A 68,554-nucleotide genomic window follows, 5' to 3' on the forward strand; every position below is an offset into this window, starting at 1 on the left:
TGTTTTTTTTTTTTTTTTTTTTTTTGTATTGGTAGCATTTACCTTCGTAGGATAGGAAATTGTCTTGTTTGACAAATGCAGCAGTAAATAAACATTAGCATTACTCAATTGTTGTGACTTGATGATGATGATGAGGTTGAGAGAATATTGTACGGATGTCATGTTACCTGTTATTGAAGGATCGTTTCTCCCAGTTTCCTTTCTTTTATGCTGGTAAGTGCTTTGGGTATCCAAAAAGGGGCACATAATATATTAGTCACATGCAAAAAAAAATTTTGTACTCGTAACCATTTTGCTGTTCAGTTGCAGCAGAATGCATCTTAGCCATCAACATTTGATCACCAGGATGTGTGTTGTCGTAGATGAGCAACATGCGTGCAGGAAAAATCCTACGCATGTGTTCGTAAGAATCTCCAATTCCGTCCGCAGCGTTATTTCCATAATTTGTTGTTGTTCTTGACAAATCTAAAATATTCTGAAATTGAAATAAGTAAAATATTGTACATTATAAAATTTGATATATAATAATAAAGAGCATACAAGAAGTGCGGCATTCTGCGAATTTCATCTCTCTCATCCGGTATCAGATCGGCTTACAAAGCATATGGCTGCGGCCGGCTGCGAGTTGTCTTTGAAATAAGGCACCGCACACTGGAATCGACCTCCGGATCGACGAGATACAAGTGCAGAATCTAGCATCTATCGAATCCGTCGAAACTTTTGGGTCGAATTCGGAGGGCTTAGGATGGTTTTATCGTGATTTTGTAAGGAACGGGAAGGCGGCATGTTGCGGCGCTACATATTTAAGGAAATTTTTGAATATCTACAAATGGGGTTATTAAATGCGAAAAAAGGCTAACCCGGCAAAAAGTTATGACCTTGAGAAGTCGAGCCCTCGTATTTTAACCATATCTTCACCGTTCAGAGTCCAAACAGAGCTTGAAAATAGTTGTCGCATTCTTTTTCGAAAAATACACACAACGGCATATAATATGATAAAATCTGATCGTTGGTTAGAAAGTTACAATCCCGAGAAAATATTGTCGAAAAATATTGGGGGACCAATGGTGTAATTAATCCTGCTATCATAGCGAGCAATGCTACTCATACGTTCCAAAAAGAATGTACATTATACATCCCATCCATCTAATAGATGAGATTGTATTACTTATCAAATCGTACAACAGGTAAAACAAATTTATCCATTGAAGTGATGGGTGTATATCACCCAAAAATAGGGAGTATTGGTCAAAGGAAGTCTACTATATAGCTGTCACATTACATGTATCATCTATATTCAATGAATCACATCTCTTTTTTTTTTTTTTTTTTAAATACAATAAATTTTTTTTAAAAAAATTACAAATGGATGGATTATTTTCAGAAAAGTAATGCTAAATTCAACACTTTTTTTTTGTATTGTTAGCATTTACCTTTGTAGGATAGAAAATTGTCTTGTTTGCCCTTCCTGTTTAAATTATGAAAGGCTTTGACAAATACAAAAATAAATAAACATTCGTATTACTCAATTATTGTGACTTAATGATGATGACGTGGTCGAGAGAATGTTGTACGGATGTCATTTTACTTGGTTTTGGAGGATCATTTCTTCCAATTTTCTTTCTTTTATGCTAGTATGTGCTTTGGATATCCAAAAAGGGATAATATATTAGTCACATGCAGAGAATTTTTTTGTACTCTTAACCATTTTGCTGTTTAGTTGCCGCAGAATGTGTCTCAGCCATCAACATTTGATCATCGGGATGTGTGATGTCGTAGATGAGCAACATGCGTGCCGGAAAAATCCAACGCATGTGTCCGTAAGAATCTGCAAATCCGTCTGAAGTGTTACTTCTATAAATTGTTGTTGTTCTTGACAAATATAAAATATTCTAAAATTGAAATAAGTAAAATATTGTAAGGACTGAGATTTGGCAATGTAACTAAACTATTTGTTGACGATATTTTTGTGTGTGATTTAATTACATAACCACTCATCAGGTTTTAGGAGAAAATGAGTTAGGATGGAGAAGTTACGCGACCTTTACTGATCACTTAAAGTGAATAGTAACTCCGGTTTTTCGAAGAAGCCAATGAGTGGAGATGGCTTCTGGTGCGTATTGGACTCCGTTCGCAGTGATCCAATAGCTCGTTTTCGATGGTTCGACTATCCTGGACCCAATGGTATTGACGGATTTGGGTTTTGATGTAGGGTTTTCAAGAAAAGGGATTTTATCGCAAAAGGGGTTTTTGGCAATTAGAGAGAGGTAGAGTTTCATCGCAAATCGGCAACCATATCGGGCAAAACAAAATCGTGGGTTCGTTGCCCCGGTCGTACTGAACGCGTTAGCGAAATCAGATCAAAAATCTGACAGACGGATCTCTTGATATCGCGTGTTGATCGAGGAGGGGTCATTAATGGCGAAACGGTAATTTTGCTATAAGCCCTACATTTTATGCACCGTTTTGCGTGAAATCGAACGTGGGAGTATGTTCGCATGTTATATTCGCGCGGTGAAGGACCCAAATTAAAATATCTGAGTTTGGTGGACTTATTTGCAATTTATCACCTTATATAAAGGTGTTGCTAGGGTTTACATGGAGGAAAACCCTAACCCAGCTAACCACCCTCAGTTGAGACTTCTACAGCCACCTCACCACCCTTACCTGCCCTCGCCGCACGCACCCCAGCCGCCGGCGCATGCCTCCGGCTGCCGGAAGTCGCCAATGCTTCTTTCTCTCCCTTACATTGACGTTTGTGGCTGTCATCTTTGCCAAAAGCTTGTAGGGTGCACCTCTTTCCCTCGGGCCCCTCTCTGGCAGTACCTCGGATCCCCGGCGACCTTCCTCGCCAGTCATTGCCACCCCCGAACTCTCCGTCGCGGTTGCACTAGATCTGCGGCCGGCCGGGTTGGTCTAGGCCGAGGTAGCTCGGTAGACTCTCCCCTGCGCCGCTGCCGCAAGGAGCTGCCCCCTCGATCTCTCTCTGGCCTTCTACGACCCCTGGCAGTCACCCCGAGGCTCCCACGACCGCTGCATCCACATCTTGCGCCGCCGCGGCCATTCGTGAGCTGATGTGGGCTGGCGCGGCCGAGCGCGAGTGCGCCGCGTCTCCAGCCCCGGGCCGCCATCCCCGATCCCTTCTCTGGGTCTCAGAGGAGGCCCGCGCTCTTTTCTTTGCTGCTCCGGCCGTCGCCGTGGCTGGAGGGACTAGCCGAGCCCGAGCTAAGGCAATGCGGGCTCGGGATGTCCCTCCGCCGCCACCGCCGCCTCCCGCCGCCGGCCGACCCGCGCGACGTCTCCCCTGGGTCGGCCTCACTCGGCTGCCACCGGCGCTCCCGTCGCCGGAGGCCCTTGCCGGTCGGGTTGGAGCCGAGCTCCTCACCACCTCGTGCGACTAGGGCATCATTGCTCGCTGCAACCGCTGCCTTCCATCGTCGTCTGACACGCGCCCCGGCCTCCCTCCGTCGCCCGCACCTGCCTACCGCCGGCGCGCCCACCGCCTGGCCGCCGCCCGCCGTGCCCTAGCTCCACCTTGCCTGGTAAGCATTTAGTAACCAGTTTGTGCACTGTTTTGAGTTGTCTATGTTTCGGCGACCCGAGGCTGTTTCGATGCCTCTGGAGGTGAGCACGGTGATCGTCAATCAGTGCTAATCACAGTGCTCACCTCATTTGGGGTCAACGAGAGCCGAATGAGCAAATTAGAAGCGTTTTAGTTTCAGCGCGCAGGGTTCACTGAACTTCGAATCGCTCCCGCGCCTCGCACAGTGGACGGTTGTACTCCGGCTCACGGCCTCCGGCACATCGAGACCTGTCAGTACATGTCTCAGCCGACCTCGAAAGCCCTCGGTTTGCGGTATCGAGCCATAAAACCCGGTAAATCACATAAAATAATGTGATTTTATCGTATAGTAAGGGCTTTTGTGCAATTGCGTATTTCATGGGTGCTGTGGACAGTACGTATGGGCTGCGGTTGACCTCTAGACTGATTGTCCAAGGTCTGATGCCTTCGCAGAAATCGAGTATCGATTTCTGGTGTGTTTTTCGGTGAAATTCGCCGACGGAACGCGATTTCGCTTCGGATTTCTTCCGACGGTACCTCGCTGTAAATTACTTTGTCGTTGAGCCTTGTGGGCTGGTCACTTACGTCGTTCCATGGGTTCGGAGACGACGGGTGAGCGACGGTGGGTTCCGGTGTCGAAATTGACACTTTCGGGAATCCGGATCGGAATGGTTATCCGATGATAATCGTTTCAATGTGAGCTTATGTAGTTGCTGCCAAGACATCTTTATTATGGTGTTGTGTGGTAGCGGGTGACTCATGGCGCGAGTCGGCGAGTCCCGGGACACTTCGTGGGTCTCGGCGGAGTCCCGATGCGATTTTTAGAATTCCCGGCGTGTTACTGTAATCGATTTTGGAAAACTGATTCCTGTGGGTTTAAAGGTGGGATTGTGAGTTTAGTGTTCGTTGTTTGTGGGTTAAACACTAACCCGGTGGACCCTTCGTAGGTCCGGTTGACGTTCTTCTACAGTCGAGAGACAGGCACTGCATTCGTACAGGTGGGTACTTCGACCCGAAGTCGGTACAATGGTGCACACTCGGTGTCATCTTCTTACCCTTTTTTCTGTTATTATCCTACTTATACGATTTGTTGAGCCTAGCACCTTTGTTACTCCTTTAACGCTCTACTTGGTTGCTTTCATGTCTAGCATCATGAGTAGGAGTAGAGCATGTTTATGATTACATGTGAGATCTGTGACCTAGTCGGTCGGTTCTTGTATCTCATACTATGACCTATTCGGTTGGTTCATTGTATTTAGCATTATGACCTACTTGGTCGGTTGGGCTACGTGATGACCTATGAGGTCTGTATACCCTGAGGGGTAGGATTGTCGGCTAGTGGCTGACGGCTAGTTTTGGATTATACCGATGCATGACGTGACCTTCTTGTGACCTATTGGTTGGTTCTTGTGCATATATGTTAGTTGACATTGAGTGGTCGGTACTTGCATACCTTCAGAAGGATGTTGAGTTATTCCATCCTAGTTGACCTGAGTGGTCGGTACTTGTATGCATACATGACGTGATTTGACATTAGTTGACTTCATAGTCGGTGACATTCGTATTCATACCTGATATGCTTTGGCATTAGTTGACTGTAGCTTGTACGGCACTGAAGGAGTCTTAGACAAAGTTACTAACCCGGGGTACTTCAGTTGCCAGCCCAGTAGGAGGTGATGCTTCATAGATAGGGTTCGCTACCCTGAGTTCTCATCCCCAGACTTGATATACGTCGTGTTTAGACAGAGTTAGCGACTCTGGATGCGGGTTGTTGTGTCCCTCCGGAGTGTTACTTGATTTGCGGTCCTTGAGACCTATGGGCGAGCTTAGGCCAAGTCTTCATGACAGGCCATGAGGATTGGGTATATCTTGGACTTCTCATATGTCCAGTTAATGCATACTTGCACTTCGTTCTGTATTACAATAGCGGCTAGTTATATTCCTCTGTGCTGTTGTTTACCCTTACATCATTGCTACTATAGTTATGTTATCCATATATGCATTCTGTTCTACTTTACAGTAGCGGTAGTTACATGTTCTATTACTGTTCATTTTCCTTCCGGTATTATAGCTACTGTATTTGTGATATCTACTTATGACCTTGATGATCTCTTTCTGCCGGTGAGTACTCCTCGCCTTCGTCGGCTTGCGGTTGTAAGGTATTGGATCCTCATCGTGTTAATCCACTTTTGGTCAAAATGACTAAAGTGTGGCGAGAGAGATGGTTGGACAAAGTCCATACGACATTCCAACAATATTAGAAGGGTTAAAGTTGAGTTCCAAGTGAGACCGACGCGAAATGAAGCTAAAGTATTGCCAAAACTGCAGTCTGGGCACTGTGTACCGGTACTGAGAAAGAGGTACCGGTACCAGTGTCACCCCCCAGGACCCAGCGGAAGCCCGCCGGGGACGTGTACAGACCCGCCATACGTCTAAAACATATAAGGCGTCTACAATAAAACGGTAAATAAAGCAAAATAAAAGAACATTTAGGAGTATCAGAGCAAAGTACAACTAGAATCTACAATAGAGAAATAAACAAAGGCTAAAATCCACTATGATAGAACCATAAAGTAGTACAACAAAATCAAAATACAAGTGCTAAGAGTAATACACTGGTGGTCTCTATACATGGAAAACAAAACTCTTCCTCACCACAACACAAAAAGAGAGTAAACCACGTAGGAGCAAAAGCAAGCTTCGCTATCTATCTACGCGACCCCTTTGCCGCGATCCCATGCCTCCACTCGTGCTGAAGGCTCTCAAATAAAAACCATAAAACAGAGGGCGCGAGAACTATTAAATAATAGTTTCCAGTGGGCAATTATTGACTTCAGTGAAAAGCGCCACTAGGCCTGAAAACTAAGTAGGTAAGTGCGAATAAATAAGCAATATAAATGACCAGTATTTAAACATAAATACTTACTAAACCATGATATCTCTACTTAGCATGAATTTGCATAAGTATGATGCTTTTCTAACATGTATAAGCATGAATATACAACCAACATAATATCCACAATGTAAATAGTCCGATGTCATTGTTTACTATTTTAGTCAATGTCCACTTGGCATGTTATGTCACTAGAATCTCAAAAATGTAGGACCTACCCGTAGGTAGTCCGGCCTGCGCCGTGCCTAATAGCCCCGTGGTAGTCAACATCCCCACTCTAGGAATGAGCCTCTCCCACTGCATCCCATTTCGGCGCCCAATCCCGTACGGGCAAGCATGTGTCGCAATGGGTATCTCCGGAGTGCCGGCTTGTGGGGAGCGACCCTCACAAGAATGTGCGAATGAGCACAATGGCAAGCAAGCGTAAAAGTCCATCTCAAGTCTCAAGTCATCATGTCTAAAACATGGAATGTAGCAAATATCTCAATGGCCTATCACTATGTCATCATGTCTAAAACATGGAATACAGTCGATGTCCAAATAGCCTGTCACTATATCTTAATGTTGTAGTTTCACAGTTTACTAAGTCGGATGCCCCTTTATGGCACTTTTGTCCACTAAGTCCAAGCATGAGTTTAGTGTTCAGGAATACATAATTCGAGTCATTTTCATCATATGAGACATGTTTCCAATCCACAAGGAAGAATACTACTCACATGCATGTATAATACACAAAAGGCTCTACTATATAGAGTTGAATTTTCATTATACATAACACATGCATTTTAAGTATTCTAAAATTCATAAAAATTCTATCTAGCATGAATATGCATGCATTTCGATGAAACGACGAGTACAAATCACATAGGAGACATTTCTCTCCTATTCCATGAAGTCAAACCCACTGTGACTCTCGCAACCCTTCGTTTCGCCGAACGAAGTTGCCCACTACTCTCCTAGCACACTAAAGGTATAGAAAAGAGAGATACATGAACGTTACGAACAACCCATTGCTGAAATATTAAGCAACTCAAGCAAAGGTGAAGAAAACTCACCGAAAGCGAAGGAAACTCTCTCGATCTCCAAATGGGAGTTAGAGTCCTTCAAAACCAACCTAAACCAAGGTTCTAAACCAATCAATTTGGTTCCAAGTACATCCAATCCAAAATTCCCAAAATATACTCTAAGTTCCAATTCTAGGGTTTCATCTAGTAGAATCTACTAAAATATGAATCAAAGAGGAGATTAAGCCTACCAACCTCAAATGAAGCTCCCAACAAGGCTTCAAGTCCTCCAAGGTTGAAGATCTTCCTCCAAAAGAGCTCCAACAAAAGCTTCAAGCTTCTCCCAAGGTGGAATCCCAACAAGAAGCAAGAAAAAATAAAGAGGAGGAGATCAAAAGTAGCTAAATCCCATAAAACATGGAGAAGAAATCAAGGGGGAGAGTGCTCACCTTGTTCTCCACTGGTTATGGCTCAAAAGAGCTCTCTAAGGGGGCTGGGGTGGTATATACAGAGTTGCAATAATTGCAAATACAACCCCCAACAAAAACAGCCCTTTCTTCAAAGTGTACCGGTACACGAAAAAGTGTACCGATACAAACGCAGTGTACGCGCGAACCCGAGGCTCGGGTTGGCAGAAAAATCCGTTTGTACCGGTACAACCATCAAGGTGTCACCGGTACACTATCTGTACCGGTACAACCATCAAGGTGTACCGGTACACAGCCGAGCAAAATGCAACCCGAGAGCAGCCTAAGTCCATCATTTTGGCAACCTTAGCGCTACTTTAAATACTACAATTCTCGGGATACGAGCCATAGGTCGAAACACTCTCAACGACCCTTCAGAATATCTGGAAAAACTCAGAACACTGATTAAACACTCGAACTTCGCAATTTATAAAGGTCCAGTCTATTACATTCACCTCTCCTAAAAAGGAGTTTCGTCCGCGAAACTCGAAAGCAATGTACCTCAAGACTCCATCTGAAAGAGATGGGGATAGCGCTCTCAAGCTCCCACGTGGCCTCTCGCTCCTCGTGGTTGCTCCAAAGAATCTTCACATACGCAAAATCCAGATTTCGCAGCTTCCTCACCTCGCGAGCCAAGATCCTCACGGGTTGCTCCTCGAAACTCAAGTCCTCTTGCAGCTCTAAAAGTGTAGCATCCAATACATGAGCCGGATCGAAGATGTACTTTCGAAGGACCGATACATGAAAGACGTTGTGTATGCCCGATAGGTTCGGTGGTAAAGCAAGTCGATACGCTACCGAACCTACACACTCCAAAATCTCATACGGTCCAATAAAGCGATGGCTCAACTTTTCTCGAATCCCGAATCTCCTGATCCCTCTAGTCGGCGAGGCCTTCAAGAAAACATGGTCTCCAACTTAGAACTCCAAGTCCCGCCATCGTCGATCAGCGTAGCTCCTCTGTCTACTCTGTGCCGTCAAAAGTCGCTCCCGAGCAATACGAACCTTGTCTTCAGCTTCCTGGAGTACATCAGGGCCTAAAGCCAATCTCTCGCCAACTTCACTCCAATGAAGTGGCGATCTACACTTCCGTCCATAAAGTGCTTCGAAGGGCGCCATCTTGATGCTTGCTTGATAACTGTTGTTATAAGCAAACTCTGCCATTGGTAGATGCAGCGACCATCCTCCCTGGAAGTCTATCACACATGCTCAGAGCATATCCTCTAAGGTCTGTATAGTATGCTCTGACTGCCCATCACTCTGAGGGTGGAAAGTAGTGCTGAAATCCAATCGAGTGCCTAAGGCGTCCTGCAGACTCCTCCAAAAATGAGACACAAATCGGGTGCCTCGATCAGATACAATCGAAGTAGGCATTCCGTGAAGTCGCACAATCTCATCAAGGTACACTTGTGTGAGCTTTTCCCCCGACCAAGTAGTATGAATAGGTATGAAGTGCGCCGACTTCGTCAATCTATCCACGATCACCCAAATAGCATCATGCCCGGCCTGTGAGCGAGGCAATCCCATCACAAAATCCATGGTGATCTTCTTGCACTTCCACACGAAAATCGGCAAACTCTGAAGTTTTCCCGCGGGCAATCGGTGCTCTGCCTTTACTTGTTAGCAAGTTAGACAATGAGCTACAAACTCGCCAATCTCCTTTTCCATCCCGGGCCACCAGTAGAGCGATTTTAAGTCCTTGTACATTTTGGTGCCTCCTGGATGTATAGCATAGGGTGCCCGGTGTGCTTCTTGAAGAATATCCTCTTTAATTCCCAAATTCACCGGTACACATAACCTTCCGGGAAAAAACATCAACCCTTGATCATCCACAAGGAAATCGCCGGTGCAACCATCGACCATCTTATCTCTAATCTTTTGCAATTCCACATCAAAAATTTGCTTTTCTTTAATTTTATCCAAAAGTGTAGGTTGGACTATCAAGGTCATCAACCTCAAGGGTGTATCAGGAGTCACCACTTCTAACCCCAACCGCTTCATCTGTTCGATCAACTGCGGTTGAGTAACAACATCCATCGCTAAGTTTTTCGTCGATTTTCGACTTAGCGCATCTGCCACCACGTTAGCCTTGCCCGGGTGGTAAGGAATCGTCAGGTCATAATCCTTGAGTAGTTCCAACCATCTGTACTGCCTCAAGTTCAACTCCTTCTGAGTGAATAGATACTTTAAACTTTTGTGATCCGTGTACACTTCACACCGCTCGCCATAAAGATAGTGGCGCCATAGCTTCAGTGCAAAGACTACGGCCGCCAACTCCAAATCATATGTAGGATAGTTCCTTTCATATTCCTTCAATTGGCGAGAAGCATACGCGATCACCTTGCCATCCTGCATCAAAACGCAACCTAATCTATTAAATGAAGCATTACTATAAACCACATACCCTACTCCAGCAACAGGCAGGGTTAGGATCGGGGCGGTCGTCAATCTTTGCTTCAACTCTTGGAAGCTCCTTTCACACGTATCGTTCCAAATGAACTTGACGCCTTTATGCGTGAGTCTCGCGAGGGGAGTAGATAGTTTAGCAAAACCCTCAACAAATCTCCGGTAGTAGCCGGCCAATCCAAGAAAGCTCCGTATCTCCATGACGCTCGTCGGTCTCGGCCAATCCTTGATAGCCTCAATCTTTTTAGGATCTACGGCTATACCCGATCCCGAAATCAAATGTCCAAGGAATGCTACCTCTTGAAGCCAAAATTCACACTTTTTCAACTTAGCATAAAGCTCATTTTCCCGAAGTATTTGAAGTACAAGCCTCAAATGTCCCTCGTGATCTGCATCACTTCAAGAATAAACCAAGATGTCGTCGATGAACACCACGACGAACCTGTCTAGATAAGGCATAAAAACACGGTTCATTAGATCCATAAAAGCTACCAGGGCATTAGTAAGCCCGAACGGCATAACTGTGAACTCATAATGTCCATACCGTATTCTAAAATCCGTCTTCGATACATCCTCGGGTTTGATCTTTAACAGGTGGTATCCCGACTGCAAGTCTATCTTGGAATACACACACGATCTCTGAAACTGATCAAATAAGTCGTCGATCCTTGGCAATGGATACTTATTCTTAATCGTAACTTTATTAAATTCACGGTAATCTACACATAGGCGCAGTGATCCGTCCTTCTTCTTGACGAACAAAACTCGCGCTCCCCATGGCGAGACGCTCGGTCGAATGAAGCCCTTGTCTAAAAAATCTTGCAGCTGTGCCCTCAGCTCTTTCAGTTCCGCCAGTGCCATCCTATAGGATACCTTTGAGATTAGGGTAGTCCCAGGGACGAGATATACCACAAACTCAATCTCCCTATCAGGTGGCATACCCGGTAGCTCAGCTGGAAACACGTCTTGAAACTCCCGCACCACCGGGATATCCTCAATCCTAGGGGTGTCATCCTCGCCCCTCAGCACAACACTAGCGAAATAGGCTATGCAACCTCTGCTGATCAGCTGCCTAGCTCGAGACGAGCTGATCGTCATCGCAAATAGCGAACTCCGGCATCCTCTAAATACAACCTCAGTCTGCCCCGGTTCTCTAAAAGTAACCGTGCGATTCTTGCAATCGATCGTGGCATAATACTTGGTTAACCAATCCATGCCTAAGACCACATCAAACTCCCCCAGCTTGCCCAAGGCTAGCAAATCCACAGGCATAATCCAATCTCCTACCTGGACAGGACAACTGGGGTAATACTCTCTAATGTCCAAAATGTGGTCGGGCACAACAACATGTCCCGAATGCAACAAAGAAGCCAAAGAATGCCATGCAACTCGGCAAACAGCCGATCTATGAATGAATGCGATACTCCAGTATCAAATAATGCACGAACTCTAATGCCATCAAGTAAAATGATATCTGCGACCACATCCTCGGCGACTGCCGCCTCCTCGGTTTGAGCGGCATATATACGCACACTCGGAGCCTGTCGAGATCCCTCCCTTTGATTCTGGATGGGTGACCGTCCAGACTGGTACTGTGCCAATGGAGTCCCCTAGCTGGTGGCTGGTAGAGCCGGTGCCGATGCAGTCGACGGTGCCGGTGACGAACCCCTCGGGCACTCGGTCCGGAAGTGGCTCTCCTGGCCACACAAAAAACACCTCCCTCCCCGCTGCGGGCACTGCGGTGGAATATGGGGACCACCACAAATCACGCACTGGGGTGGGGGGGGGTCGGCGTCGATCAGATCCTCCTCGCTACGCTGCCGAGCCACGCCCACGCTGCTGGCCCCTAGAGTGCTTTGGCGGCCTCCTAAAGTGCGTCTGACTTGCACCCTCAGCCGCGGGCCTTTTGCCCTTACCCTTGTCCATGCCTTCTATCCGCTCTTGCACATCCGCCGCGCCACTCTCCACAGTGAGTGCGCGATTCACCACCTCCCGATAGGTTTGGAGGTTAGAGGATTGCACGAATCGGAAGATAGACGGTCGCAATCCTCGCTCGAAGATGCGGGCCCTGTCCTCGTCGTCCCACACGACGAAAGGCATGCAGTGTAGAAGCCGAGAAAACTCCCTCTCAAACTCGACTACAGTCTGGTCTCCCTGGCGCAAGTTGCGCAAGTCCTGCTCCATCTTCCTCTGTACACTGTCAGGGAAGTATTGCGCCAAAAGAAGCTCCTTGAACTTCTTCCAAGAAATAGCCGCCAAATCCGTGCTGGGATTCTCCTGAACGTCTAACTACTAGCAGTAGGCCTCGCCGTCCAAGTGGTCTGTGGTGAGCCAAACTCGATCCCTTTCCTCTACGAAGGTATCGCAGAAGAGCTTCTCCATGTGCATCAACCACTTCTCCACGATCCAGTGGTCGACCTTCTCTCCGTCGAAGATCCGGGGACTGCACCTCCTGAACTCATTGAGGCGATCCATGAGCCGGTCCAGCTCTGCTCTCTCAACTAACGCGGGGAAAACTGCCCCCGCCGGAGGCACCTGAGCTGGTGACGCTACCACAACCTCTTCCCGAGGTGCGACCGCAGGTGTCGTCCGAGATGTGTCGAGGACGGGGGACGATCCCCTGGGTGCGACCACATCCACAGGCGCGGGTAGTGTAAGAATCTGAGCCTCCCTAACCACCGCCTGCTGCAGTAAAAGGCCCTTCAGGCGCTTCATCCACGCCTTCTGTCGGCACACTGCCTCTGTCTGCTATCGGGCCGCCTCCGCCTGCTGAGTCACCAAGTCAGTGAGGCCCGCAAGCTGGCTCCTCAACTCACGGACCTCGCCGGATCCGGAGGTAACGGAGGTCTCGACCTCCTCAAGGTGTACCGCATTATCCGCTCCGGCAAATTAAGAGCGTGTTATCGGCATCTCATTGCAACATCATAAAAGCGCAAGTTAGTAAAACCTATGCTATCGAATCCCCGCTCAAGTAGATAATACCCAAATCATACGAAAGTAAGGAAGTGTTCTTCACGACTAACTCCCGATGTTACGTTGTCGCCCGCCAACGTAACCCTCCGCGAAGTTAGAAGCCATACACTTCGATTAAACTCCAACTTTTTAGAGTTATATTAAAACCCAATCGTGATACTTTCGTTTACAAGTCAAATAGACCTGGTCTCTCACGAGCCTATTTCCTATAGTCCAACCGGCCCAAAGTTTGCTAGGTCCACTAAGACTGAATCCTAGGCTCCGATACCAAATTAATCTGTCACGCCCCGGGACCTAGCGGAAGCCCGTCCGGGACGTGTTCAGACCCGCCATACGTCTAAAACATATAAGACGTCTACAATAAAACAGTAAATAAAGCAAGATAAAAGAATATCTAGGAGTATCAGAGCAAAGTACAACTAGAATCTACAATAGAGGAATAAACAAAGGCTAAAATCCACTATGATAGAACCATAAAGTAGTACAACAAAATCCAAATACAAGTGCTAAGAGTAATACACTGGTGGTCTCTATACATGGAAAACAAAACTCTTCCTCACCACAACACAAAAAGAGAGTAAACCACCAAGGAGCGAAAGCAAGCTCCGCTATCTAGCTACGCGACCTCTTTGCCGCGATCTCGTGCCTTCACCGGTGCTGAAGGCTTTGAAATAAAAACCACAAAACAGAGGGCGTGAGAACTATTAAATAATAGTTCCCAGTGGGCAATTACTGACTTCAATGAAAAGCGCCACTAGGCCCGAAAACTAAGCAGGTAAGTGCGAATAAATAAGCAATATGAATGACCAGTATTTAAACATGAATACTTACTAAACCATGATATCTCTACTTAGCATGAATTTGCATAAGTATGATGCTTTTCTAACATGTATAAGTATGAAGATACAACCAACATGATATCCACAATGTAAATAATCCGATGTCATTATTTACTATTCTAGTCAATGTCCACTTGGCATGTTATGCCACTGGAATCCCAATCCTGTAGGACCTACCCATAGGTAGTCCGGCCTGCGCCGTGCCTAATAGCCCCGTGGTAGTCAACATCCCTACTCTAGGAATGAGGCTCTACTATATAAAGTTGAATTTTCATGATACATAACACATGCATTTTAAGTATTCTAAAATTCATAAAATCCTATCTAGCATGAATATGCATGCATTTCGATGAAACGATGAGTACAAATCATATATGAGACATTTCTCCCCTATTCCATGAAGTCAAACCCACCGTGACTCTCGCAACCCTTCGTTTCGCCGAACGAAGTTGCCCTGCAGCACACCGGACCTGTGCAAATCGCGAGGTTCGAGTGTTTGATATGGATTTCGAACTTTTCCACACTTGGTGGAAGGTCGTAGATGGTATTCCGGCCTAAAAGTTCGATTTCTAGAATTTGGCTAAGTCCTGGAGTTTTTACTCTCGGGGATCGGTCCCTGGCTAGGAGAGACCGGTTCTACCAGAACAGTACTGCGGCAGGGCTTGAGGCAACCGGTCCCTGGCTGGGAGAGATCGGTTCCCGAACGCGTGTTTTGCGAGAAGGGTCTGAGAGACCGGTCCCTGGCAGGTAGAGACCGGTTCCCGAACATTGGAATTTCGGGGCAGGCTGAGAGACCAGTCCCAGGTCGGGGAGACCGGTCCCTCAGTCCGAAAACTGCCCAGACCGGACTGTGCACAGGGTGGTTTTTTGAGGGACTTATATGGATTTTGTTGCTTCTAAGGGCCTTAAGGCCATTTCCACTCTCTCACTCCCTCATTTCTCTCCCTCACTTTTACTCTAGAGAGAGAAGAAGAAGGAGAGGAAGAAGGAGGGGTTGGAGGAGAGCTAGCTTGGAGGCCTTGGAACATCTTCCTCAACCTCATTTCTCACCTTGGAGGCTTGGAGCTTACTATTGGGACCTTGTAGAGGATCAATCTTCAACCCTAGAGCATTTGGAGCCTTGTTTGGATCTTCTCTAGAGGTTAGTTGCTTGTTTCTCCCCTCTAGACCTATTTTTGGTAGATTTTGAGAGATGAAACCTTAGATTTGATATTTAGGGTTTAGTTTGGAGATTTTTTATTTGAGGGCTTGAAGACCCGATTGATGAGTTTAGAACTTTGGATTGGGTTGCTTTGGATGGGACTTGGCATCCATTTGAGCTTTATTTGAGGATTTCTTCACCAGGGTGAGTTTTTCTCCACCTTAGCTTGAGGTAGTTAATGATTGAGTTTAAGGTTAATCGTAAGGTTCGTTTAACCCTTTGTTTCTACATCTTTAGGGTGTTAGGAGGCTAGTGGACACCTTCGTCGGAGCTTACGAAGGGTTTCGGTATCTACGATGGGTTTGACTTCATGAAAACAGGGCAAAATGGCCCCTATGCATTACATACTCGTCGTAAAGTCTTTTTAAATGTAAATCCATGCTAGATAGGATTTATGAAAACTTTAGAACCCTTGAAATGCATGTGCCATGTGTAAGGTAAATATCACTCTATATAGTAAAGCTATATGTGTAGACTGCATGCATGTGAAAGGCGCGCATCTTTTTCAGTTGAGAACATGTCTCTTATGCTAGAAATGGTTAGAAATATGTATTCATGAACATAATTATCATGCTTAGACTCGTTGAACAAAAGGGTCATAAAGGGGCACTTGAAACTAGTAAACTATGAAAATGCAACATAGAGATATAGTGATAGGCCATTTGGACATCGACGATACTCTATGTTAGAGACATGATGACATAGTGATAGGCCTTTGTGACATTCGATACATTCCATGTTCATAGATATGAGGACTTGAGACTTGAGACAGACTTATACGCATGCTTGCCATTGTGCTCATTCGCACATGCTTGTGAGGGTCGCTCCCTACAAGTGGGCACTCCGGAGTTAGCCTTCGCGATACATATTCGCCATGCGGGATTCGGTGCCGAAGTGGATTGCCATGGGAAAGGCTCATTCCTAAGAGTGGGGATGTTGACTACCACGGGGCCATTAGGCACGGCACCGGCCAGACAGCCTACGGGTGGGTCTTACAGGTCAGACAGCCTTCGGGTGGGTCTTCATGCCAGACAGCCTTCGGGTGGGTCTTATAAGATTAAACTTTTATTAGTTAAAGTGACAAGTGGACATTGACTAGGAAAGTAAATAATGACATCTTTACTATTTGACTTATGGACATCATATCAGCGATGCTTGGGTACATTCATACGAGAATAACTTTTCTTACTTATGCTAAATCGTGCTAAGTAGAGATATCATGTGGTAGCTAATATTCATGCTTATTTACTTGTCGTACATATCGTTTTCGTTTATATCTGCTTACTGACCCCCTTTTTAGTTTGGGCCTAGTGGTGTATTTCACTGAAGTCAGTAATTGCCCACTGGGAACTATTGTTTAATAGTTCTCACGCCCCCTGTTTTATGATTTTATTTCAGAGCCTTCGGCACTGGCGGAGGCACGGNTATGCAGTTCATGCTAATTAGAGATATCATGGTAGAATAGTACTCATGGTTACATACTTGCTCATTGTTTTGTTTTCGTTTATACTTGTACTGACCCTCTTTTGTAGCTTTTGGGTCTAGTGGCGCATTTCACTGAAGTCAGTAATTGCCCACTGGGAACTATTATTTAATAGTTCTCACGCCCTCTGTTTTATGGTTTCTTTCAGAGCCTTCGGCACCGGCAGAGGCACAGGATCGCGGCAAGGGAGTCGCATAGCTAGATAGCGGAGCTTGTTGTTGCTCCTAGGTGGTCACTCTCTTCCTTTTTGGTTTTTGTGAGAGAGAGAGTTTTGTACCATATATAGAGACCACCTGTGTACTTCGTTTAGCTTTTGTCTTTGGGATTCTTATTGTATTACTTTATGTTTCTTTTTGTGGATTTTAGTATATGGTTCTTTTCCTCTATTGTAGCATCTAGATATATTTGCTCTGATACTCCTAGTTGTTCTCTTTTTATTGCTTTATTTATCATTTTGTTTAGACGCCTTATATGTTTTAGACATATGGCGGGTCTGGGCACTCGCTGGGCGGGCTTCCGCTCGGTCCCGGGGCGCGACATGCCCACTACTCTCCTAGCACCCTAAAGGTATAGAAAAGAGAGATACACGAACGTTACGAACAACCCATTCCTCAAACATTAAGCAACTCAAGCAAAAGTGAGGAAAACTCACCGAAAGCGAAGGAAACTCTCTCTATCTCCAAATAGGAGTTAGAGTCCTTCAAAATCAACCTAAACCAAGGTTCTAAACCAATCAATTTGGTTCCAAGAGCATCCAATCCAAAATCCCCAAAATAAATCCTAAGTTCCAATTCTAGGGTTTCGTCTAGTAGAATTTACTAAAACATGAATCAAAGAGGAGATTAAGCCTACCGACCTCATCTAAAGCTCCCAACAAGGCTTCAAGTCCTCCAAGGTTGAAGATCTTCCTCCAAAAGAGCTCCAACAAAAGCTTCAAGCTTCTCCCATGGTGGAATCCAAACAAGAAGTAAGAAAAAACAAAGAGGAGGAGATCAAAACTAGCTAAAACCTATCAAAAATGGAGAAAAAAATTAAGGGGGAGAGTGCTCACCTTGTTTTCTACTGGTTAGGGCTCAAAAGAGCTCTCTAAGGGAGCTGGGGTGGTATATATAGAGTTGCAACAATTGCAAATACAACCCCCAACAAAAATAGCCCTTTCTGCAAAGTGTATCAGTACACGGGAAAGTGTACCGGTACAAACCCAGTGTACGCGCGAACCCGAGGCTCGGGTTGGCAGAAAAATCCATTTGTACCAGTACAACCATCAAGGTGTCACCGGTACACTTTCTGTACCGGTACAACCATCAAGGTGTACTTGTACACAGCCCAGCAAAATGCAACCCGAGAGCAGCCTAAGTTCATCACTTTGCCGACCTTAGCACTACATTTAAATACTATAATTCTCGAGATACGAGCCATAGGTCGGAACACTGTCAACGACCCTCCAGAATATCTAGAAAAATTTAGAACACTGATTAAACACTCGAACCTCGCAATTTACAAAGATCCAGTGTGTTACAGCCAGGCAGGCAACCCGAGAAGGTTGCTCTCAGATTTGGTCAATGGGGACTGCATACCGGTGACCGCCCTGGTGTCACGCCTCGGGACCGGCGGAGGCCCTCCCGGTAGCATGCCTAGACCCGCCATATGCCTGCACATACAAGGCATCTACAACAATAGCGATGAATAAAGAAAAGATAATAAATATCTAGAGATATCAGAGCATGTGTACAGCTAATATCTATGAAGAAGTAGAAGCAGTNGACCGGCGGAGGCCCTCCCGGTAGCATGCCTAGACCCGCCATATGCCTGCACATACAAGGCATCTACAACAATAGCGATGAATAAAGAAAAGATAATAAATATCTAGAGATATCAGAGCATGTGTACAGCTAATATCTATGAAGAAGTAGAAGCAGTAAAACTATCAACTGAGATAAAACATAGAGTGAATACATCAAACTATCTCAAAAGCAAGTACTACAATATCCAAAATTGTAGTCTCTATGTAGGGTACAAACGTTATCATTCTCTTCAACTAAAACAAAAAGGAGAAAATGATCCACCTAGCAAGACCCCTCGCTCGCTAGCTCGAAGCGACACCCTTGCTGCGGTCCCTAGCCTCTCCTGGAGTGGAAAGCTCTGAAAGGAAACATAAAACAGGGAGCGTGAGAACTATAATTTATAGTTTCCAGTAGACAATTACTGACCTGAGCAAAATGCACCACTAGGCCCAAAAGCATAAGTAGATAAAAGAACTACTAGTAAGCTGCGATATGTAAAGCATGTAATGAAATGCTAATCTACAATGCCATAAATATACATGATGTCAACATGGTGTACATCTATTCTATCATAGTCCGAAATGCCAATATATGACTAGTATGCTCCAACATGGCAAACAAGTATGCTATAATGCAATAAGCAATACTATCAAATACACTACATGTGTAAATGCCCGATAAATCCAACTACTATGAACTGTCAAGTAGTGATTATTACTTATATGACTCCGTGTCGATTTTCATTTCCAAATAAGGACCTACACAAGGTAGTCCTGCTTGTACCGCCTAAGTGTCCGTGGTAACTCCAGCATTCCCACTCGAGGAATGAGTCTATCCCGCCAGGCCCCCGTAGGCTTCTTAATACCGCACGAGCGATCATAAGTCGCGTAGGCTAACTCTGGAGTGCCGGCTTGTAGGGAGCGACCCTCACAAGCATGTGCGAATGAGCACAAATGACAAGCAAGCGTAGTCATCGTCTCACAAACCTGATCATCATGTCTCTAACATGGTAATAGCCACTAGCAACCCAACGGTCTAGTTCTATATCTCAATGTGAAGTTCCAGCATTCATTAAGTCTATTGCCTCTTTATGACACTAGCACGTTGCTATACCCAAGTTTATTCCAAATTCCATGCCTCTTCATGGCATTATTTACTAGGTTCACACATAACCCAAGCTCAATGTCGTTTTACGACATTAGCTCACTAATTCACATATCATTCTTGTCTAATGCCTCTTTATGGTATTTTACTTGTTCCTATGTCCAACATGAGGAATATATCCAATAGTATCTTACACTTATCATTTTCACTATATGAAACATGATCTCGAGTCACATCTAGAATGCTAATTACATGCATAAACCCAACATGAAAGCCCTCTACTACATAGGGGTCCAAATATACATTGTATATACCATATGATTCTAAGCATTCTAAAATTCACAAATATTTCATCTAACACGAATATGCATGATTTTCTATTTTACAACAAGTAAAAATCATCATTGAGAAATTTATCTCATTTTGGTGAGGTCAAACCCACCAAGTCTCCTCGGAACCTTTCATTTCGCCGAACGAAGTTGCCCACTATTCTCCTAGCACCCTAAAGGTAATAAAAGGAGAGTTACACGAATGTTACAAACAACATATAGGTCGATCTTTAACTATATCAAGAAAAGGGGCAAAACTCACCTAAGATGGTGATAGTCTCTCTCGATATCCAAATGGGGGCCAGAACCCTCCCAATCCAACCTAGAGGATGGTTCTAATCCAAAAAATCAAGCTTTAAAAGCCCTAAATCCAAAACCCCCAAATAAACCCTAAGTTTCCATTTCTAGGGTTTGATCTAGTAAAAACCATAAAAACATGAATCCAAAGGATGAAACACGTTACTAACCTTTCTAGAGGCTTCAATCAAGGCTCCAAACCAACTACGATTGAAGATCTCCTCTCAAACGGGCTTCTCTCCAAGCTTCAAGCCTTCAACAATGATGGAAATGCCACCAAGATGAAAAAGAGAGGGTTAATCCACCAAAATCCATGCAAAATGGAATATAAATCCAAAAAGGGAAGAGAGGAGGTCCCCTACCTTGTCTTCCCTGTTTCCCAGCTCAGGGAAACCTCTAAGGGGCGTGGGATATGCATAGAGAAGCAACAAAAGCAAAGCAAATACACCCCTCAAAAGCTGCCAGTTTGAAATCTAGCAAAGTGTACCGGTACACGGGAAAGTGTACCGGTACAACTCTCCCGAATGCGCAAATCCGAGCCTCGGGTTGGCCAATAACCACATGTGTACCGGTACAACCATCAAGTTGTCACCATAGTTAGTTAATTCGGATTCGGCAAAAATTCGGTACGGATATAATTCGGATAAAATTCGTTTTCTAATTATTAAATTCGTTGAAAAATACGGCTAAAAAACGGATTCGGTTATTATTCGGATACGTGATTTATACGGGTATTATACGTTTATCAATTAAAAATTCAGGATCAAAAATTCGGCTATATAATAAATATATAATAATTAATATACTATATATACTATTTTTATAATTTTTTATATAGATTAAATATATTCAAAGTTATAATAAATATATATTAATAATATATAAAAGTTATGTATTTAGAAATATTAATAAATAATTATAAATATATAAATAAAATATTATATATAATAAATAAAAATATATNCTCTCTCTCTCTCTCTCTCTCTCTCTCTATATATATATATAATGATTAATGAGAGGGAGGTCCACTGGACCTCCCTCTCATGTGGTCCACGAGGCCACAAAGTGGCCTCGTGGACCGCGCACAACTAGCCTCCGTAAGCCCCGATACTTTTTTACTGTTCCTCTTCCACCTTTCCTCGGGCGAGACGACATCTGCCGCCGCGGATCTTGCTCCCGGTGCCGGCCAGGGTCGTGGAGGAGGAAGAGGACGACCCGGAAGAGTTCGGCGACGAGAGCGGCGATGACGAGACCCTCGGCCTCGAATCCACAACCACGAGCGCCGCGATGACCACGAGCGCGGCGACCACGCGAATCTCGGCCGCGAATCTGCAACCACGAGCGACGTTTTCTTCCGAATCATTCGCGAATCGCGAATAATTCGCGAACACTTTTTTTTGACGAAGAAATCGCATATTTTTTCGAACTTTTCGAAAAAATACGGAAGACGCCGTTTAATTCGTATTTTTAAAGATTAGCGTATAATTCGCGTTTTAATCGCGAATTAACTAACTAAGGTTGTCACCGGTACACTTTCTGTACCGGTACAAACATCAAGGTGTACCGATACACAATCCTGCAGAAAGCAACCCGAGAACAGCATAAGTCCTCCTCTTTGGTGACCTTTGCGCTACTTTAAATACCTCAATTCTCGGGATACGAGCCATAAGTCGGAGCACTGTCAACGACCCTCCAAAATACCTGGAAAAACTCGGAACACAGATCAAACACTCGAACCTCGCAATTTGCAAAGATCTAGTGTGTTACACCTGATTAGTACCGGTACCCCGCAACAACCCGAGAACAGCAGCTCTCGGGTTTGGACTCTGCGGAACGTCGTACCGGTGATGCGAGCCTGCGTACCGGTACCCCGCACCGTGAACAGCAGGTTTAGTCTGCTGCAAATAAAAGAGATTGGAGGGCTCAAATGCAATTGTAGCAGCTTATAAAAGCCCCACACCCTCTCTTCTCTTGTCCACAACCAAAAGAACTATAAGGATGTGAATTGTCTAATCTGAGTGTTGAGCCTCGCTCGAAATCGACCTATTGTTGGTTGGTTATCCTTCGGAAAGGCCGAAAGCATCAAAGAGGACAAAAGTGCATTGTGGAAGGCCTCCGAGAGCAAGTTGGAGAAAATCTGCAAGTGCAGGATTTGTGCTCTCGGGGACCGGTGTCACGCTCCCGCCCCGAAACCCCTACCGATTTGGCACGGTTCGGGCGCAGCGAACGGATGCCGAACGGACAGCACCTCCCCTGTCCGCCCAAGGCTCAACAACAGATCGAGTACAAGAGTTTACCCAGGAATATTAAATTCTATAAGTACACAATCAACGGGGCACAAATAGTGCCAACAACGAAGAGCAAGTAATCCACAAGATACACAAGTGAAATAAAGAGAGTTTTTACTAACTATTACATCACATTTGCATTTTGTGTACAATTACATTCTTTTCCTCAAAATGAGTACAAGTTCATCAAGTATATAGCTCTCCAAATTCCTCACCTACATGAATCTCTCTCAGGTACATGGGTGTGCTAATGTAAAAGGAAAGCTACTACTCTACCAATAATCCTCACTGGTCGGGGCGATGCCCTTGCCGCGGTCCTCGCTCAGCAGACCTGTACCTAGCCCTGGAAATAGAGTGGGGTGAGAACTATCTTCCATAGTTCCCAGTGGGCTTGGCCGCCGACTCCGCCGATCTCCCCACTAGGTCCAAGTGGGCATAAGTAACAATGAGATAGATAGATATATATATATCAAAGCTGTAAAGATATAATAGGAAAACTATGCTACTATGCCCATAATCATTTGAAATGAATGCATCCATCATTTAGTAAAGGTTTACTATCATGCTAACAAGTTCGATCCATATTCGATAAGCAATGTTCAATGATAATATTAACTTTTCATTTACCGAATCTGTGGCGAAACCCTTGGGTTTGCCTACGCCTCACATATCCATCCCATTGGGTAAGGAGACTCCATGTGTTCCCGAACCGGGGACGGTCTGCGGACATCCACTTTGTTCTAATCGCCCGACACTCCGGAGTTCTCGACAACAATTCTCTCCATGTGAGGATATGGATGGCTTTACCATTCCAAAAAACAGACTGTGAGCTTGATCTGTCCTCTCCACGTGAGGATACCCTACGAACTAGGGCCAACATTTCTCTAGGAACTCACCTATTCCGACATTCATGCATGTTTACTTAGCTATACTAAGTTCATTGTTCACGAGTCATTTTGTAGGGAATCCACCTATCCCTAAGTTCATGAACCTCTAGTGTCAAATACACTACATAATGCCACTCGTTCTGTTCTTTAAACATTTAGATGCCACTCTCTATGTCACTAAATAACCATCGAGTTTATCTCTTTCCTTTAGCACTATAGGATCCATGTTCAGACCCAATCTTTACCTATCCATTTCACCAAGTATTCCATGTACACTAGGTAAATATTTAGAAGCATAAGGAAAAGGCACTACAATGCAATCCTACAATGCAACATGCAAGAGATAAGGTTATATGTTATTCTAAGACATAATAGAGAGTTCGGTTACTTCGGGATGACACCCCCCACCTTTTGGAGGTATGAAGGTTCTAGAAATGCTTCCCAACGGACGTTACGACGAGGTCTCGGCCTCCTTGGTCCAAAACGGCGCTCAATCGGCTATATTTCGCCGATAGCTTTTCACCCGCTCGACGAATCAAAAATCCGATTTCGCCCCCGCGTTTAGACACCTATCAATTAGGTTTACAAGCCACTAAATGAGATCAATCTTATCATTTATCAAAAACCCCCATTTGGGTGCCCTATGGTTCGCATCTTGCAATTTGCACTATAGAACCCCTAGCTCCTAGCTCTATTCCACCATTAATGGTGCTAGAGGTCCATTTGACCTCATCTCAAAAGCCAAAAACCCAAAACCCTAAGTTCTACCATTAGGGTTCAAGAGCTTACATCTAGGTTAGCTCCAAAGGAGAGGAGAGAAAGAGGAAGATGCTCCAAGCCTTCTCTAGCTGGCTCTCCTCCTACTTCTTCTTCTCTTTTCCTTCTTCTCCTTCTCTTTTCTTTCTTCTCTTCCTTGAGAGAGAGAGGAAGAGCTAAGGGAAAGAGAGTGAGGGGTGTTATGGAGTAGATGAGAGAAAGAGAGAAGGCTTTTCTCTCTAATACTCTCCATCTAATATAACAAATGCAACTAAGCCCCCCAACTTTTCATTTCTCAACTGCTCTACCTGGGCAGATTTCACGCGGAGAGATCGGTCCTTCCCTGCCAGGGACCGGTCTCTGAGGACCTTTCAAAATTTCACGCGTACGGGAACCGGTCCCTACCCGAGAGACCGGTCCCTGGGAGACCGGTCCTCCTAATGAGGGACCGGTCCCCGAGAGCACCTCAGCCAGAAATGCTTACGGGAACCTGTCCCTCTGGCCAGGGACCGGTTGCATCAGCTGGCTGCCGTAACCTCAGCTACGGGGACCGGTCCTTCCCTGCAAGGGACCGGTCCCCGAGAGCAGAATCTGCCAAATGCATATTTTTGCATCTTTCGCTCTCGCGGACTTCGACTCCAAAGCACTTTTTGTATTTTGGACATCTTTAGTTTTTTTCAAAGCCTACTCGCTCGACAATTAGTCGATCCTGGACGAAGTATAACTCTCGGATTTCGAGAATTCACTTCCTTACATCCTCCCCTCCTTAAAAGGAGTTTCGTCCTCGAAACTGATTCAACTTAATTAAAACTCAGTTTTTATACGTTATTCCTCAAACAAGTGAGGACGATCCTTTCTCATCAGATCCTCGAGTTTCCAGGTGGCCTCGCGATCATCATGATTGCTCCACGGGATCTTCACGTAGGGAATCTCGCGATTTCGCAGCTTTCGCACTTCTCGGGCGATAACAATCACCGAAAACTCCTCGTAGCTCAAGTCTTCTTGAAGTTCCGGCGGTTCATATAGCATCGCGTGCTCAGGGTCATGAATGTGCTTGCGACGGTTGGAGACATGGAACACATTGTGTACATCCGCGAGCTTCGGCGGTAAGGCAAGTCGATAGGCCACCGTGCCAACTCACTCCAATATTTCGTAGGGTCTAATATACCGGGACTCAACTTTCCCCGCACTCTAAACCGCTTCACACCCCGCATTGGCAAAACCTTTAAGAATACGCGGTCACCCACCGCAAATTCTATGTCTCGACGGCGCCTATCAGCATAGCTTTTCTGTCTCGACTGCGCCATGAGCAATCGCTTGCGAGCAAGGCGGACTTTCTCCTCTGCTTCTCGCAACACGTCCGGGCCGAACTCTGCACGCTCACCCACATCGCTCTAGTGTATAGGAGACCGACACTTCCGCCCATAGAGAGCCTCGAATGGTGCCATCTCCACACTAGCGTGATAACTATTGTTGTAGGCGAACTCGGCCATTGGCAGATGATCACACCAACTCCCTTTATAGTCTATGACACATGCCCGCAGCATATCCTCTAGAGTTTGAATGGTCCTCTCTGTTTGCCGATCTGTCTGAGGATGAAATGCTATGCTGAAGTCGAGCCATGTGCCAAGCGCTTCCTGCAGGATCTTCCAAAAGTGCGAAGGAAACCGGGGGTCGCGATCCGACACGATCGATTTCGGCACCCCGTGCAACCTCACTATCTCATCAAGGTACACCTACGCCAACTTGTCGCCTGCCCACGTGGTGTGGCTCGGCAAAAAGTGAACCGACTTCGTCAATCGGTCCACAATTACCCAAATCGCATCGTGGCCGCCAGTTGAGTGAGGCAAGCTGACCACAAAGTCTATTGATATGTCCTCCTATTTCCAAACGGGGATTGGTAGGCTTTGAAGCTTTTCCGCTGGAAATCGACGCTCGGCCTTTACTTGTTGGCATACTAAGCACTTCGCCACGAAGCATCCAACATTACTTTTCATTCCCGGCTACCAATAGTGCATCTTTAATCCTTGGTACATTTGGTGCTGCCCTGGTGATCACAATAAGGCGACCAATGTGCCTCTTGCAAGATTAGCTCTCGGATCTCCACATTATTCAGCACACACTATCGATTTCAAAATCGAAGTGCACCATCGGCGTCTACCATGAAATCGCCACCACGACCCTTCTCGATGTCACGCCGCACCTTTTGGAGTTCTCGGTCCGCAGGTTGCAGATTCTTAATTCTCTCCAACAAGGTCAGTTGGACAACGAGTGCCGTCAATTGAGCAGGAATCTCGGGAGGAACCACCTCAATATTCATTCGCTCCATGTCCAGCCATAGAGGTGTTTGATTTGTAACCCACATAGCGAGGTTCTCCGCCGACTTCCTGCTCAATGCATCCGCTGTAATATACCGAACTTCTAATTCATGAAGTTACGATGTATGTTAGCTTAGAAAGCCATTGGAATCATTCCGGCGAAGTTCGGGAGCATTCGGGTGCTTCGGTGCGCATAGGGCGCGAAAACGGGACCCGAAAGGCTATGTTGGACCATGGACTAAATCCGGCATTAGCGTGGATGAAAAGATGATGAAAACATGCTTGAAAACATGTTTGGAGAGTCTCAGTTCGATTTGAAACGAATCGGATGTCAAACGAGCGAAAACGAGTGAAAACGGAGCGAAAACGGTGAAAAAGCTGAAAATTTGGCTAAGTCCTTGAAGGCTGATTTCTGGACCTTCGGGGACCGGTCTCTCAGTCAAGGACCGGTCTCTCAGGGACCGGTCTCTCATCGCAAGGACCGGTCCCCGAACCCCGAAAATGCCCAGTTCGGGCTGTTGCGAGAGAAGCATTGTTGAGGGACTTATTGGCATTTTGTGCATGGGTTATGAGTAAAGAGAGGATTAGAACCTCTCTCTCTCCCTCTCCCTCACCGTATCACACCAAAGCCTCCTCTCTCTCTCTCTAGAAAGGAAAGGAGAAGAGAAGAAGAAGAAGAGAAAGAAGAAGAAGAAAGGGAAAAAGAAGGTGAAGCAAGTGGAGAGCTTCCCTCCATCATCTTCTTCTTCACCTTGGAGCAAACCTAGAGAGGTAAGCTTCTTGAAGCTTTAATGGTAGATCTTTAGGGTTAAGTTCTTATACTCTAAAGATGATTTTAATGGAATCCTAGCATGCTAAATAGATGAACCATGCTTGATTCATGAGACGAAATGGAGGATTTTGCTAGAGTAGCATCTAGGGCTCCAAAAAGGGGTTTTTGTAAATAGTTGAGTTTGATCTCAATTGACCCTATATAAACCTAATTGGGGGTATAACGAACGCATTGGTGCGCTCGGTTCGACAATCCGACGAGTGTACGCGAAGTTATTGACGAAACAGTCTGTTTTGGTACAGATAGCCGCAGCACGCGGGATAAGCCTCCAAAAATCATGAAAATGGATCGGGAGCATCGTGGTGTCGGGGAATAAACTCCCGAACAGACGGATCGCGGATTGGTGGCCGTTCGGGTGGTCGCGCAAGAGTTCGGGCCAAACCGGGTCACGGGTGCCGCGGGAGGCCGATTGCAAGTGACGACAAGCAATCGGAAAGCGTTAAAAGGTGGGTTGTGCTTACCGAAGCGACTAGGTCGCCTTCATGCCAAAGTGTAGTGTGTTTCACTATTGATGCATGATAAGAATGTTAAGTAAGAATGCATAATAAGAATGTTAAGTAAGAATGCACCATAATGATGCTAATAAATGTATACAATGCCATGATAAAGATGCTAAGAAATGAATGCATGTGATAGATGTTAAGTAATGCATGTAATATGTGCCAAGTAATGATCATATAAGATGTATGTTGAGAAATGCATGTTGTCATAATAGGAAATGCTAAAAGTATGCATATTGACATAATGTAAGAACACTAAGCTAATGCTTGTGACATGTTATAGAAATGTTTGATGAAGCATGAGTAAAATGTTAAAGGCATGTTGAGATGTATGTTAAGTAAACATATGAGCTAAATGTATGATCCATATTGTGAGAATATGTTAAAATGACATAAAGTAGAAAGCATGCATAATGATAAGATAAGAATGCTAAGTAAAGGATGTGTGTAAGTTGACATAAATGCACCTATAGATCGAGTGGCATTGAACCTAGTGTCAAGGACATAGGTTAAACAAAAGTAATAATGAACCTAGTGTCGATGAACATAGGTTATTCACGAGTGGCATGTCAAGTATAATTCCTAGGTGTGGACAACTAGGAAAACAAGAACATGAGTGGCATTGAACCTAGAGTCAAATAAACCTAGGTTGTAAATGTAATGATATAGAACCTAGAGTCAAATGAACTTAGGTGATAAAGAATGTTGGACCTAGTGTCAATGAACCTAGGCTAAGAAGATAATGACATTGAACCTAATGTATTAACTTAGGTTGAGTAAAGGCTTGGACCTAGATAGGTCGATAACATAGGGTGAGACCAACCCTTGAGTAATGTAAAGTGGATTCCGGAATCCCTGCTGCTAGTGCAGCGGCTGCTAGTGCAGCATACAAGCTCGATAGTTCTTGGCCGCGGGTGCATGTGGCGTGTTCCTCTCCCACCGGAAGAACTTCGAGGCTTGTTAATGAGCAAGAACAATGAGCGCTAGGGTGCATGTGGCATGTTCCTCTCCCTATCGGGGATCTCGGCTGCGGGTGTATGCGGCATGTTCCTCTCCCACCGGGGGATCCCTGACCACGGGTGTACGCAGCTCTGGGCGACCCGTTGGGCGATGTGGTTTGTGATTGAAGGCTGAGGTGCATGTGAGAGTTCCTTCACCTCGAGCCGGACAGAGCGCGGACTATCCGCAGTTGATTGACTCAAGACCGAGTCGGATGGCAAAGTTGGCTAAGGTAAAGTAACCTTAGGAAAGAAAGGCTAATGTGTATAATATTACTAAGGTGTGAGTACCCTTAGTAAAGCGTAAAGAATAAAGAATGAAGAATCAAGAATAAGAAAAGGCTAATGCTAAAGAATGACAAGTAATAAAGAATAAAGAAGGGTTAATGCTAAAGAATAGCTAGTAAAGTAAAGAATGAGTAAAAGTAAAGAATGGATAAGAATAAAGTGTAGAAGCAATTAATCTACTATATGAGTTGCATAATTTGCATATTGCATGTTGTGAGGCAAAAGCATGGTAATGTTAGTTGCATGATTTATGATTTCATATCTATCTATTGGACTAACATGTTGTTTGCCTCCTTTGACCTGATGGTCGAGCTCTTCCCTTGGGTGGCCGTACCCACTGGGAACTATGGAGTTAGTTCTCACCCCACGTTGTTTCGGGGTTTTACAGGTTCACACGCGAGCGGCGCGGCGGCGCGAGGAAAGGGCGTAGCTCCGTAGTTAGCGCCCTACCACTGAGACCAGATAGCAGCACCCTGAGTCGGCTTCTTAGGGGTATAAAATGCAAAGAACCAAAAATGTGATAATTGTAAGAACAATGTTGTAATAACTATGTTAAAATCGGATTGTATTTGGAAGTTAAGTGAAAGCTAATGTAAGAATCAAATGAGAATTGTGATGTAAAAATGTATGAATGTGAATGCTTGTAATAGCAAGTAGATTTATGTTTTTGATACTTCCTTATGCAATCTTTGGTTGAAATGTGTTCCTGGTTGGAACTTCGTACATTGTATTGATTGCGACGCCTTGAACGTACAGGGGAGACTCTGTCCGCGGTACAGGGGAAACCCTGTCCGTTCGGCGGTCTGTTGGCGTGCCCGAATCCGACCAAAGAGGCGGGCTCGGGGCGTGACATCCGCGATCACATTCGCCTTTTCGGGGTGGTAAAGAATGTCCACGTCATAATCCTTTAGTAGTTCTAACCACCGTCACTGATGCATGTTAAGCTCTCTCTGTGAGAACAGATATTTTAAGCTCTTGTGGTCGGTGTAGATCTCACAATGTGCACCGTACAGGTAGTGCCTCCATAGCTTCAAGGCGAAGATTACCGCCACTAGCTCCAAATCGTGAATGGGGTAGTTCTTTTCAAGCTCTTCAGCAGACGGGATGCATAATCAATCACTTTCCCGCCTTGCATCGAAACACACCCCAATCCAAGATAGGAAGCATCGCTGTAGACCACGAAGTCTTTGCCCTGCACCGGTAGAGCGAGCACCGGAGTCGAAGTTAGCCTTTCCTTCAACTCTTTGAAACTCCGGTCGCACTCATCGCTCCAAATGAATTTGGTGCCTTTCTGAGTCAGACGGGTAAGTGGAATTACTATCTTTGAAAAGCCTTCCACGAACCGCCTGTAGTAGCCCACCAAACACACGAAGCTTCGAACCTCTGTGACGTTCGTTTGGTGCGGCTAATCATTGATTGCCTCAACTTTCCTCGGGTCTACCCAAACTCCACCCTTGGAAATCACATGCCTTAGAAATGCGACCTCTCGGAGCCAGAAGTCACACTTCTTCAGCTTAGCATACAGCTTCTCCTCCCGAAGGATTTGAAGCACTTGTCTCAAATGCTCGGCATGTTCCTCATCACTACGAGAATAGACCAATATGTCGTCTATGAAGACTACGACAAATCGGCCCAAGTACTTCCTGAAAACACGGCCCATCAAGTCCATGAACGCCGCTGGAGCATTCGTGAGTCCAAATGGCATGACCGTGAATTTATAGTGCCCGTACCGCTTACAAAACGCAGTTTTCTGCACATCCTCCGGCTTGATCTTCAACTGGTGATAGCCGGTCTGTAAATCTATCTTCGAGTACACACACGACCCTTGCAACTGATCGAACAGGTCATCGATTCGAGGTAGTGGGTACTTATTCTTGATCGTGACTCTGTTCAACTCTCGATAATCCACGCAGAGTCGAAATGATTCGTCCTTCTTCCGCACAAATAACACCGGGGCTCCCCACGGTGATACACTTGGCCGGATAAACTGTTTATCGAGAAGATCTTGCAACTGACTACTCAATTCTTTCAGGTCCGCCGGCGCCATTCGGTACGGAGCCTTCGAGATCGGTGCGGTACCGGGAATCAAGTCTATCACGAACTCGATCTCCCGATCCGGTGGTATCCCCTGTAACTCCATGGGAAACACATCTGGGAACTCCCGCACCATCGATAACTCCTCTAATGTTGGAGCTACTCGATCCACTTCCACAACAGTTGCCAAGAATGCTACGCAACCGCTGTTGACCAACTTTCTTGCTCTGTCGCCGACATCGTCGCGGCGAAGCACGAGCTTTGACAAGCCCGATAAGTGAACTCCTTCTGTCCGAGCTCATGAAACGTAATCACTCTACTCTTGCAGTCGATCGTTGCGTGATACTTCGAGAGCCAGTCTATGCCCAATATGACATCGAACTCTTTAAGATTCTTGAGCTCTAGCATCCTAATGGGCATTATCCAGTCGCCTACTTGTACTGGACACGATGAGCATTCCATGTAGGTATTAAACGTAGACCCAGAGCCCTCAACTCGCTACTTGCCATCACTCGCCTCTAAGAGTATGTCATGCATGCGTGCGAATGATCTACTGATAAATGAATACCTGGCTCTTGTATCAAACATAGCCCTGGAGCGAACTCCGTTAATTAAAACCATACTTGCCACAAGGCAATGCTCCTCCACCTCCGCAGGCTTCTCGACTTGAACCTGAGCGGCGAATACCCGTCCGCTCGAAGCCGATCGCGCCATCTCGAGCTGGCGCGGCATCATCGCACGTCTCGCTGACACGGCCATCGGTGGANCGAGCTTAGCGGCGAATACCCGTCCGCTCGAAGCCGATCGCGCCATCTCGAGCTGGCGCGGCATCATCGCACGTCTCGCTGACACGGCCATCGGTGGAACTCCTCCGTAGTGCTCCGGAACCACCGGCGCCGATGCAGTAGATGGGGCAGGCGAGTCTCCTCCTCCCGGGCAATCCCGCACGAAGTGCCCTGGTTGCCCACACTTGTAGCACCTGCCTTGGCGCTGCTCGCAACGCGACACCAGGTGGTCTCCGCCACATATGACGCACCGTCGCGCTCCACTGCCCTTTGACTGAGTCCGCAGATACTTCGGGGGCTTCTTGGAACATGCTTGTCCCCCCGAACCACCGCCTTGACGCTTCTTGCTTCTGTCCTTGGACTCGGCCAACATCTCGCACTTCTCTCGAACATGGGCGTCACCGTGCTCCGCCCAAAGTGCTCGGTCGAAGACCTCCGCGAAGGTCGTGAGCTTGAGTATCTGCACGGCCTTGTAGATCCCCAGCTGTAATATACCGAAACTTCGGTAAGTAAACATCGAACTTTAGTCAAAACGACCAAAGTGCGAGGTTGGTACACTTCGGAGAGTCCGAAGGTGTTAAAATGAGAAAGAATGAGTTTAGAGGGATCTTTGAGAGCTAAAGAGTCAAAATTCTACAAACTGCAGATTTTTAGCTCTCGGGGACCGGTCCCTGGTCGGGGAGACCGGTCCCCGTACGCGTGAAAAATGAGAAAAGGGAAATTTTGGCTAAGTCCCAGAAAACTTGCTCTCGAGAACCGGTCCCTGCGGGGAGAGACCGGTTGCATTGCGCGGGGGCCCTGGCTGCCCGCAGGGGGAGCTCTCTAGGACCGGTCCTATGTCGAGGAGACCGGTCCTGTCACGCCCCGGGACCGACACCAATTTGGGCCGGCCCGAGCACTTCAAACAAACACCGAACGGACAGAGTTTTTCCTGTCCGCCCATGACTCATCACCTGTACATTTTCAAGTAGAGAAAAGACTAGCGGAAACATACACAAACGGCTTACACGAGGGAAAGCAATAGCCATGAGTGAAAGAAAGGAACTAAACATCTACACAAATGCTATGATTCTCTTTTGATCACATACATTGCATTCAACTTGTACATTCATAGTTCTTTACATACGTTTCATCAATTCTTTTTGCATCATATTCTCCTCGAGATAAACAATACATTCTTTTTCTTTTACATCTCAATTCATCAAATACAAAAGATGAAGTAAGGGAATGCTACTACAAAATGTAAACCCGACTTGGTAGTCACTGTCTATGGTGCGATACCTTTACCGCGGTCGCTCGCCGGCTCGCTCGGTCCCGGCTCTGTGGAAATAGTGGGGTGAGAACTACAACGAAGTTCCCAGTGGGTTCGGCCCCAATCTCACTGACTTTCCAACTAGGACTAACTCAGGCATAATAGAAAGGATAAGCAGAATAGTAACCAAACTATAATCATGATGCTAATATGCCTGAACAATAAAGCAAGAAGTATGCTCAACGTAAATCATGCAAGTATGCAAGTTCTTTGTTCTATACTCTTTGTTCTTTAATCTTTATTCTTTGTTGTTTAATCTCACGGCTAACCCGGGGGTTTCGCCACATTAACTTGCCCACATTAAGTCCATCATTGCGGGCCCTCAGCTTCCTCCCGCTAAGACCGTCCTCGGGTTGACTCCAACCCGTGATGCAAAACTCCGGAGCGCATCGCTCGAGGGGGAGCGACCGCCCTCGAGCACGAAACTCATAGCAAGTATGATCGATCCTTAACTCTAAGGATATATAGTTCAATCATTGTCTTTACACTAACTCTAGTGTTCTTTACATCACTTTATTTTGCTAACTCTAGCAATCATTGTTCTTTAACTTTACTCGTTCTTTGTGCCACTTTCACTTTCTTTACTTTTCTCTAATCATTATCATTGTTCTTTGCGTCACATTTATCTTTGATGCCACACACTAACTCTAGTGTCACATTACTTTATATTGTCGGATGCCACTCGATCTATGTTTTATTGTGTAACTTTATTCTTTCATCTCATTGGACGCTCACATTATATTCTCATGCATACATATAGGGTTGAATAGGTTCTCAAACATTTCAAATAGCACGTGTACTCACATCATGCAACATTCACATATATAACATCACATCTACCCTATAATGCATGCAGCAATATAAACATATGCTCAATTGAATGACATATTAGGCATAGAAGGAATTCCAACGAGTTTGGATAGCACCACCCACCTCGTAGGCGTACAAGGATGCTACGGTGATTTTCTTGGAATTTTTAACCTCTAAGTTTGCTACCTGCGGCAAAACGAACCCAAATTAGGCTTTTCGCTCATATCTTTACATTGGCTTTTCGTAACGTCAATCCGAGCGCACCAACGCGTCGGAAATATCTCCAATTAGGTTTCTAGAGGGTCAATTTCACTTTGAATCCCTCACAAGCAAAAGCCCCAATTTGGGTGCCCTAGCTCCAACACAAACACAAAACCTAGGGTTTGATCTCAACAAGAAGCAAAAGAAGCTTCAATCTACTCTAGAGACTCCATTAAAACCATTCTTAACTCTATCAAAATCCTAGTTTGGGTTCCACCATGAGAGAGGTTGAAGCTCACCTCTAAGCTTCATCACATATACCCAATCCATGGTTTTGATCTCTTAAGGAAGTAAAAGAAAGCTTCAAATACTCAAAAGGTTCTACTAAAATCATTTCTAGCTCAATCAAAACCCATTTTAGGGTTTCACCATGAGAGGGGGCAAAGCTTACCTCTAAAAGCTTTACTTCACCAAGCTAGAGAAGGAGAGGAGGGAGTTTCTTCACTCCTTCTTCTTGTTCTCCACCTTCTTCTTCTTCTTTTTCTATTTCTTTCCTTGTCTTCTTCTTCTCCTTGTCTTCTAGTGAGAGAAAGAGAGAAGAGAGAGTATGTGAGGGAGAGGAAATGAGAAAATATCTCATACACCCCTCATACATAGCCCACGTAATGCATTTTTGCATTTAGACCCCTCAACTTTCACTTTATTAAACTGCCTGGACTGGGCAGAATTCATGCTTGGGGACCGGTCTCCCCGACTTGGGACCGGTCCCCCCGACTTGGGACCGGTCCCAGAGAGCTCTCTCCGCGGGCAGCCAAGGCCCCCGCGTAGTGCAACCAGTCTCTCCCAGAGGGACCGGTCTCTCGGGGACCGGTCTCTCCCACCAAGGACCGGTCCTCTAGAGCTCAAAAACTGCAGTTTGCAGATTTTTGATTCTTTAGCTCTTGAAAACTTCCCACAATGTACTTTTACTCATCTTAACATCTTCGGACTTTTCGAAGGGTACCAACCTCGCACTTTGGTCAATTTGACCAAAGTTCGACATTTATTTTCCGAATTTTCGATATATTACAGGTCCCCGAGCCCGAAAATGGCCCAGTCTGGGCAGTTAACAAAGTGAAAGTTGAGGGGTTTATTTGCAATTATGCAACCCATGGGTTATGTTTGAGGGGTTATGGGATATTTCTCTCATTCTCTCCCTCTCACACACATTCTCCTTTCTTTCTCTCTCTAGAAGACAAGAAGGAGAAGAAGAAAAGAAAAGAAAAGAAAGAAAAGAAGAAGAAGAAAAAGGTAAAGAAGAAGAAGGAGTGAAGTAACTCCCTCTCCCTCATCTCTAGCTTGAAGAAAGGGAAAGCTTTGAGGTAAGCTTCAACCCCTCTCATGGTAAAACCCGAGAATGAGAACCAAATGACCTAGAAATGATTTTAGTAGAACCTTTTGAGTGTTCGAAGCTTTCTTTTGCTTCTCTAAGAGATCAAAACCATGGATTGGGTATATGTAGTGAAGCTTACAAGGTAAGCTTCTTCCCTCTCATGGTAGAACCCAAAGTAGGGTTTTGATGGAGCTGAGAATGGTTTTAATGGGGTCTCTTATGTTGATTAAGCTTTCTTTTGCTTATCTTTGAGATCAAAACCTAGATTTGGCATATGTGAAGCTGGGGCACCCAAATTGGGGCTTTTGCTTGTGAGAGTTTCAAAGTGAAATTGACCCTCTAAAGACCTAATTAGGGACCAAACGAACGCGTTGGTGCGCTCGGTTTAACGTTACGAAAAGTCTATGCGAAGATATGAGCAAAAAGGCCTAATATGGCTTCGTTTTGCCGCAGGTAGTGAACTAGGCGGCTAAAAATCTCGAGAAATTCACCGTAGCACCTAAGTAAGCCTACAAGGTGGGTGGTGCTCTCCAAACTTGTTGGAATTCCCTTTATGTCTAATGTGTCATTTCTTGAGCATACATATATAATTGTCCCATGCATAGTAGGGTAATGAGATTATAAATATGTGAATGTTTGCATTTTGTGAGTTCAAGTGCATCATGAGATGGTTGAGAACCAATGAGAATGTAATAACCCTATATGTGCATATAAAAAGAGATAAGAACTTAGTGAAGTTAAAGAACAAGTGATATATGACATGAGGACAATGTAATGTTGAGAATGAAAGCTAAAGTTAGCGTGACGTATGACGTAAAGAACACTAGAGCTAATTTGTGGCATCAAAGAGAACAAATGTGGCATAAAGAACAATGGCTAGAGATAGCATTAAATGTGTGGCATCCAAGAACACTAGAGTTAGTGTAATGACATAGTCAAAGTAAAGAATGCAAAGAACATGCGTTTGAGACACGATGACATACAACCTTAGAGCTAAGGGTCATTTGTGCATAATTCCTTAGAGTTAAGGAATAGATTGAACTGAATATCCTTAGAGTTAAGGATTGATCATACTCGCTATAAGTCCTTACTTGAGGGTGGTCGCTCCTCCTCGGGCGATGCGCTCCGGAGTTTGTCATCACTGGGTTGGTGCTGTTCCCCAGAGGACGGTCCTAGCGGGAGGAAGCTGAGGGCCCGCGATCATGGATTTTGAGTTGGTGAGTTAATGAGGCGATACCCCCGGGTTAGCCTTGAGATTGAACAAAGAATAAAGAACAAAGAATAAAGACCATGCATTCTTCATGTGATATATTGAGCATAATTTTTTATCGCATTGTTCAGGCATATTAGTTGCATTTGTATAGTCGGTTACTTATCTGCTTATTCTTTCTATTATGCCTGAGTTAGACCCAGTGGGAAAGTCGGTGAGATTGGGACCGAACCCATTGGAAACTTCGTTGTAGTTCTCACCCCACTATTTCCACAAAGTCGGGACCGAGCGAGCCGGCGAGCGACAACGGTAAAGGTATCGCGCCATAGACAGTGACTACCCGAGTCGGGTTTACATTTTGTTAGTAGCCTACCATGTATCTTCTTTTGTATTTGAAGATGTTTATGTATAAAGCAAATAAGAGAAAAGAATGTAATATTTCATTTTGAGCAAATGTGATGTAAAAAGAGATGATGTAAAGAATGTAAAAGTTGAATGAAATGTATATTATCAAATTGAATCATAGTACTTATGTAGTAGTTAGCTTCCTTTCTTTCACTCATGGCTATTGCTTACCCTCGTGTAAGCCGTTTGTGTATGTTTCCGCTAGTGCTTTTCTCTACTTGAAAATGTACAGGTGATGAGCCTTGGGCGGACAGGGAAAACTCTGTCCGTTCGGCCTCTGTTTGACGTGCCCGGGCCGGCCCAAATTGGTATCGGTCTCGGAGCGTGACAGATATAGTGGTATCAGAGCCAAAATGAAAGAATAGGAATGAACCTAGAGACCCTTAGGATTGGAAGACCATAAGGATTTAGGAAACGTGAGTGACGTGGAATCAAAGTTAGTGAAAGCATATGATTGGATCGAGTCGGGATATCTCTAATGTGATTAGAGGCTAAGTTTAAATTAACGTTCGTTCTCTATTCCTCGTGTTGTGTCGGGCGGCCGACGACATAATGCTTGGGGTGAGAATGAACGCGTATGTATGCTTTCGCCAGATTGGGTATGGTTCGGTAATGTTGGTCGTGTAGCTAATGTGAGTTGCTTCATTTTAGGAAGTAATGGTTCGCTGTGGACCTTGAACAAGGTCAATGCCCGAGGAACCAAATGCGGAGCTCGAGCGATCCGGAGCGAGTGGCGACGGAAAGCTTAGGGAGCAGATGGCCGCGCTTATCGGCGTAGTGCGTCAACAAGCGGAGTTTGTTCAATGCAAAGAGGAGTAGATTCAGCGGCTCCAGGAAGCCTTGGAGCGTAAGCAAGAAGCGGCGGCCCAGGCGGGTGTCGAGCATGTCGCACCCCCTGCGGTAGTGCCGAGCGTAGACGAGGAAGCGGCGGCAGCAGCGGCTGTGCCTGTCACGATGGTGCCGGCCGGATCGGGGACATCAAATCCCGGCGGTGCGGCAGTTGAGGCGGAGCGAGAGTGTGCGTTAGTGGCTCTCATTCAGTTCCAGAAGTTCAACCCACCTAGCTTTGAGGGTGGCACGGTGGAGCCAGCGGTAGTGGAGTCGTGGATCGACTCAATGGAAACACTCTTCGAGGATCTCAATACCTCGGAGAAGGACAAAGTGTACCTCGCCACCCATTGTCTCGAGAAGGCGGCGAAGGTGTGGTGGAAACGAGTTAAGCGGGATCGACCTGCCAATCTTCCGCTTATGTTGTGGGAGGAGTTCAAGAGAGCGGTATTCGCGAACTACTTTCCCGACACGGCCAAGCGGAGACTACAAGAGAAGTTCCACAAGTTGAGACAGGGTGATCGATCGGTGGGGGAATATGAGCAAGAGTTCTCTTACATTATCGACTGCGTTCCCGATGTTGTTTGTGATGATCGGGATCGGGCTGATTGGTTCTTGCGAGGACTCCAGCCAAGAATTTGTGAGAATGTGCAAATTCTAAAGCTTACGACCTTTGCGGAGGTCTTCGATAGAGCCCTATGGGCGGAGCACGGTAGCGCCCACGTTCGAGAGGAACGGGAGGCTATGGCCGAGATGAAGGACAAAGGCAGGAAACGAACGGCGGGCGGTGCCGAGGGCCAGCCAAATGCTCAGAAACCCCCTCGGTATCCCCGACAGCAGTCGAGGAACTGGAGACCACCTCGGTGCGTCATTTGTGGCGGAGAGCACCGAGTGTCGACTTGCCCGCAGCGCGACGGCAAGTGTTTCAAGTGTGACCAACCGGGACATCTTATCCCGGAGTGCCCGAGCTAGACGTCGTCTGCGCCGACGGCGGCATCAGCACCGTCGACCCTGAGACAGCTTATGGGGTTACCAACAGCAATATCGGCTGGACGCGCATCATCGCCGCGTCAACCGGAGGGATCGAGAGCACCTAGCGGACGGGTTTTTGCCGCTCAGGTGGAGGAGCAGCCTACAGCAACCGACGACATTGTGGCAGGTATAATTATGATTAATGGCACTAGAGCTAGAACACTGTTCGATACTGGTGCATCACGTTCATTTGTAGGCGCATCATTTGCAAAGACGCATGGCATAGAAATGACACATAATGAGGACTATTGGTGGATAAAGGGTCCCGAGCACTCGTTCCGTGTTTATAATGAGTGCTTGGAGGTTCCGGTGCAGATTGGTGACTGGATCATGCTGATAGATCTGCTAGTGCTAGACCCGATGTGGGGATTCGACGTTATCTTGGGGACCAATTGGCTCTCCAAATACTACGCGGTCATAGATTGTGAAAGCAAGGTTATCACCTTTCGTGAGCCTAACCAAGAGGAGTTAGTGTATCGAGCGTGCAAAGGCGCGCGTTTTGCGGCGACCATATCGTTAGTGAGGGCCAAAAGAATGATTAAAGAAGGGTGTAAGGCCTATTTAGCAACCATGGTTGATGGTCGAAGGGAGCACCCCGGACTTGAGGGTATCAGGGTAGCATGTGAATTCCCGGATGTATTTCCGGCGGAGTTACCGGGATTGCCACCGGACCGGGAAGTTGAGTTCGTCATTGACTTGATTCCTGGGGCGGCGCCAGTTTCGAAGGCTCCGTATAGAATGGCACCGGTGGAGTTAGTGGAGCTAAAGGCCCAATTGCAAGACTTGCTCGATAAAGGCTTCGTGAGGCCGAGCGTGTCACCGTGGGGAGCTCCGGTGCGATTTGTGAAGAAAAAGGACGGCACACTTCGACTCTGCGTAGATTATCGCGAGTTGAACAAAGTGACGATAAAGAACAAGTACCCGTTGCCAAGGATTGACGATTTATTCGATCAGTTGCAAGGGTCAAAGGTGTATTCAAAGATTGATCTCCAGACGGGGTATCATCAACTAAAGATTAGACCAAAGGATGTGCAGAAAACGGCGTACCGTACGCGGTATGGCCATTACGAGTTCACGGTAATGCCGTTTGGGCTTACTAATGCCCCGGCGGCATTTATGGACTTGATGAACCGAGTCTTCAGGCCGTTGTTGGACTGGTGCGTCGTAGTGTTCATAGACGACGTATTGGTCTACTCGAAGAGCGAGGAGGAGCATGAAGAGTACTTGAAAGCTGTGCTGCAAATACTCCGACAAGAAAAGCTTTATGCTAAGTTGAAGAAGTGTGACTTTTGGCTAAAGGAGGTCATATTCTTGGGTCATGTGGTATCGGGGGACAGAGTGTCAATAGACCCGAGGAAAGTGGAAGCGATCAAGGATTGGCCTCGCACGATAAGCGTAGAGGAGGTCCGTAGTTTTCTCGGACTTGCAGGCTACTATCGGCGGTTCGTGGAGGGGTTCACTAAAATAACCACTCCGCTAACGCGCCTTACTCATAAAGGAGTAAAGTACGTATGGAGCGACGATTGCGATCGAAGCTTTGAGGAGTTGAAGAACAGATTGACGTCAACCCCGGTGCTTGCCTTGCTGACTCCGGGGGAGACCTTCGTAGTGTACAGTGATGCCTCGTATGTCGGTCTCGGGTGTGTACTAATACAAAATGGGCGAGTCATTGCATATGCATCGCGCCAATTGAAGAGTTATGAGAAAAACTACCCGATTCATGACCTCGAGTTAGCCGCGGTGATCTTCGTGCTAAAGCTTTGGAGGCATTACTTATATGGTGAGCATTATGAGATCTACACCGATCACAAGAGTCTCAAATACTTGTTCACCCAGAAAGAGTTGAATATGTGACAGCGGCGGTGATTAGAATTACTGAAGGACTACGATGTCACTATACTATACCAATCCGGGAAAGCCAATGTCGTTGCCGATGCTCTAAGCAGAAAATCGGCGGATAACCTAGCGACGACAATTACGCCTCAACCACTATTGCACAAGGAAATGCAAAGGCTTGGGTTGGAAGTAGTAGAGCTGGGAGTGCCGGCTATTCTTGCCGCATTAATTATGCAACTGACCCTATTTGAAAGGATTAAAGAGTTACAAGCTTCGAACCCTTACCTCCAAAAGGTTCGAGGTGAAGTTGGAAGTGGAAATGCCGAGGACTTTGGCATTGGAGCCGATGGCGCACTCCGATTTCGAAATCGTTGGTGCGTGCCTAAAGATGATGATATTCGAAAGGCGATTATGCAAGAAGCGCACCAATCCCCTTATAGCATACACCCCGGCGACACTAAAATGTATCAAGATCTAAAAGCACATTATTGGTGGCCAGGCATGAAGAAAGATGTTGGGGAGTTCGTGGCGCAGTGTCTCATGTGCCAACAAGTTAAGGCGAAGCGCCGGTTTCCGGCGGGAAAGCTACAAAGTCTATCAATACTCGTTTTGTCATGCCCCGCCCCGAATCGACTACCAATTTGGCACGGTTCGGCCGCGACGGCGGCCGCCGAACGGATAGCACCTCCCCTGTGCGCCCAAGGCTCAACAACAGGAATGTGTACAAAAATTTACCCAGGAAATTAAATTCTAAGCATACACATTCAAGAGGGCACAAACAGTGCGAACAATACGAGAGCAAGCAATCCACAAGATAAAACTGGTGAAATAAAGAGAGTACTTTACTAGCTATTACAATAGTTTCAACATTCTCATTACATCATTTTCTTTAAATGGATACATTTCTCGTCCAGAATACATAGCTCTCCAAGTCCTCACCTACAATAGATCTCTCTCTCTCAATACATAGGTGACTAATGCAAAAAGGAAAGCTACTATACTACCACGGTCTCACTGGTAGGGCGCGATGCCCTTGCCGCGATCCTCTCTCTGCAGCCCTGAACCTACCACTGGAAATAGAGTGGGGTGAGAACTATCTTCTATAGTTCCCAGTGGGCTCGGCCGCCGACTCTGCCGATCTCCCCACTAGGTCCAAGTGGGCACAAGTAACAACAGATAGATAGATAGATAGATATGTATCTGAAAGCTGTAAATGCAATAGTAGGAAAACTATACTACTATACCCATAATCATGAATATAAATGCATGCATCATATAATAAAGGTTTGCTATCATGCTAACAAGTTCGATCCATGTTCGAATAGCAATGTTCAATGGCATTAATAAACCTTTAACCTTTCCATTTACCCAATCTGTGGCGAGGCCCTAGGGCTCGCCCATGACTCACCTTTCAATCCCAAAGTGGGGAGGGAGCTCCAAGTGCACCCAAGCCCGGGACCGTCTGCGGACCTCCATGTGGTCCGGACCTCCAAGTGGTCCTAGTCGCACGACACTCCGGAGTACTCGACGACAATCCCCTCCATGTGGGGATTGGATGGCTATACCATCCCAACGCAGACTGTGAACTAGATCTATCCTCTCCAAGTGAGGATACTCTACAACTAGAGTCGATACCCAATCGAATCCTCTCCAAGTGAGGATGCACTATCACTAGGGTCCATAACCCAATCAAATCCTCTCCAAGTGAGGATGCCCTACAACTAGGGTCAACATCTCTCGCGGAATCATTTGTTCCCAACATTCATGCAATGCTATTTAGTTGTTCTAAATTCATTGTTCACAAGGCATTTTCTAAGGGATCCACCTATCCCTAGGTCCATCGACCTCTAGTGTTATTTACACTACATTAATGCCACTCGTTATCATTCAATGTTTGGATGCCACTCGTTTGTTCTTTAACAATAACACTACTTTCTATGTCATCAATACCCCCATCGGGTTCATCTCTATCTTTAGCATCATAGGATCCACGTTCCGACCCAATCCTCACCTATCTAGTTACCAAGCGTTCCAAGTACACTAGGTTATCATTTAGAAAGCATAAGGAATGGTGCTACTATGCAATCCTACAATGCAACATGAAGAGATGAGATTAAATGCAATCTAAGACATAGAAAGGAGTTCGAAAGCTTCGGGATGGCACCCCCCACCTTTAATCGATGTAGAGGCTTGGAAAAAGCTCCTCGGCGAGCTCTACGAAAAGGCTTTAGCCTTCCTCGCCCAAATCAACATTAGCCCGGCCCGATTTTGCCGAGGACTTCACGCCGGCTCGCCGAATGCCGAAATCGACTTCGCCCCCCCGTTTTGTGACCTATCAATAGGGTTTCCAAAGTTTCAAATGAGATCAATCTCATACTTTTACAAAAATTCCATTTTGGAGCCCTAGGTTTGCACCTATAGCAAACCACCCAATAAATCCCTAGATTCTTGGGATTGATCTATTTAGAAGCTAGCTTAGAGTTCATTTGACCCAATCCAAAGCATAAAAACCCAAAACCCTAAGTTTTACAAGCTAGGGTTTGTAGCTTACCTCTTGAGCTACACCAATGGAGAAGAGAGAAAAAGAGGAAGATGCTCCAAACCTTCTCTATCTTGTTCTCCTCCTTCTTCTTCTTCTTCTCCTCCTTCTTCTTCTTCTCTTTCTTCTTCTCCTTCTCTTTTGTTCTTTCTTTTCTAGAGAGAGAGAGAGAGAGCAAGAGAGAGTGTGAGAAAGAGAGAAAGTGAGAGGGTGTGAGGGAGAGAGAGGGCTCAGCCCACTCTAATAAAGGCCATTTTGCATAAAAACCCCTCACTTTTCCATCTATTGCACAGCCCTTACTCGGCAGTTTTCGCCCGGAGGGACCGGTCTCCCCGACTTGGGAGCAGTCCCCGAGAGCTTCCCTCGGGCGCACGCGTTCGGGAACCGGTCTCTCCCCGGGAGACTGGTCCTCGCTTGAGAGACCGGTCCCCGAGAGCTCGGTTTTCAGGACTTAGCCAAATTTCGGCATTTCTCGCTGGGACCACGTTCGGGAACCGGTCCCTCCCTACCAGGGACCGGTTGCATCAAGCAACCCCGCTACACCCAGCCGAGGGAACCGGTCTCTCACCTCCAGAGATCGGTCCCCGAGAGTATCATCAGCCCAATGATGCAGTTTGCATCATTTGCTCTCGCGGACTCAACCCCAAAGCATTTTTTGTGTTTGGACATTCTCAACTCCCACAAAGGGTATACTTTCGACAATTAGTCGATCCTGGATGAAGTACAATTCTCGGATTTCGAGAATTCACTTCCTTACATCTTCCCCTCCTTAAAGGAGTTTCGCCCTCGAAACTAACTCAATTCTTTATTTTAATTCAAATTCATACCTTATTCCTCAAATGGATGAGGATGGTGCTTTCTCATTAGATCCTCGAGTTCCCAGGTGGCTTCGCGATCCTCGTGATTGCTCCACCTCACCTTCACATAGGGGATTTCTCGATTCCTCAATTTTCGCACATCTCGGGCGATAATCCCTACCGAAAACTCTTCATAGCTCAAGTCTCCTTGAAGTTCCGGCGGTTCATATAGCATTGCGTGCTCGGGGTCGTGAATGTACTTGCGGAGATTGGAGACATGGAACACATTATGTACATCCGCAAGCTTCGGCGGTAGAGCAAGTCGGTAGGCCACCGTGCCGACTCGCTCTAATATCTCATATGGTCCAATATATCGGGGACTTAGCTTTCCCCGCACTCCAAACCGCTTCACACCCCGCATTGGTGAAACCTTCAAGAATACGCGGTCACCTACCGCAAACTCTATATCTCGACGGTGCCTATCTGCGTAACTTTGCTGTCTCGACTGCGCCGTGAGCAATCTCTTGCGAGCAAGGCGGACTTTCTCTTCCACTTCTCGCAACACATCTGGGCCGAACTCAGCACGCTCGCCAACATCGCTCCAGTGTATAGGAGATCGACACGTCCGCCCGTAGAGAGCCTCGAACGGTGCCATCTCCACACTAGCGTGATAACTGTTGTTGTAGGCGAACTCGGCCATAGGTAGGTAATCACACCAACTTCCCTTATAATCAATGACACACGCTCGCAACATATCCTCCAGAGTTTGAATAGTTCTCTCTGTTTGCCCATCGGTCTGAGGATGAAATGCGGTGCTAAAGTCGAGCCATGTGCCAAGGGCTTCCTGCAGGCTCTTCCAGAAATGTGAAGTGAACCGGGGGTCGCGATCCGACACCATCGATTTCGGCACCCAATGCAGTCTCACTATCTCGTCAAGATATATCTGCGCTAACTTGTCACCCGACCACGTGGTGTGGATCGGCAAGAAGTGAGCCGACTTCGTCAATCGGTCCACAATTACCCAAATTGCATCGTGGCCGCCCGTTGAGCGAGGCAAGCCGACCATGAAGTCCATCGATATGTCCTCCCATTTCCAAACGGGGATTGGTAGGCTTTGAAGCTTTCCCGCTGGGAACCGACGCTCGGCCTTCACTTGTTGGCATGTTAGGCACTTTGCCACAAAGCGTCCAATGTCGCTCTTCATTCTCGGCCACCAATAATGCATTTTTAGTCCTTGATACATCTTGGTGCCGTCCGGGTGATCGGCATATGGAGATCGATGTGCTTCTTGCAAAATCAATTCACGAAGCTCTCCATCCTTCGGCACACACCATCGGTTTCGAAACCGAAGCGTACCATCGGCGTCTGCCCTGAAATCGCCGCCATGTCCTTCCTCGATGTTTCGCCGCACCCTTTGGAGTTCTGGGTCTGCAGGTTGCAGACATTTGATCCTCTCCAACAAGGTCGGTTGGACAACGAGTGCCATCAACTGAGTCGGGACCTCGGGAGCGACCACTTCAAGGTCCAATCGCCCCATATCCAGCCACAGAGGTGTTTGCTGGGTAACATCAAATGCGAGGTTCTTCGCCGACTTCCTACTCAATGCATCCGCGACCACATTTGCCTTCCCGGGGTGGTATAGGATATCGACATCGTAATCCTTTAACAGTTCCAACCACCGCCGCTGACGCATATTGAGCTCCTTCTGTGTGAACAGATACTTCAAGCTCTTGTGGTCGGTATAGATCTCACAATGGGCACCATATAAGTAGTGCCTCCACAACTTCAAGGCGAAAATCACCGCCGCTGGCTCCAAATCATGGATGGGGTAATTCTTTTCATAGCTCTTCAGCTGACGGGATGCATAGGCGATCACTTTTTCGTTTTGCATCAATACACACCCCAATCCAAGATAGGAGGCATCACTGTAGACTACGAAGTCTTCGCCCTGCACCAGTAGAGCGAGCACCGGAGTCGAAGTCAGTCTTTGCTTCAACTCTTTGAAACTCCGGTCACATTCTTCGCTCCAAACAAACTTGGTGCCTTTTTGGGTCAGGCGGGTAAGTGGAATCACTATTTTGGAAAAGCCTTCCACAAACCACCTATAGTAGCCCGCCAAGCCCACGAAGCTTCGGACCTCCGTGACATTCGTCGGGCGCGGCCAATCCTTGATTGCCTCAATTTTCCTCGGGTCTACAGAAACTCCACCCGCGGAAATCACATGCCCTAAGAAGGCGACCTCGCGTTGCCAGAAGTCACACTTCTTCAGCTTAGCATATAGCTTCTCCTCCCGAAGGACTTGAAGCACTATCCTCAAATGTTCGGCATATTCCTCGTCACTGCGAGAGTAGATCAATATGTCGTCTATGAAGACCACGACAAATCGATCTAAATACCTCTTGAAGACACGGTTCATCAGATCCATAAATGCCGCTGGAGCATTCGTAAGTCCAAATGGCATGACCGTGAATTCGTAGTGTCCATACCGCGTACGAAACGCAGTTTTCTGCACATCCTCCGGCTTGATTCTCAGTTGGTGATAGCCGGATTGCAAATCTATCTTTGAGTACACACATGACCCCTGCAACTGATCGAACAAGTCATCGATTTGGGGTAGTGGGTACTTATTCTTGATCGTGACTCTGTTCAATTCTCGATAGTCCACGCAGAGTCGAAACGATCCATCTTTCTTCTGTACAAACAACACCGGGGCTCCCCACGGTGATACACTTGGCCGGATAAATTGCTTGTCGAGAAGGTCTTGCAATTGACTCCTCAACTCTTTCAATTCTACCGGCGCCATTCGGTACGGAGCCTTCGAGATCGGTGCGGTACCGGGAACCAAGTCTATGACGAACTCGATCTCCCGATCTGGTGGTATCCCCGGCAACTCCATGGGAAATACATCCGGGAACTCCCGCACCACCGATAGTTCCTCTAACATCGGAGCTACTCGTTCCGCTTCTACAACGGTCGCTAGGAATGCCATGCAACCGCTGTTGACTAACTTCCTTGCTCTCGTCGCCGACACCGTCGCGACAAAGCATGAGTTTTGGCAAGCTCGATATGTGAACTCCTCTTGTCCTGGCTCACGGAATGTGATCACCCTGCTTTTGCAGTCGATCGTTGCGTGGTATTTCGAGAGCCAGTCCATACCCAGAATGACATCATAAGCTTCAAGCTTCTGGAGTTCCAACGCTCGAATAGGCATAATCCATTCGCCTATTTGTACGGGACATGACGCACACTCCGAGTAAGTGTTAAACGTCGACCCAGGGCCCTCTACTCGCCACTTGTTACTCGCCTCTATGGATGTCATGCATGTGTGCGAATGATCTACTTATGAATGAATGCGTGGCTCCTGTATCAAATAAAGCCCTGGAGCGAACTCCGTTAATTAAAACCATACTTGCCACAAGGCGATGCTCCTCCGCCTCCGCAGGTTCCTCAGCTTGGACCTGAGCGGCGAATACCCGTCCGCTCGGGGCCGATCGCGTCACTTCAGGTTGACGCGGCATCATCGCGCGTCCAGTCGATGCGGCCGTCGGTGGAGCTCCTCCATAATGAGCCGGGATCGCCGGCGCCGATGCAATCGATGGGGCAGGTGAGGCTCCTCCTCCCGGGCAATCTCGAATGAAGTGCCCCGGCTGCCCACACTTGTAGCACTTGCCTCGGCCTTGCTCACAGCACGAGACCAGGTGGTCTCCGCCGCATATCATGCATCGCCGCACTCCATCGCTCTTCTGTTGAGTGCGCGCATACTTCGGGGGCTTCTTGTAATGTGTTTGTCCCCCCGAACTACCGCCACCTTGGCGTTTCTTGCCCTTGTCCTTAGACTCGGCCAAAGCCTCACGCTTCTCCCGAACGTGGGCGTCTCCGTGCTCCGCCCATAGCGCTCAATCAAAGACCTCAGCAAAGGTCGTGAGCTTAAGTATTTGCACGGCCTTGTAGACTCCCGGCCGAAGTCCTCGCAAGAACCACTCGGCCCGATCCCGGTCATCCTTTACAACATCCGGGACGCAGTCGATAATATGGGAAAATTCTTGTTCATACTACGCCACTGAGCGGTCCCCTTGTTCTATCTTGCGGAACTCCTCCTTGAGCTTCCGCTTCAATGTGCCGGGGAAATAGTTGGCGAACATCTCTCGCTTGAATTCTTCCCACAGCATCGGCGGAAGGCCGGGAAGCCGATCCCGTCTAACGCGCTTCCACCAAACCTTCGCCGCCTTCTCCAAGCAGTGGGTGGCGAGATACACCTTGTCCCTCTCCAAGGTACGCAAGTCGTCGAAGAGGGTCTCCTTCGAGTCGATCCAAGACTCGACCATCTTCGGTTCCACCTTCTCGCCCTCAAAGGTTGGCGGATGGAACTTGTTGAACTTGATAAGAGCCGCCAATGCGCGCTCTCCCTCCACGTCTTCGGCCGTCACATCGGGTGTAGCCGATCCCGATGTCGCCTGTGGTGCGATCACTGGCGGTGGGCGTGCCGTCACCGGAACCGCCGCTATGCCCTCACCCTCTGCCGCTCTAGGTATATGAGTCGAGGGTGCAGGCGGACCACCGCCTTCATTTGCCGGCGCGGCCGGTGCCGCAATTTGCCGCTCCAATAAATCCTGGAGTCGCTCGAATCTGGTCTCCTGGCGCTGCACCACACTGGTCAGCGCGGTCACTTGCGTTGCAACCGATCGATCACGCTCGTTTCCTCCTGCTCGGGCGCCTCAGGAGTCGGCGCTGGGGCAGTCCTACACGTGTAGCGTCTTGGAGACATTAGTCCCTGAAACGCAATTACTCGGTCAGTCATCTTAGCCAATTGTTAAGGATTTTATAGGTTAGCGGATTTCGTAATGTTGAATGGAGTCTTGAAGAGTTGATTGCGGAAGATTGAAGAAAAGATCCAAATTGAAGAACAAAGACTCACTCGTAAAGTTCGGCACCTAAGGTATGAAGAAAAGATCATTTGTCACGCCCCGGATTACACGTTCCCCGGGCACGCCGACATATCCGCCGTATACAAAGAAATTTTCCCTGTATACGAAGCGACAGCTGTACCTGTAAACCGTACAATACTACAAACAGTAGTATAGAGCTGCTAGAGTAAACAGAAGCTAAACAAACGGAGTTCCATATACATAGTCCAATAACCAAAAATACAGAGCTACTCGCACTAGCGAGTTAAGTATACTATGTACATGAACTCAAAACAAAACATCTACCTGCAGTAGGGGCACCTCTAGCTCGTCACGTCTGGTAGGGCTCTAACTCGCGACGCCCTTACGTCGATCCTGATCTGCGACAGCAGCAGCCGACGACGATGGCTTTGCAAAAACAGGGGGTAACAACAGGACGTGAGAACTACTGTAAAAACAGGTAGTCCTCAGTGGGTGCCGCCCTCAACAACATCGGTCCACCCACTAAGTCTACAGAAGGGAGCAAAGATAGTAGTAAATGCAGGAATAAAATCTACCGCTATGAATCACTACACTATCATGCTCTACACTAACCAACTGTAGGAAATGTCAAATCTGACCCAATCCAATCGGGACTGTAAACCTACCCGTCCCTGGGACTGTGAATACACCCGTCTCTGCCAAGTTGCAACTATCCAGCTACCTCCACACTAACTTGTCCGTGGAGAGCAAGTCCAACCGGCATCAGCGACACCAACGCGAAAGCACAAAGCCCGTCTCCGGAGTGGCACTCGTGGGCGCTACCCAACCGAGTATGTAGCGTATCTCTGTCGAGCTCAATCAGGCTCTGAAAAGCCAAAGTCAAGTAACCGACTATAACTAGTCTAATAACCAACAGTTCACGTGCCCTCGGCACAATCTGTCGCCAAAAAGGCGATCCGGGTCCACCGTCAACTCTGACGGCACCCAACAGTCCGAAACAGCCCAAACGACCCTGTAAAAATCCACTCGGCGTACCAGCACGAGCGTAAATGTGTTCTAAACTACCTGGAGTACTCGTCTCTAGGATACTGCGACAGTACAATTTTATAACGGCTCCTAGAGCTAAATCAGGCAGTTTAAACAAGTGACAGGTCCAAATCGCAGGTTTTCTCCTAATTCAAATTCCAAGTCCAACATGCATAAACTACTCAATTTATTACCACATGCTCCAAATTCAGATTTGCAATCTATAACATAATCCATGAATTCGAGCTAGAATAGACTATACTAAAAATCGAGATTTATACATGTCGACGATTAGAACTTAGGAGTAAAAACCGATGTAACCCACCTCGATCGCTAAACCCCGGCAGCGAGGAGGTCACCAAAAATCCCCAAATCCACTGGAAAAACCAGGGTGTCCAGCTCAAGTTCGAAATCGCCCTGCACACATCGCAACGAAGAACTCCAACTCAAATTCTGTCCGAAACACAGCAGCAGAGGAGAACATAATTTTGACCCAGCTAACCTTCAACAAATCCAGCACATAAGGGCTTCGTGGATTCCTCTCGAAGTCCTGAATCCAACGAACCAAGTCTCGTCGAAATCCGACGTTCCTACGCCGAGTACGAGCCGAAACACTGACGGTCGACGCTGAAAATCAGCACGCGAGCTCAAAACCGTGCGTTCAAGTAATCCAAGGAGGAAAGTTAGGTACCCACCTCGACAGCGAATCCGGCGCTGGTGCGACGTTGAGGACGGCGAAAACCGCGCCCTCGCTCGAACTCCTCGCGATGCTACGACTGCAACCGTATCCTCGAACGGCTCCGCAGTGCGACGTCGACGTCGAATCCGAGCTCCGCGGCTACTCCCTTGAGCTCCACCTCGAGTGGCTCTCTACTTCACATTAAAGAGATAAAGAAAATTTTAATTAGAGCACCTCAAGCTGAGAAGTGGATAGGCATGCATGCATGGGGCTACGTTGCAGCATCCATATATATATATATGTATATATATATATGTATATGTATATATATATATACACATATATGTGTATATATATATATACACATATATGTGTGTATATATGTATATACACACATATATGTGTGTATATATGTNGGAGTTCCATATACATAGTCCAATAACCAAAAATACAGAGCTACTCGCACTGGCGAGTTGCGTATACTATGTACATGAACTCAAAACAAAACATCTACCTGCAGTAGGGGCACCTCTAGCTCGGCACGTCTGGTAGGGCTCTAACTCGCGACGCCCTTGCCTCGATCATGATCTGCGACAGCAGCAGCCGACGACGATAGCTCTGCAAAAACAGGGGGTAACAACAGGGCATGAGAACTACTGTAAAAATAGATAGTCCTCAGTGGGTACCGCCCTCAACAACATCGGTCCACCCACTAAGTCTGCAGAAGGGAGCAAAGATAGTAGTAAATGCAGGAATAAAATCTACCGCTATGACTCACTACACTATCATGCTGTACACTAACCAACTGTAGGAAATGTCAAATCTGACCCAATCCAATCGAGACTGTAAGCCTACCCGTCCCTGCCCAGTTGCGACTATCCAGCTACCTCCACACTAACTGGTCCGTGGAGAGCAAGTCCAACCGGCATGAGCGACACCAATGCGAAAGCACAAAGCCGTCTCCGGAGTGGCACTCGTGGGCGCTACCCAACCGAGTATGCAGCGTATCTCTGTCGAGCTCAAATAGGCTCTGAAAAGTCAAAGTCAAGTAACCGACTCTAACTAGTCTAATAACCAACAGTTCACGTGCCCTTGGCACAATCTGTCGCCAAAAAGGCGATCCGGGTCCACCGTCAACTCTGACGGCACCCAACAGTCCAAAACAGCCCAAACGACCCTGTAAAAATCTACTCGGCGTACCAGCACGAGCGTAAATGTATTCTAAACTACCTGTAGTGCTCGTCTCGAGGATACTGCGACAGTACAATTTTATAACGGCTCCTAGAGGTAAATCAGGCAGTTTAAACAAGTGACAGGTCCAAATCGCAGGTTTTCTCCTAATTCAAATTTCAAATCCAACATGTATAAACTACTCAATTTATTACCACATGCTCCAAATTCAGATTTGCAATCTACCATATAATCCATGAATTCGAGCTAGAATAGACTATATCAAAATTGAAATTTACACATGTCGACTATTAGAACTTAGGAGTCAAAACCGATGTAAACCCACCTCAAAAGCTAATTCAGAACAGCGAGAAGTCAATAGGAGAAGAAATTTTCGTGCTGCTCGGCCTCCAACGGCACTACCACGACGCACGCACGCTCCAACGGCTCGCCGGCGCGAAGTTGACGTCGCTCCAATCTCCAACTAGAGCCTCCACGAGCTCTCCACTTCCAACTAGAGCCTCCACGAGCTCTCCACTTCCAACTAGAGAGAGAGGGAAATTACAAATCACAACTATCCCTCTGCCTCTCAAAACCATATAGGCCACAAGATAAGGACGCATGGGGGGGTGCACGTGGCATTCAAAGCCACCCCCATGCATCACCAACCGACTAAAAAAAATAAAAAATAAAAAAAATAAATAAATAAAACAAGGATACTACATCCTCCCTCACTATAAAAAGTTTCGTCCTCGAAACTTAAAACATACCTCAAGACGAGGAAGCGAACAAGTCGGGGTAGGACTCTCTCATCACGGTCTCGGGCTTCCAAGTCGCCTCCCGCTCCTTGTGATTGCTCCACTGCACTTTCACATACGGAATGACCCGGTTGCGCAATTCTTTCGTCTCACGAGCAAAAATTTGCACTGGAAGCTCCTCGTACCTCAGATCCTCGCCAATCCCTAGTGGAGTGTAGTCAATCACATGAGAGGGGTCGAAAACGTATCTCCTCAATGCCGAGACGTGGAAGACATCGTGAATGCCAGCTAGTCGCGGGGGTAGAGCGATCCTATATGCAACTGGTCCCACTCGCTCCAATACCTCAAAAGGGCCTACGAAACGTGGACTGAGCTTTCCACGTACCCAAATCGGCGAATCCCTCTGGACGGCGAGACTTTGAGAAAAATATGATCTCCAATCTGAAACTCTAAGTCTCGTCTTCTGGTATCGGCGTAGCTCCTCTGGCGGCTCTCGGCTATCAAAAGGTGTCGTCGAACAACTCTCACTTTTTCCTCAGCCTCTAGCAAAATCTCAGGCCCTAGCGTCTTCCTTTCACCCACATCACGCCAACACAAAGGGGATCGACATCTGCGTCCATACAACGCCTCAAACGGAGCCATCTGAATGCTCGCTTGATAGCTGTTGTTGTACGCAAACTCAGCTAATCTCAAATGTCGATACCACCCTCCTCCAAAGTCCAGGTCGCATGCTCTCAGCATGTCCTCTAGAGTCTAAATGGTCCGCTCTGACTGACCATCCGTCTGTGGGTGAAACGCCGTGCTGAACTGCAGCTGTGTACCCAAGGCTGTCTCAAACTCCTCCAGAAATGTGATACAAACCTCGGATCTCTATCAGATACGATTGAAATCAGCACGCCATGCAGCCTAATAATCTCATCCAGATATAGCTGCGCGAGTCTCTCTCTGGACCAGGTGGTCTGAACCGGTAAGAAGTGAGCAGACTTGGTCAGTCTGTCCACTATCACCCAAATCACATCAAAGCCACCCTGTGCTCTAAGTAATCCCACGACGAAATCCATCGTAATCTGCTCCGACTTCCACTCGGGCACTGGCAGACTCTGAAGCTTGCCAGCAGGCACCTGATGCTCGGCCTTCACCTGTTGGCAAGTCAAACACTGAGCCACAAATCTGCCAATGTCTCTCTTCATTCCATTCCACCAAAATTGTGCCTTTAAATCCTTATACATCTTGGTTCCCCCAGGGTGAACCGTATAAGGTGAACAATGAGCCTCTCTCAAAATAGCCTCTCGGATCTCTGAATCTACAGGCACACACAGCCGGTTCCTGTACCGTAGTACTCCCGAACTGTCCACAGCAAAACCCTTGGCCTGCCCCCTGTCTAACTGCTCTCAAATCCCCAACAGGTACGGATCTCCACTTTGTTTCTCCCGGATCCTATCCAACAGAGTGGGCTGCAAAACCAGAGATATCAGTTTCGCAGTAGATCCAAGGGACACTATCTCAAGCCTCAGTCACTGCAGCTCCTCAAGTAGCGGTCTTTGCTGAGTGATCATCAAACTTAGGCTTTGCACTGACTTCCTGCTCAACGCATCTGCAACTACATTTGCCCTGCCGAGATGATACTGAATACTAATGTCATAGTCCTTCAGTAACTCCAACCACCGGCGCTGCCTCAGATTCAACTCCTTTTGAGTGAACAGATACTTGAGACTTTTATGATCAGTAAAAATCTCACAGTGCTCGTCATACAAGTAATGCCGCCACAACTTTAATGCAAAGACTACCACGGCAAGCTCCAAGTCATGCGTAGGGTAATTCTTCTCATAATCCTTTAACTGTCGTGAAGCATAAGCAATTACCCTACCATGCTGCATCAGCACACAATCTAGTCCACTGTGCGATGCATCACTGTAGATCACGAATCCTTCCCCCAGAACAGGAAGGGCAAGGATAGGAGCTGACATCAACCTCAGTCTCAACTCGTCGAAGCTCCTCTGGCAGTCCTCACTCCAAACAAACCGAATCCCTTTCCGTGTCAACCTGGTAAGGGGTGTGGAAAGCTTCGCAAAGCCCTCCACAAACCGACGGTAATATCCAGCTAGTCCCAGAAAACTCCGCACCTCAGTTACCGTCGTCGGTTTGGGCCAATCCCGAATAGTGTCGATCTTCTTTGGGTCCACCACGGCTAACCCATCTGCAGAAATCACATGGCCCAAAAAAGCAATCTCCCGCAACCAAAACTCACATTTCTTTAACTTGGCATACAATATCTTCTCTCGCAGAAGTTGTAGCACAATCCTCAAGTGCTCCTCATGCTCCGCATCGCTCCGGGAGTATATCAAAATATCGTCGATGAAGACTACCACAAACCTGTCTAAGAACGGCTTGAACACTCGGTTCATCAAATCCATGAATGCGGCAGGGGCATTCGTGTCACGCCCCGGGACCGGCGGAGGCCCTCCCGGTAGCGTGCCCAGACCCGCCATATGTCTACACATATAAGGCGTCTACAATAACAGCGGAAGTAAAGGCAGGTAATAAAACAAATAGAAGAAGAGAAATAATGAGCAGCTAATGATATCAGAACGAGCAAAATTCTAACATCTATACCAAGGTAAAGTAGTAAAGCTAGACAATAAAAGAAGTCATAAGTAGTACAATAACTGTCTCAGAAGTACAAAAATGGTGGCCTCTAGTACACGGTAGAACTCTCAACCTCTCGGTAAAAGGAAACAAAAATCGAGAGGTAGACCACCTAGCAACTCGTCCTCGAAGGAAGCTAGCTCGAAGCAACTCCCTTCCCGCGATCCCTGGCCTCACCCTGAGTGGAAGGCTCTGTAAAACATCGAGAAAAAGAGGGCGTGAGAACTATAATTTATAGTTCCNCCCCCCCTTGTTCCCGAACCAAACACTACCTTAGAGAAGAGATCATTTATCCCATTCTCGTCCTTATGCTTTTTCATCTTATTAGGCATCTATTAAGCCTACACCAATTGGCATTGAACTAGATTGAGCCTTTGGGAGTGTTTCTTGGCCATGTATCATGGTTGGAGGTCGAAGATGGAATCAGAAATACTACAAATTAGAATTGGAACACAGGTGTTCATATTCCTTACAACTAAAACTGTGGCGCCCCAGCTTCCCAGGGGGTCACCCATCCTAGGACTACTCCCGTCCTAGCACGCTTAACTCTCTTAACCTCTTGGGCCTAACCACCACCTAAAATGTTTAAGCCAGATTAAGAGTTTGGCCCTATTATATTTTATATATAAAACTACCGCGGGTCTCACAATCTCCCCCCCTTTAAGCCTTGACGTCCTCGTCAAGCTCGGACTTACAAGTACCAGGCGATGTGAGACTCGTCTCGCTAGCCTAAACCGACCTTGTGGGGGAGCCGTGCTCTACCCACAGCAGTCAACAGCATGAGAGCCTCGCTTTTCCCACTGTACAATCCTGGCTCAGCCGAGACTCATCTCACACCTCCGGCTGGTAATTAGCTCTGATACCATCTGTGACGCCCCAGCTTACCAGGGGGTCACCCATACTAGGACTACTCCCGTCCTAACACGCTTAACTCTTTTAACCTCTTGGGCCTAACCACCACTCAAAATGCTTAAGCCGGATTAAGAGTTTAGTCCTATTATATTTTATATATAGAACTACCTGGGGTCTCACAAGAACTGCGATGATCTTCCTCGTAGACTACCCCGAAGAGAGCGAGATCTTTGTGATATCGAAGAATTGAGAAGTAAATTAAGATATTGACCAAGCATCTTACTCAGGTCCAAACCCAGAGCCAAGTTGATGATGACTATGATTCGGAGTCTTCCGTGTTAGGATTTGATTAGATTTGTAGTTTAATCCTATTTGAATAGGATACATATTTAAATCGATTAGAGATACATTAATTTGGATTTACATATTATTTAGAGGAGGATTCCTAATTATACGAAGATTGCGTACGTTTTTTGGGCTCTATATATAGATCACATTATGCAGTGGAGTAGTGAAGCTCTTTGTGCGGCGTCTGTACTCGGAGAGAAAGAGAGAAACACTTGGTTTTTTAGTTTGGTGCACCTAGTGCATGGGTGCATGAAGAGAGAAGTCTTCTTTTGGTTTTATACAAAACAAAAGAATGTTGAGAGATTTAGAAAGGGGGTTTGGGTTAAAGATATTCTGCGTAGATGAAGAGTCAGGTGTAATTCTTCTCTTGATTAGTGAATCTTATATTTCACTCGTATTTTTTATTTCTTTTTTCTCTCTTTTGTGGTTGTACCAACAATAGCTTTTTGTGAAGAATACGGGTTTATGGTAAAAATTTGATTTGATGCTTCTGTTATAGAATCCCAACAACCAGTAACGGAGCAAGTATTGAATCAATAGCAGTTGGCATACGAGCGAGTTGCAGCTTCTCAAAATCTGGTATAAGGGCGAATAAAAGTTTCCCAACAATTGGTATCAGAGATTAAGGTTACCTATTCTCGAGTGAGATCAATGAAAAATGGCCACAAAGTTTGAAATCGAGAAGGTTGACAACAATTTTTTATTATGGCAGATTAAAGTTCGAGCAGTTCTTGTACAACAGGATTTGGATCTAGAGCCAGCAGAGGTCACATTTTCGACATAGAAAAAAGATATAGCGAAAGGCACTGAGTACGCATTATATATTGTTAGCAGATGAGATTCTTTACAATGTATCCAGTGAGTCGACATCAATAAAGTTGTGGTAGAAGTTGAAAGATCTGTACATGACCAAGTCCCTAACGAACAAGTTGTATCTGAATCTGCGGTTGTTCACTCTACAGATGCAAGAAGCAGTGAGACTACACAAGCATTTGTATGAGATCAACAAAATGGTGGCCCAATTGACTAGTATCGGAGTTAATCTGGATGACGAGGTCAAGGCGTTAATTTTACTTTCTTCATTAATGGCGGCATATGAGCATCTGGTGACTACGTTGCTTTATGGCAAGGAGACCATAAGCGTGGAGGCAATCACGGCAGCACTTCTCTCGAATGAGATGCAGAAGATAACTTAAGAGTCTGGTATGCAGAGTCGGGATACAGCTCTGGTAGTAAGAGTGAAGAAGGCAGCAAAAATATAGGCGACTACAGATAGACAAAGAAGCCAATTATCCAAGGTGGAGTGCTTCTATTGTCGTGGGAAAGGGTACGTAACAAAACACAATTGTCAAAAACTTTAGAATAATTTACAGGAGTTGAAGCGACAAAAAGAAAAAACTATCGAGAATCAGGATAAGGAGATATTAGTAACGTTGCAATCAATTGAGTCAGAGATTATTGATAATGATGTGCTTTATGCAGCAACCAATAGAGCTAAAATTTCAAATGAGGCATGAGTGCTCGATTGGCATACTCCTTTCATGTCTACTTGGAGAAAGAGTTTTTTGCTATCTACAAGGCTATCAAGGTTGGAAAGACTTTGATAGGGAACAAGACGTCATGCAAAGTTTTGGCAATCTGCATGGTAAAGATCCGAATGCACAATAAGGTCATGAGGATGCTAACAGGTGTGCGACACATTCCTGGGTTGAAGCAAAATTTGATCTTGTTAGGCACGTTGGACTTGAAGGGTTGCGATTTTTCAACTTCAGATAGAGCAATAAGGGTCTAAAAATGAGATCGGTTGTGTGCGAGGTGAGCAAGTGCAGGAATCTTATACTTTCTAAATGGAAGCACGATCAGAATGGGAGCAAAGCCTGTTTGGGTTTCAGAAGTTCATTGAGTTGCAGTCGCTCGAGATGGAGCGGCGAATGCAGTGACATAGAGGGGAGAAGACAAGCTCAAGATGGAGCTTGCATGGTGAGCTTGATGCAGTGGTTAAAGATTACAAATTATACCAAGGTGGGGATTTAGGATTTAGATAGATTTATAGTTGAATCCTAGTTGAATTAGGATACATATTTAAATCCATTAGAGATACATTAATTTAGATTTAGATATTAATTATAGTAGGAGTCCTAATTATGCTAGGATTGGGTATGTTTTGTGGGCTATATGTATATAAGCACATTATCCATAATGGTAGTACAGCCAAGTGGAGTAGTGAAGCTCTCTGGGTGGCATCTGTATGCGCGCGCGCGCGTGCGAGAGAGAGAGAGAGAGAGAGAGAGAGAGAGAGAGAGATAGAGTTGGTTTTTTAATTTAGTGCACCTACTGCATGGGTGACGAAAAGAGAAGTCTTCTTTTGAGTTTATAGAAGACAAGAGAAGCATAAGAGATTCAGAAAGAGGGATTGCATTGAAGCTATTTTGTATAGAAGAGAAGTCATGTGTAATTTTTCTTTTGGTTAATTAGTGAATCTTATTTCACTTCTATTTTCTGTTTATTTTTTCTTCCTTTGTGGTTGCACAAGCAATAGCTTTTTTCTTGAGGATACGAGTTTCCGGCAAACTTTTGATTTGATGCTTCCATTGCGGAATCCCAACAACCAGTATCGGAGCATGTACCGGGTCAACAACAGTCTATATCAGAGCAAGTTGCGGATTCTCCAAATTTAGTATTAGGGCGAAAGCCAGTTTCCCAACATTCTGGCTTTGGCTTTGAGAACCTTTCCACAGGCACGCTCAATGGAGAGAGCTGTCAGTGCACGATCACCGGAAAGATCGAGTTGATTGATGGTGGGTATCTAGCATCTGGATATACCTTCATGAATATTTTGGAGGCCTGCGAGCGGAGGAGTTAATCGATTGGCTTGAAACAATTGAGCGCATTACTAGATGAGAATTTAATGTAGTGTTCAACATTCGTACTTTGTAGAAGATTGCAATTAAATCAATTCATACATGTCATGGGACTTGGATTGCATCACCATATCATGGACCTTTCTAAATTCGATCAACGCTAGGAAGATTTTCAAGTTGATCTCGAGGGTGAGATCTGTAGCAAAAGCGAATGACAAAGTCAAAAAAATTAGTTAGGATTAAATTTTTAACAAAAGTTTTAGAAATTTATTTTAGTAATTTTATTTTAGTGACCTTTTTTAGATTTTTGTTTCTTTATAAGGAATAAATTCCTAAAAATTAGGGATGTACTTTTAAAATTTTAACTTAGAATTAAATATATTTGTATTTGGAAAATTGCTAAAATTTTGGGATTTGATTTAGAGTAGGATTTGAGTCTCTTAATTTTATTATAAATAGAATCCAAAATTTATTGTAAAAGAAGATCAAAGAGTTTATTAATTTTTTGTTCTCTCCCGAAAGAGATTGCTTATCATTCTTTTCATCTTTGTGCTTCCTCATCTTAATCATGCGGCTTAGGTCTGTTTCAGTAATGATGCAGTCAAAAAAATAGTTAGGATTAAATTTTTTAAATTTTTGAAAATTTATTTTAGTAAATTTTTTTAGATTTTTTTGGATTTCCCTATAAGAAATAAATTTCTAAAATTTAGGGATGTGGTTTTAAAAGTTTTAAATTGGAATTAGATATATTTATGTTAGAAAATTTTCTAAAATTTTGGAATTTGATTTAGAGTAGTATTTGAATTTCTTGATTTTATTATAAGTAGGACCCAAAACTTATTTTAGAAGGAGATTCTTGGAGATTATTAAATTTTTTTTTCTCTTGGAGTGATCATTTATCCCTCTTTATGTCCTTGTGCTTCTTCATCTTAATCACGTAGCTTAGGCCTACGTCAGTTGCTATCAGAGTTAGCTCGATCCTTGGAGCTGTTCTTTTGTGAGACATGGCCGACGGTCGGATAAAAAACCAGAATGTGAACCAAGACACTGTGATTCGAGGTCACAACGCTAGCGTGCAACCTTGGCAACATGAACGATGACAAGCTTGCAAGCGTAGGACCCTTGAGGTTAGCAAGATCTTTGTCGTATCGAGATCGAAAAATTGAAAAAATAGATTAAGATATTGACTCAGCGTCTTGCTCAGGTGAAAACCCAAAGCCATGTTGACAACGGCCGTGATTCAAAGTCTTCTGGCTTTGACTTTGAGAACCCCTACCATAGGTGCGCTCCGCGGAGATGTCATTTGTGCAGGGTCACCCAAAATATTGAGTGGAACGAGAGTGGGTTTCTAGCATTCAGATATACTTTCCTGAATATTTTGGAGGCCTATAAGCGAAGGACTTCATTGACTAGCTCGATATAATCGAGCACATCGTTGGATGAGAATTTAATTTTGTACATGTCGTAGGACTTGGATTGCATCATCAGGTCATGTTTCTTTATGAGTTCAATCAATGCCACAAAAATGTTTGAGTTGATCTTGAGGCCAAGATCTTTGTTCCTTGTTGACGATATTTTTGTGTGTAGTTTAATTATATAAGCACTCATCAAGTTTCAGGAGAAAACGAGTTAGGATGGAGAAGTTACGCAATCTTTACCAATCACTTAAAGTGACTAGTAACTCTGGTTTTCCGAAGAGGCCAATAAGTAGTGATGGCTTCTGGTGAGTATCGGACTCCGTTCATAGTGACCCAATAGCTCGTTTTCAATGGTCCGACTATCTTGGACCCATTGGCGTTGACGGATTTTGGTTTTGACGCACGATTTCGAAGAAAATTGGATTTTATCGCAAAGAGGGTTTTGTTCTTTGCTGTTCTTGTGTTGTAAAACTTCTTGTTGCTCCGTTTTGCATGTGGACCCTCGAGCGAGGACCCTTCTGTGAGAGAATGTTTACGTTGAGTGACTTTGGCCACATTTTCGCTAGTTGGAGGGTCTTGGAGGCAATTGTTGGGTATATTTATTTATATGTGTGTGGTTTCGCTGAATCGAAGAGAAGATGAGTTCGTCGCGAATCTGTGACGAAACCAGGCGAAACAATTTGTGGGTTTGATGTCTCGGTCGTGCTGAACGCGCTGGTGCAGTTCGTTCGCAAATCTGACGGACGGATTTTCTGATATTGTGCGGGATCGCGAAGGGGTCATAGGTGGCGAGACGAAAGTTTTATGAAAAGCCCTACATTTTATATACCGATTCGCGTGAAATCAAATTTGGGGGTGTGTTCGCGAGTTTTACTCGCGCTGTGAAGGACCCAGATTAAAATATCTGGATTTGGGGGACTTTTGTGCAAAATGAAACTTTGTATATATAGGCCACCTATGGTTTGTATGGTGCAAACCCTAACCCTAGCCCTCTTCCTCCCTGAGCTGAGCTCCCAGCCGCCTCGCCACCCTCCTTTGCCCTCGCCACGCGCACCCCCAGCCGCCGGTGTGCGCCTCCAGTCGCCGGAAAAGCCACCACCTTTCTTCCTCTCCCTCACATTTGCTTTTCCTTCCTCCATTTTTTGCTTAAGATCCTAGAAGGGTGATCCCCCACCCTTGGGCCCTTTTCTTGCATGCCACCGGACTTTCGGCGGCCTCCCCACCGACTACCGTCATCCCCAAGCTCGGCCGCCGCGACCTCTGCAATCGTGCGGCCTTCTAGGGTGAGTTCGGGCCGAGGAAGCTCCACTTTCCCTCCCTCGCGTTGCCACCGCACGGGACTGCTGCTGCAACCTCCCTCCGACCCCTGCCGGCTCGTCGCTGCAGCCCTGAGGCGCCCCTGCCGCCGCTGAGGCCGGCGTGGCAGACTGAGCCAAGTTGCAGTTGTGCAGGCTAGGGTCTCTCCAGCGCCACCGCCGCTTTCCGCCACCGGCCAGCATGAGCGCCAGCTTCCCCTGGTCGGCCGCACCCGATTGCCGCCGGCGCCCTTGCCGCCGAAACCCCTTGCCGGCCGGACTAGAGCCAAACTCTCCCTTGACCAGTGCGACTAGGGCATCATTGCCTGCCGCCGCCACCACCATTCGTCGCCGGCTGACGCGCACCCCGACCTCCCCCTGTCGGCCGCACTAGCCTGCCGCTGGCGCGCCCGCGGCGGAGTCGCCGCCGGCCGTGTCCTGGCCTCCCTGCCCGGTAAGTCTATGTAGTGTAGTTTTTTTGCGTGTTCTTGGTTGTTCTCGCTGTTTCGGCGACCCGGGGCTGTTCCGATGCCTCCGAAGGTGAGCACGGTGATCGTCGATCAGTACTGATCACAGTGCTCACCTCATTTGTGGTCAGCGAGTTCCGAATCTGTAGATTCGGCGTGGTTTACTCTTGTTGCGCATAGTTCGTTGAACTTTGGGTCGCTTCCCGCGCTTTCCACAGTGAGCCACTGTGTTCCGGATGGTGAGCATGGCCTCCGGCATGTCGAGATCTGTCAGCTTGTGTCTCGGCTGACCCCGAAAGCCCTCAGTTTGCAGGATCGAGCCGTAAAACCCCGAAAATCACATAAAATAATGTGATTTTATGTATTACTAGGGGCTTTTATGCAATTGTACAATTCGTGGCTACTGTGGGCTGTATGTGTGGGTGGCCGGTGATCTCTGGACTGATTGTCCAAGGTCCGAAGCTCTTCGCCAAAATAGAATATCGATTTCGGTGAGTTTTTCGGGACTTCCGGGGAGTTGCGGTAATCAGTTTTTGAAAACCGATTTTCATGGGTTTGCATGTGGGGTTGTGTGTTGGTATGTGAATCTGTGGGTTAGATACTAACCCTGTGGACCCTCCGTAGGTCCGGTTGACGATCTTGCATAGTTAGGAGACAGGAGCGACATGATACAAGTGGGTATTTCGATCCGAAGTCGGTATAGTGGTGCACGCTCAGTGACGTTCTCTCCATCCTCTCTGTATTACCTTGTACATCATGTTATGAGCCTAGCACCCGTTGACTTCTTACTTATTGTTCTACTTGGTTACTTTCCATATTTATCATTATGATCTAGAAGTAGAGCGGATTATCTGTGGTGACCTATTTGGTGGGTTCTGTGACTCTTGTACTTGATGAACTATATGATCGGCATACCCTGAGGGGTAGGATTGTTAGCTAGTTGCCGACGATTGGCTATTGAGCATATCAGCATCGATCGTCACTGCTCGTACACATTTCACGAACACCTGCGGTCTAATCCACCGCAAGGAGTGTTCTTTTCTGGAAAAGTGGTTGAGAGTGCCAGCCCGTGAGTCCAGGAGCTAATATTGGGGTTATATGCAGGTAGAGTGGTAGTGGTACAGGCCTGAGGCCTGCGGATCGACATGGCAGGTTTCTGGATTGGATATATTCGGGACGGATCGTTCAGTTGATGCATATATACTGTAGCGGTAGTGGCATATGTATATCCTACTGTATTATCGTTGTATATATCTTTGGTTACCTCTTCCTTTACCGGTGAGTACTCATCACCTTCGTCGGCTTACGGTAACCACTGGGAGGGGAGACATGTGTACATGTTCTCACCTCCTATCATTTTTCAGGTGATGCGGACCGTGATGGTCGAGACGGTGCGTGAGGACGGTATTATCTAGATATGCCCAGAGTTATCCGTTAATGATGTTCATTACATTTCGTTGGATTGGTTTAGTTCTAACCCTACCCTCTTCCCATAAACAAATGACTTAGACTCTTATGGTTTAGTTTTCTTTACTTTATTTGGATATATCGGCCTTATGATATCGAATATAGTATTTGTGGTTTTCATGTCGATTTATGGCAATGATTTTCTACCCCCGGTGGTAGCGCTTTATGGAAAAGGTTTCTGTGTGGGAAACGATTTTAAAAAAGATTTTCTGCTTTTCATGATTCTAGTATTTCAAAATAAGTTTCTGGGTGGAAAATATTTTAAATTAATAGATGTGGATTTACGAATGAAACATTGTAATTTTGTGATGTAGTAAATGTATATGGTTTGTATATGTTTGTGGTTGTACTTGTACTCGTGCGACGCCGTGCAAATATAGGGAAGACGCTGTCCGTGTGAATAGTAGATTTTCTGTATTTATAGCGGGTCTGTCATCCCTTGGGTCAAGGTTTTCAAAAAAAAAATTATTGGGCATTTTTTCGCTGATTTTACAGACTAAATGGGACCCCGGGGCGTGACAATTTATCTATCTTTTGTCATTGTGCTTTATTGCCTTATCAGATGGCTTTTCGGCTTGAATCAATTTGTCGACACGCTAATGACCATGATGGAGTATGAGATTGTCTGCTAATGCATTGCTATTAGTGGAGGGAAGATTGGCGGACTCCGATGACCAATATGGAACACGATCCACCAGCACTTTGCCGTCGGTGGAGAAAGAGATTGATGGCTACCCAATACCACGTCAATGATGTGTATGGAGCACATTTGTTAGATGTATGCCCTAAAAGCCAATCAGGTTGACATATGTATTCTTTTTAGGACATAAATTTGTATTTGGCTTTAAAATATTATGAATAAATTTGGATTCTTATTTTCTTTCATTTGTGTATGTGTCCATGTCACGCCCCGAGCCCTTTTGGAAAGCTAATTTTGGAAAATCCTTGCAATTTGAAAAAAGAGTTGTGAAAAAGCATACAAATTTTTTTTTTTGGTAAACCTTTCCCAAGACATGCACAGACCCGCCACACACACAAGGCATCCTCGGTCCATGTGGACAGAGTTTCCTCTGTATATGCACGGCGTAGGAGAACAGGTATACAACCACAAGCAACCAGAACAAAGAGAAACTAATATACAACTACTAATAAATCCAAAACCATAATCCAGGATGCACTAAACCACTACAATAGGGAAAACTCAACATCTAATCTAAACTCAAACCATAATACAGAAATACGGACGTATCCGCAATATTAAATGATAAAGAAAGTAAATCTGAAGCTACAATAAGGTCCAAAGCACAAAATGTCTAGGCGCTAACTACCACGTCCTCACACCGCGCCTCGACCAGCACTGTCAGCGATTACTGAAAAACAGTGGGGTGAGAAACATATAAATATGTTTCCCAGTAGGGGCGACCGGCCGACGAGGGCAAGCCGCACTCACTGGCAAACAAAGGAGTATGATAAACAAGTAAGAACGGAAATGTAATAGTCAACTACGGTAGCATTATAGATAGATAGATAACTGTCATGATCTAGAATACAAAACAATGCCGCTACTGTAATATGAATCAAAATACTAACCATGAAGTGTCGACCACATTAGCAAAGAAAACCAATGAATAGTCATCATAAACAATCGTATAAGAGATATCGCTACTGTAAACAAGTCATATGCTAACATGAAGGAGCACCAACTACGTTAGCAAGATGAAGAATACAAAATATCATAACCCACTCATGATGGATGCCGCTATTATAGGCTAAACAACTGCTAGATACCATGCATAACCAAATCGAGATATAATGCATCAACTGGACATACGAATAGTTCAAGATGTACCCAATCACTGCGGCCCGTCATAAAGACCTGGCCTAAACTCGCCCACTAGGTCTCAAGGACCGCAAATCAAGTACCACTCCAGAGGGACACATCAACCCGCTCCAAAGTTGCTAACTTTGTCTAAGCGTGGTGCATATCAAGTCTGGGGGTGAGAACTCAGGGAGGCGAACCCTGTCTATGAAACATCACCTCCCACTGGGCTGGCGACTGAAGTACCCTGGGTTAGGAACCTCTTGGTTCCTAACCCAAGGTTGTAAGGACTGAGATTTTTACAGTATAGTTAAACTCTCAGTTGACGATGTTTTTGTGTGTAATTTAATTACAAAAGCACTCGTCAAATTTCGGGAGAAATCGAGTTAAAACGATGATTCTACGCGATTTCCAAGTTTCACTTAAAGTGAATAGTAACTCGATTTTCCGGAGAAGCCACGGTGTGAAGTTGGCTTCAGGCTCGTATCGGACTCCGTTCCTAGCGGTCCAATAGCTCGTTTCGACCGGTTCAGCTGTTCTGGAACTAATGGCGCTGACGGATTTTGAGTTTGACGCACGGATTTCGAGAAAATCCAAAAATACATGTTTTATATGTATTTTTGTGTTATTCATTCTGTTGGAATGAAAGGTTGGATTTTGTCACGAATCCGTGGTCGATCGTGGTGAACCAAAATCGTAACTTTGTTGTCTCCGAGGTGCTGACCGCACTGGTGCAATCCGTTCGCAAATCTGACGGACGGATCTACGGAGATCGCACGTTGATCGAAGAGAGGTCGGTGTTGGCAAAACGGTATTTTCGCAAAAGTTGCGATATTTTATGTATCGTTTCACGTGAAACCGGTCGTGGAGGGGTATCCGCGCGATTTACTCGCGCTGTGAGGGACTCGGATAGAATTGTTGATTCTTGGAGGACATTTCCGCAAAAATTACACTACATTTATAGGTTGAAGTTAGTTTTCTTTTGGCTTGGAAACCCTAACCCTAGCTGCCCCTCCCTCAGCCGACCCTAACTAGTCCCTGCCCAGCCCATGCGCGCACCTCGGCCGCCGGCAGGTGCCCCGGCCGCCGGAAAATTGGAACCCGGCCACCTTCCATCTTTCTCTTTCAACCGAACCACCACCCTCTCGGCCTGAGTACACAGGGAAACGCGCGTAGCCCCGAGGATCCTTCACCCTGTGGCAGAGAGCTACCTCCGGCGCCGACCCTCGCCGGCCCCCGCCGTCGGCGCGCACCGCCGACGCCGCCGGAGCCACCTTGCCCCCTGCGGCCAACCTGCAGTCACCCAGGCCGAGCCTGGGTGATCTCTGCCTCCGCGCATCGCCGCCGCCCACCCTCGGTCCCGCCGCCCTCAGATGGCCTCCGGCGTGCCCCCGCGCGCCATCGCCGCCGCACCCGTCGCCGCCGGCCACCGCTCTCTCTCTCTGCGGCCGCCTTGACCAAGTGCGGGCCGAGCCAGGGCTAGCTCTGCCTCCGCGCGCCGCCGCCGTTCCCCGCCGGCCGATTCGCCTTTCCTCCACCTCCGGCGAGGTGCCGCCGTCACCCTGAGCCTCCCGCCGGCCGCCGTGGCCGCCATTGCCCTTGGAGCCCAAGCTCAAGCCGGTACGGGTTCGGTTTGCTCCGCCGCCGCCGCCGCCGCTTCCAGCCGCCAACCGAGGTGAGCACGGTACTCCTCACCTCCCTCGCACCCGTCCCTGGCCGTCGCGCATGCCGCCGTTGTAAGGAAGTGAATTCTCGAAACTCGAGGATTAGACTTCGATTAGAATCGACTATTCGTCGAGGGTGTAGGCTTCGGAAAGTCCGAAGGCGATTATAATGCATAAAGTGCATTAAAGAAGGGTCCGCGGGAGCACCAGTGCAAAATCTGCACTGGAGCAGAAATGCTCTCGGGGACCGGTCCCTAGCAGGGAGGGACCGGTTCCATCAGGCTGGGTTGCGGAGGTCTCTGATGAGACCGGTCCCTGGTGGGCAGGGACCGGTTCCCGAACGTTGGCCCGACGAGATTTAGCCAAATTTGGCTAAGTCCCGAGAATGCAGCTCTCGGGAACCGGTCTCTCAGGCAAGGACCGGTCTCCCGGGGACCGGTCTCTCAGGCAAGGACCGGTTCCCGAACGCGAAAATCCCTCTGCTTGATATGGCAGCTTTCGGGGACCGGTCCCCGAGCTGGGACCGGTCCCTCGCTGCGAAAATGCCCAATGAGGGCTGATTCTAAAGATGAAAAGTTGAGGGGGCTAGTTGCAAAATGGCCTTTAATAGGGCTTGGGGACCTCTCTCTCACCCTCAGCTGCTCTCTCTCTCTCTCTCACTCTTTCCCTTTCTCTCTCTAGGAAAGAAAAGAAAAGAAAGAGAAGAAGGAGAAGAAAGAAAAGAAGGAAAAGAGGAAGAAGTTGAAGGAGAAGTTCAAGAAGAAGAAGAAGAAGGTCTTCTTCTCTCCCTCCTTCAAGCTAAGGCAAGCTTGGAGCTTGGCTTAGAGG

The 68,554-nt window shown here is 46.4% G+C and overlaps 2 long non-coding RNA genes across 2 annotated transcripts in view; both read right to left on the reverse strand.

Annotated features, from left to right (window-relative positions):
- LOC109727859 overlaps nucleotides 1-1,256 on the reverse strand; it is a 7,780-nt gene extending 6,524 nt beyond the window's left edge. Inside the window, exon 1 of the long non-coding RNA XR_002220861.1 lies at nucleotides 168-1,256. This is a non-coding gene — a long non-coding RNA (uncharacterized LOC109727859). The remainder of the gene's footprint in view (nucleotides 1-167) is intronic.
- LOC109727858 lies at nucleotides 18,743-51,173 on the reverse strand. The gene is made up of 4 exons (XR_002220860.1): nucleotides 50,978-51,173; nucleotides 50,785-50,909; nucleotides 50,608-50,699; nucleotides 18,743-18,970 (listed from the first exon to the last, which is right to left on the reverse strand). It is a non-coding gene; the product is annotated as an uncharacterized LOC109727858 (long non-coding RNA).

This window comes from Ananas comosus, linkage group 23 (genome assembly GCF_001540865.1).
Source record: "Ananas comosus cultivar F153 linkage group 23, ASM154086v1, whole genome shotgun sequence".
Taxonomy (NCBI): Eukaryota; Viridiplantae; Streptophyta; class Magnoliopsida; order Poales; family Bromeliaceae; genus Ananas; species Ananas comosus.